The sequence below is a fragment of the Ylistrum balloti genome, unplaced genomic scaffold, assembly GCF_031769215.1.
Source record: "Ylistrum balloti isolate Yb309-2 unplaced genomic scaffold, AGI_CSIRO_Ybal_v1 Utg369764, whole genome shotgun sequence".
Classification (NCBI taxonomy): Eukaryota; Metazoa; Mollusca; class Bivalvia; order Pectinida; family Pectinidae; genus Ylistrum; species Ylistrum balloti.
In genome coordinates, this window is record NW_026781961.1 from 1,593,538 (window position 1) to 1,665,626 (window position 72,089).

At 34.4% G+C, this 72,089-nt stretch overlaps 4 protein-coding genes across 6 annotated transcripts; 3 read left to right on the forward strand and 1 right to left on the reverse strand.

The window, feature by feature from the left end:
• The first annotated feature begins 4,959 nt into the window (after positions 1 to 4,959).
• LOC132543786 (neuronal acetylcholine receptor subunit alpha-3-like) lies at positions 4,960 to 6,246 on the forward strand. Its single transcript, XM_060207310.1, has one exon. It carries the CDS (start codon positions 4,960 to 4,962, stop codon positions 6,244 to 6,246), a length of 1,287 nt encoding a protein of 428 aa, XP_060063293.1.
• Positions 6,247 to 7,547: 1,301 nt separating this feature from the next.
• LOC132543757 (neuronal acetylcholine receptor subunit beta-4-like) lies at positions 7,548 to 8,840 on the forward strand. The gene has a single exon (XM_060207279.1). The coding sequence runs from the start codon at positions 7,548 to 7,550 to the stop codon at positions 8,838 to 8,840; it is 1,293 nt and encodes a 430-aa protein (XP_060063262.1).
• Positions 8,841 to 14,171: 5,331 nt separating this feature from the next.
• LOC132543772 (transmembrane protein 41A-A-like) lies at positions 14,172 to 20,191 on the reverse strand. The gene is made up of 5 exons (XM_060207293.1): positions 20,047 to 20,191; positions 19,490 to 19,646; positions 18,463 to 18,624; positions 17,447 to 17,585; positions 14,172 to 14,489 (listed from the first exon to the last, which is right to left on the reverse strand). The coding sequence occupies exons 1-5, from the start codon at positions 20,154 to 20,156 to the stop codon at positions 14,314 to 14,316; spliced, it is 744 nt and encodes a 247-aa protein (XP_060063276.1). The 5' UTR covers positions 20,157 to 20,191; the 3' UTR covers positions 14,172 to 14,313.
• A 664-nt stretch (positions 20,192 to 20,855) lies between these two features.
• On the forward strand, positions 20,856 to 30,847 carry LOC132543773 (uncharacterized). 3 transcript variants are annotated; one of them, XM_060207295.1, is made up of 5 exons: positions 20,856 to 20,987; positions 22,373 to 23,223; positions 24,115 to 24,293; positions 25,006 to 25,087; positions 30,558 to 30,847. In XM_060207295.1, the coding sequence occupies exons 2-5, from the start codon at positions 22,446 to 22,448 to the stop codon at positions 30,734 to 30,736; spliced, it is 1,218 nt and encodes a 405-aa protein (XP_060063278.1). In that variant the 5' UTR covers positions 20,856 to 20,987; positions 22,373 to 22,445; the 3' UTR covers positions 30,737 to 30,847. The 3 variants fall into 3 exon arrangements, with proteins under 3 accessions (XP_060063278.1, XP_060063279.1, XP_060063280.1); XM_060207296.1 differs by having other exon boundaries at positions 20,856 to 20,980; XM_060207297.1 differs by lacking the exon at positions 20,856 to 20,987 and adding an exon at positions 21,695 to 21,761.
• Positions 30,848 to 72,089: the final 41,242 nt, after the last annotated feature.

Consider the following 72,089-nt stretch of genomic DNA (forward strand, 5'->3'; position numbering starts at 1 on the left):
CCCTCGGGTGGAATATCCCTATCCTACATACCCATATAGAAAAGAGTCTTATATTATAAGTCATATGCAATTGTATACGAAGAATAATTCTATGCATTGTGCATTTGGAAATATAACCGAAACAGATTTCTTTGGGTTCGATATGGTTATAAGGGTTATAGTGAGATATAGATATAATGCTTAAGGCATACCACAGCTGTAACAACATGGAAATACAAAAAAATACATAAACTATATGGCACTTGATGCTAGGTAATTCTTCAATGATACTGGAGGACTCTTGGGATGAATCCAGAAAAGGATATCGGAAACTCAAAACTCAGCTTATGAAATAGTGGAGTTATAAGTGACACTGTAATTTAACCGGTAAAATTGAACTTAACTTTAGATAGGCAAAAACATGTTTTATCTGCAGATTCGATGACGTCAAATGACCATTGATAACTGAAAACACAGAAAATATGAAGCTCATGTTTAGAAATAGAAATGAAAACAAATATTTGATTTGTGCTAGGAAGACTCGAAATCTAGTTTCCATAGGCTACCAGAAACAGTTTTAGCCAAGTATACCTGTAGGTTTCGTTGATACATACTAAATGTAAAGATTTACAAACTACACAGTGTCCTCGGTTGGCTCAATTTCGATGTCAATGCGTAACAATAAGTCGGTATTTGAGAAGAAATATGTGCTATTCAATTCAATGATTAATCACTTAGGAAAAAATGCACACGCAATATATCTGTAATTTAAGAATTGAATTGCTGAAGGCAATCTTGAAAACATATACAAAACACAAAAAGTGGGTATAAAGGGTACAGACGTTTGTCTGATCTAAACCAATATTCTCGTTGTGTAATACTGCTTCACAAAAGGGTGGGTAATTATGTATAGCTATGTTGAGTGAGAGACTTTATTTATCGGTATCACAAAGGCCTCACCAAGAGATATCGTGACGGACTTTGAATGATAATCATTTAGGTTTTTGTTCACCTGTTAAATATAACGCATGTTTAACTATACCCGAGCAGCACACAGGAATTGGATATGAGTAACAATAACAAGTTTATCATGGATGAATAAAGAAAATCGATTATGTAATCCTGTGGCATCATGTATCTGTTGGACCGATTACGAGGTGATCGCCTCTGAGGCAAATGTGTGGTTTTGAAAAAAAAATCAGTATTTCAGGTACGCTTTGTACATTTCTTCATAATGAAGTATCTTTACAATTTGACATAGCAGAGTGCATTTCAACACGTCAGAGTACTTTTACAATCTTTAGCGAGAAAGTAGGAACCCGGTCTGGTTGCATTTTACATATACACCAATGATATTATTATCATTATTATTATCATTATTTACGGCGCGTCAACACATAAAGGGTCATTAGGACTATCAGCCGGTAAACACACACAGCGATCCAAAAGGAAATAACATTAAACAAAAAAAAAAAAAAAAAGAAAGACAAATGTTAAAAATCTTAAATGGATTTATTATTATTATGGATGAGCTAGACCAACTCCTCGACCAATATTATTTTATATAAAAAAAAAATCATGATTTTCCGTTTTTCTCGGGTAGCTGAAGTTCTCACTAACCCTGTAATACCGCAATTTTAAAGTAAATCGCTACCAATCTAACGTAATAAACAGTTTTAAAAAGGAATTCGAAACAACTCAGTGCTAATTCATAGTTATGCGGGAAGTCCTACCATCTAATGCATTCGCGACAAACTGTAAATAAATCTGCCGTCTTCCAACATGGCAGAAGTCGTGCGAGGGAAGCGGGGAAGAACACGCGTTTTGACGGACTCTGAGGCGAGAAAGAAGGAAGATGGCTGGTTCATACCGTGTATCGCTCTCTGTTTGGCTCTCTCGTGTAGTATTACTCTAAAATCATATTCATAAATACTCTTATCATCGAATATTCGCTTTAGATAGATCCAATCCGCGATGTTCTATATGTTCGTTACCGTATCGTAGCCCCCATTTGAGGGCCTCTTTGCAATTAATCGTAGTTTTTCTCGTAATCTGTACGTTTATATGTCATATCTAAGCATTGAAAGATGTGATCAATACATACGTTAGATGATTTCCATACATAATATATAGAGTATGGATTGCATTTATCGGTAAAATCTCTTTGCAAGCGATGTCACATGGACGTACTACTCACCTCTTCCTCCATTTTTGTTTTGGTTCTGACAGCGTCTTAACGTATCACGTGGCTTTTCCTCATCAATATTCATATCCTTATGTTGATTAATGAGACTAATCCCGGCACCGATATCTCCGGTACCCTTTCAATTTCAAGTTCGAAACTTTATACAAGTCTTTATTTATATATTATCTATTAGTATACAGCATTTCTAATCAATAAAATATGAAAAAATATCTATAACGGAGTGGGTCTGGCTCTTTAACACAAAAGATTAAAATGGTACGTCATAGTCTATTATATAGACTAACATCTTTCAGGTAATATAGATTTTACAGATCTCAACAGTTTCATAAAAGGTTTTTAGACATGTAATGTTATGATAAAAACATTCCTGAGTAGACAGAAGGTCATTGCAGTCCAATAAAAAAGGTTTTACGGTGAATGACTCACCACATCCTATGCACCGAGGATTATGTTTGACTTTCAACATATATTAATGAGTAGGGTACGTGTGACCCATCCAAAGACGGGCAAAGACAACTTCGTCTCGGTGGTTTTCTCTATAGCCTGGAGACCATTCACCGATAACAGGTTATACACCAATGAGAAACTATCTTAATATTGAGTAGATATTTACTGATCAATACTAGGATATTTAAGTTTAATTATGTGTATAACATAGCTTTATGTACTGTATGTCTTGTGACTCGCTTTAATATTCATTACAATACATTATGTTATAAAATTAAAATAAAGCATTCTTATATGCATCACATCAAATCACTAAATCATCAATGAATTTTGTAAATAACGAAAAAAAGAAATAATTTTTAAAAAATATATTGTACAGTGTATTAAAAATTGCAAGCAAAATCGCATCCTTCTAATTTTGATTAACACCATGTCTTGTAGGATTTTTTTCTATTGACCTTTTAGGGTGATGATACCCAGGACCTTAATTGTGAGTAAATATAGACCTGTCATTACTCATACACAGACTATGTATAACGGAGAGAATGTTTTCAATAAATCTTTTCAGAAAAATAAATCAATGTTTAAACTGTTTGTAGAAATATGTTTATCCTTAAACTGTTTTCAGAAATACACATATCTGTGAAGTGTGGCGAAAACATTTTCATTGTCATTTTATGACAACAAAACAAACACACAGAAGTGTACAGTGTTACGTTACAGAATTAACGTACAACAAATAACACCCAAATTCAACAATTTAATAACAACAAATCAATTCTATACAGTAAAATTATAAATATTGTGATGGTGTACAGAACTAGCTGCTGATTAATCAAAAGTGAGAACTTATCTTCCGGTGGAAATCATCCAAATCCAGAAGAATTCACAAACGATTGTCCAGAAAACAGGGTACTGTAACCGAAGAATAATTCAAGAATTGTTAGTGCACGAGGCAATATCTCTTTAAAAGTCCATACTTCACAGACTGAAGTCTCAAAGTAAGCTCACTCCAGGTGTTAATACTTCAAAAGGCTGCTCAAGCTCAGTTCCATCAGGTTCATATGCAATAAAGGTGTCTAGAAAGTTTCTTCCTAGATGATTCTAGACTAGCAGCTACCTAGCTTGTTTACCTGTGTCTTTAGAAACTTCCGGAAACACCCAGGTAATTCTCATAACCAAGCTTTCTAGATTTAGAAACTGCCGGAAACAAACAGGTCATTGTATTAACCGATCTTTCTAGAAAAATCTACCTAGCACTATCTACACATATTGTGACAAATAATCATAATAAGGTTTTTATGTAAACAATTAATATGATACAATGCATGTGAACAAAGCACGTCTGAATTGTGATTACCACGCAACAATTATACATAACAACAGTACATAGAAAAGGTAATTTTGAGTCAAACAGCATGTTTGAATACACAATGTAAGAATATTTGCAACACCCACAACAATAGCAGATTATATGACCATTAGCGTCAAAGCCATAGTCTTGGAGTTTTTACTTATAATACATTTAATCTTAATAGCATAATCCTAAGGCTTTGAATGTAGTATTGTATGATACAGACGTACTCCATACCATTAATAGATTTAACCTCAATCAATACATTTGTTTGTACTTTTGCTATTGACGATCATTTAGCTTACATGGTACTTTAACATAATCGAAGCTTACTTTCTCAACAGGTAATCCTTGGCATTGAGAATTTAATCAGAAGATTAACATATTATATGTAATCGTCACAGCTATTTTAGTTTCTGAGTGATCAACAGGGCAATAGAACATTAAGGTTTGTTGAAGACTTTGTCATTTGAGCTATGGATTACGGTAAATAATTTTGGACATTGTTTTTGGAAAGGCTGCCTCTGTGACTGTAGTGTCGCCTCAAACGACGTGGGAAACGTTGGGTTCTTTAATTGTTACAAGTTGGCCCCAGAGGGTTGACTTTCAAATATATAAATAAACAGACCAAAGTTGTCCAACAAACGCCCAGATACAGCAGTGATATTGGATAATATTTGACAGAAGTCTATATGTAATATTCCAACTGGTGAATTATTACTGTGGAAACTACTATTTGTATATCATTACAAGGCTATTGGAGGATTTGTTCAACCTTATAGTGTCCTTTCGATTGAAAATACTTTCGTTGTGTTAATTTAACGTTGGAATTCTCTTTCATCAAACAAAACCTCTTTTCCGCCTCACCGCCTGTAAATCAACAGGATAATTTCGTAACTCTGGAAACGACTAATAGAACACGAGGTGAATCGATTTCACTGTGAAGAGCCAGTTCAAGTATTTAACTCAAACCATGAGAAAACGACTTTTGGTTTTGTTACTTATTGTAGTCTCCTCACTCCCATGTCCTGTCACATCTACTACCCATGATAATGTCAAGGCCCTCCTTACAAATATTTTCACAACTAACTCCTACAACAAGATGGTTCGCCCAAGTGCAAACCAGGCAACCGCCACTCGATTGTACGTGGACATTGATTTGTTTGGAATAACAGAGATTGACGAAGTCCAAGAAAAAATGTCAACAACGGCTGCCTTGTTCATAATGTGGCACGATGATTATATGAAGTGGAACCCATCTGACTATAACGGTACTGATGTCATATATGTTCCCCAGAAAGATATATGGAAACCAGACATTGCTTTGAAAAATGGCTTTACAAAAATGAAAGAGCTCGGAGATGATTTTATACTAACCATAATTTCATCTGATGGGATGGTCATATGGCAACCCCTAGAGGTGTTTCAGACAAAATGTAGCATTGACATACAATATTTCCCGTTCGATAAGCAAAGATGTGATTTAGAGTTTGGAGTTTGGTCCAGCCCAGTGAGTTCTATAGCCGTTGGACTAGGAAGTTCTGGTGTCATGCTAACTGACTATCAGGCCAATGAGGAATGGGATCTCATAACAACGTCTTTCAGGTCAATGACGTCAAATCAAGATGGAGCAGTGGTTATATTTTCCCTGATCGTTGCCAGGAAACCAGGGTATATAGTTAATAATGTCGTCCTCCCTGTTATGCTTTTATCAGTCCTTTCGGTGTTCGTGTTCGTTCTGCCCGTTGATAGCGGTGAAAAGATGGGATATGTTATGACTGTTTATCTAGCATTTGCTGTTTTTCTAACAATTGTCAGTGCGTCACTTCCTGTAAGCTCCACAATGTCGCTATTAGGTATGTACTTGACATTACAATTGTCATTAGGGACAGCCATCGTTATCATTACGGCGTTAGAACTCCGAATTCACTACCGCAACAGTTCTCGTGAAATTCCAAGGTTCGTCAAACGGATGGTGAGGTTGAGCAAAACATTGCGATGCAGCAAATCGAATAGAATAAATGATGATGTGAGAAAGAGCAAGGCAGATGTTATGATGCAAGAAGAAGATATCTTGACTGAAGTAAGTGCTAAAACTTCGTCAGTTGAAACAGTAATAGAACCAAAAGTTACGGAAGAGCTGACTTGGCAGGATGTGACGTCAGCAATTGATTTTTTCTGTTTTTGGATCTTCTTTTTCTTAAATTTGATTTTGACTATTGCCCTGTTTGTGGAAGGATATATCAACAGCAGTGTTTAGTCAATATGAACATAAATTGAGAAAATGCAAATGTTTTATTTTCTACTTGGTAATCTGTAAAAACAACTGTCTGTAACACACTTGTTGTCCAACAAGTCCAATTTTGTTTTTATGTTTTATTCTTTGAAACTTTACCAGTGGTGGTATCATTTTTCCTGTACTACCTACTGATAAATGGATACGTCATATTTACGTAATTATTCATATGCAAATGTCTTTCTTTCATTTTATCATAATTGATTTTTTTGTTGTTTGTACGCAAAATGCAGCTTACTAATTTGTCGATTTTTCCTTTTTCATTTCTTATCGTGTGTTTTGCATATCTAAATAAAACTCATCACGTAAAAGTGTTCTATGCTCGTTTCGATCATAAGATATATCTCCATTACCGGACGTTTGGTCCATTTATGTTAGTGAAGCATGAATCAGACGTCACGCCCACTTTTTTTTTCATTGATTGCATACGTCTGTGATAACAGCCTTTTGTACTTTCAACAGACGAACAAAGCATGTATCCGGTTTAGAGCATACACCAACTGGACTGTTTACAGATATTTGGCTAATGAATCAAATTACTTGATCAATACGTCTAACAGAAAATCTTCTAAATGGCCGGACATAATAAAGTTGCAACTAAACAGAATATTTTGTGTTCACAATTATGAAAATATTATTAACAGAATATGCAGAAATAGTTAGATGTTATTATAGAAAATTACTTTAAGCCTTAAACTATTTCACTATATTGATTTTGTCTTATCATTGTTTATTCCTCAAATCGATTATTATGTTATATCGAAAAATATTATTCTTAGGATTTCAATGCAAGTTAGTCCGAGGAACAACGGTTAGAAATCCATATTATTCGCTGGGACATCATCATAAATCCTGTCTCGTGCGATTGCCGACTGTAAATTTGGTGAAAAGCGTTTGTAAAAGTTAAATACGTGTATACGAGTTATCACAATACAGGGACACGGAGGCAGTTTATGAAGGTGAAATTATTTTTTTTTCTATCCATTCAACAACCAGCTGTACGATTGTACGTATATTTCCTGTTCTATTGTAAGATTTCGTTAAAAATCTAAAACTGTTCAAACGGTACACAACATACTTGCTATCGAAGCCTCATGACAAATCAATGGAAATAAGCATTGTTTATCAATTGATAACAGTCGTAAAATTCGAGTTTTTTTTATGTGATTAACAATTATGATGGAACATAATCATTTTCATTCCTACGGTTATCATAATCATCTACTTTCATTTTAGGTTTTATATCGGAGTATTATCTAATAGTAATGGCTATAAGTCTATTGGTGTTTTACGTGTTGACGACACTGTCAAGTCCTGTCACACCTTACCAACATGATCACATAAAGGCACTCCTTAACCATATTTTCACGACAAACTCCTATAACAAGATCGTTCGTCCTAGTGCAGACCAGCTTCAGCCTACTAGAGTGTTTGCGGATTTAAGCCTAGTTGGAATTACCGACATTGATGAGGTTCAAGAAAAAATGACAACAACAGCCTTTTTATACATTTCTTGGAAAGATGATTATATCACATGGAAACCGTCAGATTACAACGGCACCTACATCATATACGTACCACAGAAAGATATATGGAAGCCAGATATTGCTTTGGAAAATGGTTTCACTAAAATGAAAGAGCTTGGAGATGATTTTATACTGACTTCAATAACGTTTGATGGCGGTATCCTGTGGCGTCCGTACGAAGTATTTGAGACGAAATGCACTATTGATATAGAATATTTCCCTTTCGACAAGCAAACTTGTGAATTAGTGTTTGGTGTTTGGACGAGCCCACTTAGTGATGTTATCGTCGGACTAGGGAGCAAAGGTGTCTTACTGGATTTCTATCAATCCAATGGCGAATGGGATCTCCTGACAACGTCTGCTTCTGCTGAGCTTAACGACACAAGACAGGATGGGGCAGTAGCTAAGTTTTCAATAACAATTAAGAGAAAACCGCAGTATATCCTTATGAATGTTGTTTTTCCAATAGTTATGTTGTCTTTGCTTTCTGTGTTCGTTTTTGTTTTACCCGTTGAAAGTGGCGAAAAGATGGGTTATCTTATGACAGTATATCTTGCTTTTGCTGTTTTCCTGACAATTGTAAGTGCGTCACTTCCGGCTAGCTCAAATAAATCATTACTGAGTTTGTACCTGATATCGCTTCTATGCTTTGGAACAGCAATTGCCATGGTTACGACAGTAGAGCTCCGTATTCACTATCGCGACAGTTCTCATGAAATTCCCAAATTTGTCAAAGGTATGATAAAGGTGTGCAAAGCGCTGAGGTGTCGCAAGTTGAACAAGAAAATTCATGATGTAGGTCAAAATAAGGTTACTCAATCCAATGTCAAAGAACGAACAGGAAACTTTCAGAAATCGAAAATTCCTAAACCAACATTTGTTGAACCATTGGTTGAAATAAATAGAGAAAAATTTACATGGCCAGATGTGACGTCAGCTGTTGATTTCTTCTGTTTCTGGTTTTTCATGCTGACGAACATCCTGATAACAACTTTTATATTTGTTAATGGCTATATCAAAAGCAATGCTTAGTTTTGTAGTTTTAACAGGTATAGTTGCTACACAGTCAATGCAGAAGAAAGACACATTTATAAAACTGTGAAGAAATGTTTTTTTCTCCGCCGACACATATCTGTACAAAACATGTTTTGACTGTAAAATTATTCTCTTTAACAAAAGCATAACATATACAGTAGCTATATGCTTTCAACAGCTTGTAAGTACCCATTAATACATTACTTCCATCATGAATTATTGATGCCAGTTGAATGCTTCATGTGTGACTACCGTTATTGTTGGTATTGTTCTAGACGAAAGGTTGACACTTAACACTGAAAATATGAAAAATCTTATGTTATCAAAACTTCTTTAAATACGTCTATCTTAATGTCCCCATGTTCTTTTTATTCCATTGTAAGTATATAGCTAGTGCAGCTTGGCAAATAATGGCGTAAACTCAAATGATTATATAAAATATGTTTGGAAATAAATCTCAAGATCATTTCAATGTCAAAAAAATACAGCATACATATGAATATATATATTTATGACATTTTGTTCAAGGAAGCTTTATAATGGGCCTGGAAATTATTAAATACATTTACAAGTTTAATTTGATTGGCCTACATCGATCAAATAAGACATAACAGTGTAACAGCTGGATGCAGCGATGGTTCGGTGGCTTTATCTGATGATACGAGGTACGAATCGTTGAGATGTTGACTAGCTGATCGAAAATATAAATACCTCCAGATATCTCAACTGTAAGAGGAGGACGAAAGAAAATAAAGCAAAAGAAAACAATAATTTAGAAGGATGATTGTGTTCAAAATGAGCAAAACTGTTTTTGATAGTATGTTATCGTCATTATTGAAGAATACATGGGTTAATAATAAAAGGTTTTGTGTTGAAATTGTCAGAGTTTGCGAAGAATGTATGAACACTCAAGTTTGATATAAAGTACTCCAGTTGATGTAGATACATGTTCGTCTTTAAGTATACCTATTGATAGCGTAATGTACTAATACTCATATTTAATGTATAGTACTCCAGTTAATGTAGACACATTTTCGTCCTTAAGTATACCTATCGATAGAATAATGTCGTAATTATCGGGTTTAATATATAGTACTCGTGTTGGTGTAGACACATTTCCGCCCTTAAGTATACATTTTAATAGAGTAATGTAGTAACACCTATGTTCAATGTATAATATTCGTGTTGATGTAGACATAGTTAAAGTATATAGAATCCCATGCAGTAGAGATTAATAATGAACTAAACTGCATCCTACAGCTACTTCGTCCTTTTAGGACTCGTCAGTGCTGTTTAGAACCTACATGTTAAAATCTAGAAGGCGACTGATGAAAATCCACAGATATATTATTTCAATCGTTATGTTTCCAATGGCTGAAACCATACCGTACCTGAAAATGTTTGAAAAAATTATAAGCTTTTATTTTTAATTTTCAACAAATATGGATTTTCCTTAGTCACCTGTCTCCTAGATATAGGTAATTACAGCAACTTAGAATTAGGACCTAGAAGGACGAAAGAGAGTAGCAGTTTAAATCAATAAATTTGCTAATCGGTTTCTAAGTTGGAATTCATATTTTGAAATGTGCTTAATAGTTATTATTTTACAATCTTTGTTATGATTATAACTTATTTTCAAGATTTTAGGGTACTTTGGTTTACACTTTATAAAAGGTTTTGGATAAAACAGGAAAGATTGATGTCGTTTCAACTGTTTTTATTATATCAATCGTTTGACTAACAATTTAACAATTTATTAGAAAAATAATATGTCAATATTGGTTTTAATACTGATATACAACAGGCAAGTATAATAATTGTATGACTGAGTATTAACTCACTGGCTCTAGATGGATTATCGCATACAATTTAGGCCGGGAGATCAACATGACTCTGAAAACGAGACATGGGTTCTTTTATATAAAATGAAATTACAATAATTTAACTAAAAACTAATCCATTTATAAGCCTATGGTAAGATACAAGGTAACACTGTTTCCAAGTGAAAAACATTTTCAGTCGGTGTTAATGTGTGAAACTTAATTTGCGCATGCATCTAATTAAATGAAAAATATGTCATGAAAAACCATGTAATTCAATTTTATACTGGAACTTCAGTAGAACTAAGTACACACACCAAGTTACAGCTGTTTCTTTCATGTTAATAATTTTTCGCATGCACTAACTTTATCTCTGTTGATTTTATTGTTTAATCATAGATGATATTTTAAAAACAAAATTTCTCTTTTACTTGAAAATCAATATAAATCTGATCAATCAGAAACACATGTCAAGTTATTTTTAACATGGGATAAATATTTCAACTGAGGTGGATTGAAAAGTTTGAATATGAAGTAGTATTGCAATATGTGTGACTTTTCATTGCGTATATAAATATCATTTTTGAAAACGCATACTCATCAAATTGATCTTATAACTTGAAAAAGGATGATAAAAATAAATCAATGACTAGAAAGGTACCTACATGTGATTTTACACTATGAAGGTTATCTATATATATATATGATTTGAAACTGATGGCTTGGATGGATTCTAACACATGTTCACGTGATAATTTGAATAACTATTAAAGAGAAATCTCTTCAACGGAATGTTTTGCATATCAGTTGACAGTGAAACAAACATTTTTATAAACTATTAATCATTAATAGCACACTGTACTGATCAGATACCATAATGTATTATTTTGCAGACGTTTAAGATACAATGATAATCACAGACGCTTTCGATATGCAATTTATGGGGAGGAAGACGTTTTCTGATTTTTAAGGTAAAAAAGTATGTCATGGCTTTTAGATATAGTAACTGGCAAGCGCATTGACATTTCTGTGAAGTATATTGTCATAAAGCAACACCTCAATTTAGATCATGTCATAAAAATTGCCATTTACATCAATATTGATCAACATAAACTGTACATAATTAACTTTTGATCATTAAGATAAACAATTGATAATGAATCATTATTCCAAATAATTATCATACTAGACAGAATAATATCTGATGCTAAAAGTTGTATTCCTATTTAACATATTGATTTCTTTGTGATCTGAACTCCATTACAAGATATAGATGACCACCAGGTAATATGCCAGCTTTTAGTAACGTTTTAATAATTCTGTGTGCAAAATAAAATGTATTTGTTTTTAATTGTGTAAGTTGGATAACATGGTATCAACAATTTTCTGCAAAATTAAAACAATAGTATTCAGAATATTGGTTTTGCATTAAATGTGATTGATGAAGACAAGATTCTGAGAGTTATCAATCATTTAGGTTCTTGAGTATCTGAATTCAGAAAATAAATAATGACAGAAATAATAAGACACTTTTCACACAAATAATTTACATGTTGAATAATTATTATGCAATAATTATTAGGTTGTCTCATGATTGCTTGTAATTTTTGTTATTAAATAAGCAATTACAAATTATATTGCAGTTCACAGTCTGATTTTCAGTCTGTTCATATGGTATGGGTGTGGAAATTCATAGTGATTGCAAACAGAATGCAACAAAAAGCAACAAGCTGCTTAAACATGTAATAAACCTTGGACAAATGGCTCACTAAAATTTTCTGCCGCAAGAAGTGTGAACTTCTGACATGTCAACTGGTTAAAAATATCTTTACCAACAAAATATCCCTAAAAGCAGTAATGTGGAAAGAAATACACACTTAAATAATCAAGGAAAATTAAAAGACACAAATTTTAAAAATTTCAAACTTGTTATGCTTGAAACTTGTTTGAGAAAGTAGATTTAAACCAATCAGAATGGAATCACATTCAATTTCCTCTTGAAATAATTCCAGGAGCAATATGAAACAAAACTATAATAGAATATGGAACTGGTTGTTATAAGGCTGGTAATCCAGTCTATGTGTAGAACTATCATCACAAGCCATAATAATAAGCATTATGAGTGTCTTGCATTTAATGTGGCAACAGACTGACAAATATTGATGTGTACTGACAGCAGTCTCTAGTTTTAGAAAATACAAAAAAACATTGACTCACAGAGCTGTTCCTTAAATTTGGACCTCACAGAATTTATAACATTTTGTACTCACTCATATCCTTATGGCTCTGAACTATTAAATAGTATCATACTTATTTCTTGACAACTCATATTTAGAGCATGAACACAAAAACATACAAATGCCCTGAAACTTAATTATGATGGAATGATGGTTAGAGATAATGTTTCATGCCCAAGCCACTTTAAGATGTAGGCATAGATATAAGTATATCGTACCCTTAAAAATATTGTTACTTCATCAATATAATCTAACATTTTTGTTCAAGTACCAGAAATATCAGATTGGATCAACTTCTTTTATAATCGATTCCATATGATACTGAAAAATTTGTTCATGTTTTTTTTAAAAAAATGAATATAAGAATAAATATCATATGACAGTACCCCATACTATCTATATGATACAATATGTACTACATATACCTATGTTTCAGTAAGTATACCATTTACTAATATACTCTATCGACATTTTATCAAATAGATTAAACATACTGGGATAACTTTTCCATGGGGATTATTCACTCTTGTTACATTATACAGGAATTCAAGTCCATCTCTCCCTTGGAGGGTTATATGAAACCCTGTTAAAATACTAGCTGCAAAATACCATTTGGCTAGAGAGATATTCTCTTTAGATCGATCGGTTGAGTGGTAAGCTAGAGGTCCCAGGTTCAAATCCTCGCAGAGGCATAGAAATGAATAATGACCTCTGTTACGTTGGCACCCATTTAGGGACTCAAGAATAAGACTTTGCGTTACTTTCACAAGTATCACTGTAACCCCTGGAAACACGAGGATGAGTTATTTCCTGGAAGGGGGGGGGGGTATATAATCCTGTTAAAATACTAGCCTCAAAATACCGCTTGGCTAGAAAGAACTTCTTGTTAGCTCAATTGGTTGAGCAGGAGACCAGTAAGCCAAGGGTTTTGGGTTCAAATCCGAGAGGAGGCAAGTAAATATATAATAACCTCTGTTACATAAACAAAAAGAGTTATATAAGAGTAAAATAAATTCCCCCCTCATCTTAGATTTGTCATCCCTGTTCAAAGGCAAAAAGGGCGAAATTAAACGTGGGCCAAAATTTCCCAGTATACTGTACTTAACATGTACACAAATCATCATTCACGTTGACAGGAATCACAGACTTAGTAACATAAAGTTCATATACATTATTGCCATTGAATACAGTAAGACATTTCTATAACAATTAAATCCCAGGGATGAAGGATATAACGTTACTGTTTTCCATAAATATCATTCACTATAACTTAAAAATTTCCTGAAACAATTTCTACAAACTCAACAATGATAAAAATAAGAGGTTGTTATCAACGATGTAAAACAAACATTATGAATTTATAACATTTAACAATACATAATTGTGTTAAATGGTAAATTCACTTGGGTATTCTCAATTTGTCTTGATGTTCTTCTTCAATCGTTTGGAGACCAGGCCAGGTACAAGTGCCATTATGGCAATAAATCCTAACTTGATCATTGTCCAAGGTGTGAATATATCCTCAATAGACCTGAGATCAGACAACATACTTCCTGTCTGCACGCATATAAAATTATATGGCACTAAACCTGAAACAAAAGACGAAGTTGTAGGCTCTTAACTTGTAAAAACATATGGATAAAAAAAGTACACCAACTGAACAAAAAGCATACTCCCTACATCTATCTGAATATGAATGAAATGTATGGCACTTAAACTAACAACACACAAGGAAACAAACTTAAAGCCTAAAACCTACAAAAAAAGTATAAATTTCTTTAGCAACTAAAAAAAGGTATGGGCACAAGTTAATACACTGGTGAACAATATACATGTACAATACCAGGATCTACCGGGAAGCTGCCTAATCAATAAACCATAAGTCCATAACCGTATATATATTTTTTTTATTTTATGTGTCGAAGTGTTAGCAGCAAAAATAAGGGCAAATGAAAGCATAAAAGGTATAGAAATTGAAAATGTACCTATTTTAAACGCACAATATGCAGATGATACCGGTCTTATACTTGACGGCTCAGAAAAATCACTCAAGGAATCAATTACTGAATTAAATACTTTTGCAAAAATTTCTGGGCTAAATATAAACACTAATAAAACACAAGTTATTTGGATAGGTAGCAAAAAGTATAGTGATGAATCCTTCCTTCCTGAATTGAATCTGCTTTGGGGTAATACCAAATTAACTTTTTTAGGCATTGATTTCTCGGTTGACTTAACTGAAATTACTAGGATGAACTATGACAAAAAATTAGTTAAACTGAAATCACTTATTAATATGTGGCAAAAACGGAATCTTACTCCAATTGGTAAACTTAATATTATAAAATCGCTCTTAATTTCCCAATTCAATTTTTTATTCATTACTCTGCCTAATCCTACAGATAAGTTTCTTACCAAACTAAACTCAGCCATTTTTGAATTTCTTTGTAATGGAAAATCACATAGAATAAAAAATGATGTTTTAATTCAAAACTACATAGATGGGGGGCTAAAAATGATAGATGTAGGCAGTTTTATAGACTCCCTTAAACTAGGATGGATTAGGAGAATCGCTCAATCCTCAGGAAAATGGAAAGTTCTGCTGAATTCTATAATTAATATAAAGAAATTGTTTAGCTGTGGAAGAGAGTATGTTCATTTATGCAATATAAATTGTGGCAATAAATTTTGGAAAGATGTGTTTAAAAGTTGGGTTAAAATGAATAATTGTTTGTCCATGAAGTACTATACTCCTGAGTCAATTTTGAAAACACCTTTATGGTATAATAATGATATTAAAGTTGGAAATAATTACATTTTTTATCCACTATGGTTTAATTCTGGTATTTATACTATTAATGACCTTGTTAAAAATTCAGAAGATTTGTCTTTCTTCTCCTTCAATGAGTTTTGTCAAAAGTTCCCAAATAAAACTAACTATTTAGAGTATCTTGGCTTGATCACTGCTATTAAACAATTTTTGAGGAAACATGATTTTCAACCACAGGGACTCTCTCAGCCTTTCATACCTCTTCTGCTTGAAATTTTCTTCAAAAGTAAAAAAGGATCTAAAGCTTTTTACAACACCATTATTAAACCAGCGACAACACCTACTGGTATTAAAAAATGGGGGGAAGAATTTGACTTTGATGACCAGAAATGGAAATACTTACTCCAAATTCCTTTTGATATTACAAAGAGTGCAAAATTACAGTGGTTCCAGCTAAGAATTATACATCATATCTTGGTAACAAATACTTTTCTTTTCAATATGGAAAGGGAGACAATAGTTCATTGTTTATGGGAGTGCATAGAAGTACAGAATCTGTTAGAAAGATTTGAGGCATTGCTAGATATTCTACTGATTCCTTTTGGGGTAAATAAAGAAACATACTTATTTGGAATTACCAATCCTAATACTAATCCGGTAGATAATGAAATTCTAATTCTTATTAAACATTATGTCTATAAGTCCAGATGTCTGTACAAATCTCTTAGTTTAAATGCTCTCCTAAATAATATCAAGGAATATTTTCATATACAACAACATATCTCTTATAGTAAAATAGATACTTTTAAAGTAAATTTTCAGAAAAATTGGAAAAAATGGTTACCTCTTTTGGAATTATAATATATTAGTTAATTCAAGCCTTGTCCCAATGGCCTTGACATCACCACATTGTAACTAAAATTTATCATGAGAATTCTTTTGGCTCTATTATATTGTTTATTATAATCCTCCCATCCATCTCAAACCCCCTATCACCCCACTACATCCTCTTTCCCCAACCTCCAAGCCCACCCTCCCTCTTTCTCTTTGTTAATATTATGTAATTTCTGTCTCTCTCTCTCTCTCTCTCTCTCTCTCTCTCTCTCTCTCTCTCTCTCTCTCTCTCTCTCTCTCTGTGTGTGTGTGTGTGTGTGTGTGTGGGTGTGTGTGTGTGTGTGAGGGTGTGTGTGTGTGTTTGTATGTTGGCATATGCATACCTTTATGTGAGAATATTTACAGGTATGATTTTTGTGAAGGTTTCCAGTAAGTTTTCAGTGTACAGTGAATTTTTGTATTATGCATGACGATGGTGATGTCTACAGGGTGATGATTGAGGCCTACCTGATTGTGAGGATGATGATGATGATGATGATGATGATGATGAGGCCTATAACAGGATAATGAGTACGGTGTGTAAGTGTCAGAGTAAGTGTGTCTGTATTATGTTGCATGTATGACTTGTCATTTATTTGTTATTGTTTTAATTGGCAAAAATGAATGAAAAATAAAAAAAGAATTATAAAAAGAAAATAAGTCCATAACTGCACTGGGTGCTTATTTGGTCCATATTTTTGTTAAAAGTTTCATGATTATACATTTAGCCACCCTGGGCGGCTTTCTGGTAGATCCTGGTACTCATAGACTCAGAGTCCTTACTATCAATTTCCATTAACATAGATGATTGAAAAGTCAAGAAACTCAATGCTATACAAACTGTAGCATGTGTTAATAGTTTTCTGTGTTGGCATTAAGTCTACAAGTGAAACAGGTACCTACCTATAAACACGGACAGGAAGAAAAGATGTACTGGAATGTTTACAATAGGTGAAGCCATGTTCAGGAACCAATTTGGCGTCATCGGGAAAAACCTCAAGAACAGCAGAAAATAAAAAAGACTGTCCATGTTTTCTTTCACCTGTAAGTGACATGTATGTGTTTAATTCGGATGTATCAATTGCATATGATGGCCATTTACAGTCAGCTACTCACAGCGTTTAATGTCATTATGAATAGTGACCAAATGGAGCGATTATTTCATTGCCAACAACTTGTGTGTATGGTTTTATGGTACGGTATATTTAAACAATTCATATTATGAATGAAACAAGACCAGAAAAGGTTTGAACTATCACTAAACAGAAAATTATTGGTTCTACTGAAAAAAATCACATTTTCCAACTCCACACCTGTTTGAAAAAGATCAAGAAAATATCAACAAGGCAACAAAATCATGATCCAAAACTCAAATTCCATAAAATTAGGACAAAATATGAACAAGAGAAAAATTCACACAAGGACTACTGAAAATGTACAAGGAGAGCAAGATCAAGTGTACCGGAAGAGTAAAGAGTAAACCCTAAGATACTTATTTGATGATCAGTATCTCATCAATTTGCATATGATTATTTTATTGCAATTTTGCCTGTGAAATAGAGGAATTTGTAAAGTTGATAAAAAGCTTATATTATTAGTAGTGATGATATAACTTCCCCAGTGATGAAATAACTTTCGTACTTTTTCACCAATCATTGCTGTGCCTTCTAGTCTCTTTGCTTAGACATTAATTGATTTCACCATATAGATAGAAGACTGGATATGTAAACTTTCAATCCGATCATCATTGTGATTGTTTTAGTTTTCCCTAATATGATGTTTCAAAAATGTTTGTGAAATTTGTGAAATACTTAATAATAACTTAGTAGTAAATGGGAACCCGTTAAAAATCATCTAAATAGTGGACAGGACCATATATTTATCACTTCATCAAACTGCGACCTTCTGATAGAACTTACCTTTTCTTGCAGAAAATTGACTTTCTGAGGGAAGTATTTGACTATGTATGACTTTCCACATAGTTTGGACCATGTATAACAACAGGTGGCACCACTGGCTGTCAGGGTACAAACAATGATGAAGCCAAGCCAAGTTGGAAACAGGGCCCCAGCTAACAGGTTCTGATAAACACAAATAAAATCATACAATAGCTGTATATGTAACTGTATCTAATAATGTGAATCAAGAAATTTTTAGATAAAAAAGACCAGAATGGTGTATGTCCTCAAGAAAATAGTGAGCACACAATAGGAAGGAATCAAATAAAGAATATACCCTGCCCTTACTGGAGCTCAGAATAATCAAATATCATGCAGACAGCTAGTCATTATGCAAAAGTGACCTGTATTAAGAACTTGTACAGTGAACATAGCTGCAAGTTCAAATTATGCTGTATTTTTTTAATACCAACACCCATCCAACTAAACCCATCCAAATGCAAGTTCAGATAACATGTTATCTCTCCTCCAAAGTCAATTAGAACCCTTCCTCGCCCAAGTTAAAAAAAACTATGGTATTCTATCCTCAGTCAGTAAGAATGGATACTATCTATTTGTGTGCCTAGGCTGACATCTATAGTAAATTATGCTTTGAGTAAAATTTTGTCAAAACAATTCTTCCCAGGTCTTACAAGAAAAACACAATCACAAACTTCTGTGAGCTAAATATCAGATTGAATGCTAAGACAAAATATCAATTTATTTGGCTCATGAAATGAGCTAATTAAGATGGTGTCCATATTGTCTCTGTGCACCAAGTAAAATGTCTATGCTCTAACATAAATGATACACCAAAGCATTAAAAATAACTGCACGATTAAGAAATGATAGTTTTGTCTTATTTATAAAGAGCATATACTATGAATTTTGTTACATTGATACAAAAAAAATCAATTGGGTTTATGTAAAACTGGTACTTGTATTAAAGATACAAAGATGTGGTCTTTAATACAGGTCTGACAGTATTCTTGTGCTTTATATTTTGTACCATAAACACAGATCCGGGAATGGCAAAGGACTGTTTGTAGAGGTAGGCACTGCAGAACAGCACAAGGACATAGGGTAAGTGGTCAGTTTTATATTGCTGAAGAAGGACAGCTAGACTGGTCAACTCTTGAAGATTCCGTGGGAACTTCAGGTCCTCACTATGACAAAAAAAAAAAAAAAAAAAATTACTTCAGTAGAATTATCTGAAACTCAGAGGGACTCTAGGTACCGAATCTGCTACAGGAACTGTTGTGTGACAAAAAGAAAAAAAATTATACATCAAAAAGCTTTTAGTGTATACATATAAGTATACTCTGATCTTCCAGATGTTAAATTGGACTTCAATCATCCTTGAGGTGGGAAAGTTACAGGTGTACATAACCTGACTTCAGATTGTTTGGTTGAGTAGTATTTGTAGTGGTTAAGTTTACAGCCAGAAATTCAAGGTTTAATTCCAAGCAGAGACATAGAAAAATCATGACTAGCAAATTTATGCAGCTAATTTATTTTTAAAAATTCATAAATAATTTATTGTGCAATTCTAAGTTTTATATATACCTAGTACAGTTTTTGTCTGTGTAGTCCATTTCAGGAAGATTTGTAGAGAGTACATATAAGTATGCCGTGGCAGTTAACACAATAACTGGGAGCCATAATATTGACGCCATCTTTTCCTCTTTTTCTTTCGCTTTTAGAAACTTTAGAAGCGGTATATCTTTGTCAACTCCACCTGATGCTGAAAATGTAATTACATCTGTTAAAAATATGTAATATTTTAACTTTACACGACACAGGAAGTCCAAAAACGACTGTTTTTTGTTTGTTTTATTTTTTTGTTTTTTTTTGTGGGGGGAAGGAGGTTGAACGAACTTCATGTGTTTCTCATTGAAAGAACTTCGTGTGTTTCTGTTTAATAATATCCTGCATTAAAGTAACTAAATACATGTAGTTATTCACAGACTGAGTTAAATCTCTCTTGAAAAGTCTTGTAAATTACACCAAAGATATGAGTTAAGAAGAATTTTATTCTCTCTAACAGTGTGTAATACAATGCTGGTAATGACATGATGCGTTAGAGTGATTGTTCTTCGTAATATACTTATTTTATTTACATAAAAAACACATATATTCCTACTAAACACTGATAAGAAGATAAACGAATTCCAACTTACTGCATCGTCTGGTTTTGACTTCTCGTTGTCGTTTGCAAGCTTAATCCTTAAAGGGAAAGCCGCATTAACAAGAAGCACTTAAATGACTATGAAGACAAGTTATAAATCGGATTCGTTTGAGTGCTTTATTTTAACGCGGTAATAGCAACGTCAGTTGTCCAATGATTTGAGATTGACTGATCTCTCACGAGGTTTGGTGGTCTAACGTTCAAACCAACGATTTTAAATAAATTGGACGCAGAAAATGATGTTATACATCTGGAACCAAAGACGCTGAATGATCCAGACGGTTCATGAAGTGGGACTTCCGCGACTGAGTGGTGACTAGTGTGTTCATGCGAATTCTTATTTTTGTGTGTTCAGAAATCCTTGACGCAATAGTTTTGGACCTCTTCAGAATTGTATCTCGCTAGCTACGCTACATCGATGAATTGCAATATGAATACATAAATGGATTGAAATGTGTTGATACTATGAGATTTTTTCAAATTCTTAAAATATCCATGCATACGACCTCAAAATCGCTCACCTGAAATGACCTAGACGTGTATCAGTAATGTGATTGTATGCACACTTCCGTTTCTGATAACATCACTAAATCACAGAGACGCTTTGGTTAGGCTATTAAAATGCCTCATAAGATAACCACACATATGTAACATGAAATCATTACTTGAACGAGAACTAAAAAAGCAAAATAAATTCATGATACATATCTGGGTTAATGTGTGCACCTTTAATTTTCTAAATGCTTAGATTAAAGGTTTTATCATTTGACCTTTTCATGAATGAGCCTTATTTCGTAGTATCACACAAACTCTTAGGAAATAAGACTCTATGACGAGTGTTTGGCTATACTTTAAATTGGTTCAAGCGAGGACAAAAACCAGACTATCAGGCAGTTCTAAAGATCTGCACTTCACAGCAGTACTACTAAGGATCAGAACTATATATTCATGTGTCACTCTCACAAGACAGATGCAGAATGATAATGATATGGTTAGCGGAGAGGACGTAGGCGTTTGTATGGCAAGAAACTGAAGCATGCAATGCAAACTGTGGTCAGTGGTACTTGTTACAATACAGATATGCCAAGTCCAGGTCAATGTCAACATTTGTGTTACACAATATCTTTAGAACATCAGTACCATGGTCACCTGACAACACATACTGTATATTTACCTTCATGACTTATTACACCATGTTACACTAGTAAACTTTTTATTTATTCATAATACAAACTTTTCAAATTAAGTTATTTTTTTCATCAGTCTGCAACTCACTACTAAATTCAAGTCAGAAATGAGTCACGCAGGTCAGAAGTTCATGTGATACAGCTTGACAAAATGACCACTCAGAAATACATAATAGTGTGCAACCAATATCAAGATGATACTGTCAAAATGTTGAGAGTGTCAACACCCTCTATAAAACATCATATTTCTTGATTTTTGCACCTTTTGTCGATGAGTATCATTAAGTTTAAGCAACTTTTTAAATGATTAGTTATGATTGATAATATGAAGAAACTAAAAAACTCTAAAAAATAACTGACTAAAAACATGACTGTAACTCATGTACCTATTTCTATGTACATGTTTTGATTGTTAATATTGAACATGTATTGATCATTGATATTGAACATGTATTGATCGTTAATATTGATTAGTCAAAAAATACATTAAGCTTACCCAGTGTTCATTTACTTACAGAATTTGCATCTCCATGAATGAAGGCATGAAGCAGTGACAACAGTCAAAATCCAACAACCAAACTTAATTGAAAATGGATAAATTACATTTTTTGGGATTGTCATGTACTAGTATGTACACATACACTTTAAGAAACATCAACTCCAATAATTGTTGCCGACTCCTAAAAATGAGGTCAGACAATCTACGGCAATTCAAAAGATACAAACACTTGTGTCAATTATCCAAGACATCTTCTGTAACTTCTGACTTGACTAAATGTTCAAATCTGATTCACAAACAGACATTTCAGAACTGGAATTCCCTGTCCATGGTTATATCTTCAAGTTGTCTCCCTTCTTCCAAATCAGCTGCTGATCATTATCGGAGAATTTCGACATTTTCACATCATTTTAATGTCAATAAAGATGATGATATACTAAAGGATGATCTATATTTAAAAGACCTTCTAAAAGAGATCAGAGAAGATTTTACTTCATATACCAAATCAAATAAACCCTTGCAATCTCCAGATAATGCTGAACAGGATAAAATAAAATCTTTAGAAGAAAATAATGACAAAATAACAGACGAAGAAAAAATTCAAGAAGACATCAGTAGCAGTGAAAATGAATCCTCATCTTCAAGTGATAGCTCCGACTCAGATGGTAAGGTGGGGGATTTTGAGTCTGACAGCAATGCTAGCAATAAACTTTCACAGGAAGGACATGTCCAAGCCAACCCAACAGCGCCTGATGGTTTAGACATAGGGGGCTTCATTAGTCTGGATGACTTTGAAGAAGTAGAGGAGTTTCCAGATACATTTGAACCGGAAGAAGTTCCGAAATGGAAATCACCAATTGACCTGAAAAGTAAGATGTCTACAGTTTTAGATACTTCCATTGACACATATGATAATGACTGCAATGTACTGCAGCCCAATTCAAGGCTCTGTGACGATCTGTCTTGACAAAAATGGCATGGAAATAAACCCTTCTGACTGTACAATTTCCTTATGCTAAGCTTTCCTGTTATAATATTCAGTCTATATTGTATAGTGAATATGTGTACTTACATGGTCTCAGGAGTAATAAAATCTTCTTGTGACAACATTTACATGATTTCACCCTGAAGCAATGACTACAATATTTTCAATTATAAGTAAACTCATTTATCGGACAACAAGTCAATTCCAGGTTATATAAGCCCACCCACATTTCATACAGTTTCAGTAGGGTAGTTGACAACAACTGTGTTTGTAATACAAAAATGTTGGTTTATCTTCTGTCTATACCAAAAATCATTTTGTCAATCCTATATTTTTATGAAGTTCAAATTTTGTTGATTTTTGAAAGAATACTACTGAGTTAATTTGCCCCCTTCTCCATTTCTGCAGAAACATTTAAATAATGTTAAAACAGTTAACTAGAAGTAGGTCACAGAAAACCTCTCCTTATGTTTAAATACTAAACTTTTACACTATAGAAGGGGTCTTAAAATTTTGAGGATGAATACAGTCTTTGCTGAGTATTTCAATATCAAAATCGGTAGATATTACCTAAGAATTCTACCGATTTTGATTTTAATAATGGAGTGATTATGGGACATGAATTCACACAACAAACCCTCGAATTCAATGAAAAAATTGATTCTCAAAAAAAGTATTGATTTTATAGTAATGATTTAGCCCTCCACTCTCCTGCATTCATATTGCAGCTATGATGAATGTGTTTTAAATACATTGTTGCTTTATTTATTAAAAGGAGGGGTAACAGGTGTCTATGATATTGAAGAGCTGGTGGTTTTACTGAAGGCTGACAATGCCAAAGATGTGTGTGTGATACGTATGCCAGATCACCTAAAGCTTGGTGATTACATTGTTATTGTGACTGCCTGGTCCTATCGCCATATGAAAGCCATCACTAAAAATGTGGTCACCACCGTAAGTAGTAGCTATGTCTTAATTAATAAACATGATATTATGATGTTTGGCTGACACTGTACATTTCCATGATAAGCCTTACAAAGTTTGTAAAAAAGAAATGACATTGACTCATATTCAAGGTCACAGGGTTTACTTTTGTTGAAACACATTCTTCTTATGAACCAAAAGACCTAAAATTGTAATTTCTTCTCATGAACCAAAAGACCTAGAATTGTAATTTCTTCTTATGAACCAAAAGACCTAGAATTGTAATTTCTTCTTATGAATCAAAAGACCTAGAATTGTAATTTCTTCTTATGAACCAAAAGACCTAGAATTGTAATTTCTAACTGGTAAGTTACTGGAATGAGGTCTGATGATGATTTTGGAAAAGAAATTATATACAAGGTCACAGATCAGAGAGGTCCATTTTTGTTTTAGTAAAAACTTCTTATTAACCATAAGGCCTAAAATTACAATATCTGGTTGTTAACTTACTGTGATGAGGCCTGAAATATTTTCAATGAACTTAGTCCATATTCAAGAATGACATAAGTGTTTCAAAAGGAAATCTTTCTATATCAGTAATATATAGATAATTATTCAACCTTTAGAGTTACAAGTGTACTTCTGTTCTTGGTTTAAATGAATGTCAAGCTATCGTGAAAAGCATTTGAAGCCAGTGAGTGATACAGGCCAATTAGGCTTCAATCAATTTTATGTATTTCAGTTTAAGTTAAAGATGAATGTGTCGGATAAATACCCATTGGTTTCTGGAGAAGATGAAGGAGAATGGGTTGCCTTTGATCTAGGTAAGAATATTATCACTGGCAGAGTTACAAATTCATTTGTTATATGAATAATTACCAAACCTAGCAATGTTTTCTTCAAGATTAAGTGTAAAAGGATTATCTGGTGGAAAAGAATTCCAAAAAATAACAAGTATATAAAGTAATTCTTTGCTGTTAGTCTAACCACGATCTGTTTATATTTATTTTTATGTAGTAATCAAAGGGACTTGGCAAACCCCATGGATTTAGAATTTGTGCCAAGTCCCTGTGGCCCATTCTACTGGTGTCTTCTCACTTAGCCAACATTTTGGTTTTTGGGGTATACAGGTAAGGTATTTTGTTGGCCAGGTGAGACTAGGTGGGAAAGGTAGAACAATAGGAGATAATTACAGGTAAGGCAATAGACTGCTTCATAAAACTCCCTACTTTCAAGAGAAAAATAACTGGATATTTAAGAATTACATGAAATTTTATATCGCATTAAATGCATTTACAGTATTAACTTACTTATATACCATATATATGAGAAACATAGCTACTATCTTTAGATTATAGAAAAACATAGGAATATCAGAAAGTACACATATAGCTCCTACTTTTCAATTATAGAATCTTAGAAAAACATAGGAATATAAAAAATACACATATAGCTACTATTTTTCAACTATTTCAATTATTTATGTATATACACATATATAGACAGATAAAGTAGCTAGATTTCAAATGTCCTTTTGAATAGGAGTATTATAATGTTCTGTGCATCCGCTATGTCATGAATTAAAATCACCTATTAGTAATTCAATGGTAAAAGCTTATAATTTGTATAATTGATACACTATATACGTGAAGGAAATAGATATTCCCACACAAAAGGAAATGAATTAATTCAATTCGATACTAGAATGCTTTTTTCACAGCAGAATTTTTCATAACTGATATTTCTTTTTTGGTGCAACACATTCAGTTTATTTCACTATTTTACTGTAAATGCAGTCGATGGGAAGCAGCATCAGCATAACCAAGCACATCAATATGTCTATTTCTGTATTGGTCCTTCAGTTGACTAAGACGAGAGTCTATGTGGTTTACCTCTGGTCGAAAGTTGGATCATCTTTGCTTCATTTGTAGCCTGAATTTTCTTCAGAAGCTGAACAGCCGCAAAGATATTCGGATGTGCATGCTGACAGAGCTTGTTGACCTTGCTGTGCCATCCCCCAACATGATTTGTCGTCCGTGGGCCATTGTTGTCATATTGGTTCCACAAAGCTACAATCTATCCCTCAACCCATTTTCTATAACATAGTCCTTAAATCTTGTAGTTTAAGGGCTGATATCTTCAATGCTGTCTAGGGCAAATAACCACACATCCTCCACTTGACCATTGGGCACTAATGAAGCACAGCTGCATGTCTCACTAGAGTTTTTAGTTCGTCATCCTGGCGATAGCGTCCAGCCAGTCCACATCCTTGTACTTTCCTCCAGATACACTGTGTGTAATGAAAAAAACACGCCTTCACAGTCGCTGTAGAAAACGCACTTTCCACGGCGTTCCTTGCTGCTACCTCAAAGTCCAACATAACTGTCTCTGGAGCGAAAACAAAGTTACTCTGAGTCACAGAATCCCTGAGTAAAGTAACCTTCTCCTGTATATCTGTTTTGTCTTGTTGGGTAGAAGGGTAAATACCAAAGGAAACACAGTTAAATCAACGTCCTGTCTGTAATTATTACATTGTGCTGCTGATTGTGTATATAACTACCACCTGTGTATCACTTACCACCTGTTTATGTAACTACCACCTGGCTATAATTATCACCTGTCTAGAACTATCATCTTATGCAAACCATCTGTTTGCAAATACTGTCTTTCTATCTCTACTACATGTCCATAATTATCATCTGTGTATGACTGCAACTTTTTAAGTACTATCTGTCTACCACCTGGCTACCTATATCCTGCTCTCCCCTCTGTCCTTGTTAATTCCCTGTTCCACCTCCCTTCAATACAGGATGTCTGTCTATCCATAGAAAAGAAATTTGTCCAGACAACACCTCCTTTACTTGTCAACCAATATCAGTGAAACTACACTGGGATGTTATTAGGGACAATGTGTAGAGGTGCACACAGATTTTTTCCAGCAGAAATTTTGTTTGCCATTGCAACTTTATACAGGTTTTGCATAACGGCCCATAGCTCATTAGTCCTTCAATCAATTTTAATAAAGTAAGGTCAGATGGTGTCAATTGTCAAAGCCATTAAGCTAAATCATCAAGTGTTTTCAGAACTTTTACTATGGAAACATGATGGAGGGCTCTGATTGGTCATGATTGAGATATTGTTCAACAGACAAGTTTAAAGATCTCGCTTCGTTACCCTGTGATAGGAGAGATCCATTCAAATATCAGGTGCAGGATGTCAACAGTTTCCATTCAATATGTTTTAGAGCATAAAATATTGACATTGATATCAAATTTATACATAGATTAACCATTGTTGTATAGAAAGATGTATTGAGAGGACCAGATGAAAGTCAAACAAGTAACAAGGAGACACTGACTGCAAAATGTATAATCTTGATGTCACATTAATTCGTCCATGATATTGTGATGCTTAATAAATGTGTAAAGTTTGATAAGAATCCATCAAGGAATCAAATAGAGTGCTAACATTGATTTTCTGAAAATAGTAACATGACCTTGACCTTTACCCATCAACTCTGAATCTCAAACTTGTTTAAAATATTTTGATGCTTAATAAGCATGTGAAGTTTGATGAGAATCCCTCAAGGAATGAAGCCTCTAGCTTTAGAGTGCTGAAAAACGGTAACAGAAGCAGAGAGGGTATGGCAGGAGGATGGATGGAGAGAAAGGTATTAGTCCTCAACTTTCAGGGGTAGAGGACGAATAACTATAAAACAAAACCAACTAGTCAGAGAATATAGAATGAGGATATACAAGTTTTACCTGATCATAGTGATGGCACTCAGAATTTTCAGTTCAAGATAATATTCTGTAGAAATTGAGAGTACAGATCAACCTACTAGCCTCAGCTAATGGGAATTTCCATTTAGTCAAGCAGTAGAGAGTCAAGCTAGAGAATGATGGGTCACTAGTTTGAATGCTGGCAGTGGCATCGTGTTTGTCACTACTCCTTAAGATTCCTATTAGAGATTTGGCGCCATTGACCACTCGAAGAATAGAAACTATAGGAGATTGAGATGCTTTCTTGGAGATATTGAACCTAGGTTGTTGTTGTCTTTGGGGACAAAGACTTTGTGAAGGAGGAGGTAGTGTAGGAAATGGGAGTACAGATCTTCTTACTAGCATCAGCTGGTGGGAATTCCCCTTAGTTGAGTAGTTGAATGTCTGGCTATATATAGAGACTGAAGGGTCACCAGTTTGAAACCCAGAAGGGAAGGCTGTTTTTTACCTTCCTATTAAAATTCTGTATACTACTTTCAAAAGAATTGGAGCTAACTAATTAAAACAGAAAGGTATAATGCTTTATGAAAATGGGAAGGATACAATGTTGCATTTATTCATGAACTTGCTACATAAAGGCGCTTTAGTCTACGGGTTTTAGCTCACCTGTCCCAAAAGGCCTAGTAAGCTTATGGTATACCACGGCTTTGTCTATCAATCATCCATCTGTCATCCATTATTTTTTACTAATCTTCTTCCCACAAGGATGTTTCTAATATTCATGACTAGTAGCAATTTGTAGAAAAAATTGACAAAAGAACGACATGCTGCGGTATCACAATAGCTCACTTGGCCAGGTGAACTAAAACCTATTGTATTTTGACATATGATATTATGGTACTGCAACTGAATGGCAAGAAGTACTCGCCCATACAGCATCTTACATTCTTATAAAAACACCACTTATTTCTTTATTTCAAAACACAACACCACTTGTGTCTGTCGAGAATTTTTATAACAAGATTGTTGGAAATATTGAATTGTGAAATGAGTCTATTATGCTGAAACTTTATATATAAGAGTTTTGAAGAATGAAAATTGCAAAAGTTTTATTTTCTGAAACATCCCATGTCATTTGGTTGCCATGGTAGCAAAATAAGATCAAAGGGACCTTTTCCAGATTGATCCTAAACAGGGGAACCAATTTCAATTAAACTATCAGAAATATTATAAGCCATATATAGATCTGAATGCATACAGACTTTTTCTTTATTTTTTCATAGCAAAAGTTTTGGTTGCAGTGGTAACTTGGTCACTGTATCTGTCTGTAACTAAAACCTGTCCCTATCGATCAAGTCTCTGTAATTATCACCTGTCTACAGCTACCACCTGTCTATCAGTTGTCTATAATTAGCACCTCTCTTTATGGATCAAGTCTCTATAGATACCACCTGTCTATCACTTGTCTAACACTATCATTTGACTTTAATAACCACCTGTCTCTAACTACCACCTATCAATAACTAGCATTTATCAATAATTACCACCTGTCTACAACTACAACCTGTCTATAATTATCACCTGTCTATAATTACCACCTGTCTCTAACTACCACCTATCAATAACTAGCATTTATCTATAATTACCACCTGACTACATCTACAAACTGTCTATACCTACCACCTGTCTTCAACTGCCACCTGTCTATAATTACCACTTGTCTATACCTACCACCTGTCTGTATCTACCAACTGTCTACAGCTACCATCTGTCTATAATTACCACCTGTCTGTATCTACCACCTGTCTACAGCTACCATCTTTCTATAATTACCACTTGTCTATACCTAGCACCTGTCTGTATCTACCACCTGTCTACAGCTACCATCTGTCTATAATTACCACCTGTCTGTATCTACCACCTATCTACAGCTACCATCTGTCTATAATTACCACCTGTCTATACCTAGCACCTGTCTGTATCTACCACCTGTCTACAGCTACCATCTGTCTATAATTACCACCTGTCTATACCTAGCACCTGTCTGTATCTACCACCTGTCTACAGCTACCATCTGTCTATAATTACCACCTGTCTATACCTAGCACCTGTCTGTATCTACCACCTGTCTACAGCTACCATCTGTCTATAATTACCACCTGTCTATACCTAGCACCTGTCTGTATCTACCACCTGTCTACAGCTACCACCTGTCTAAAATTTCCTCCTGCTTTTTTGGGACTGCAATGGCTCAGTAGTTAAAGCAAATGACCATTTTATCACTAGCCCTCTGCATCCGAGTCACAGATTGGAGAATCTCAGAGGGGAATCACCAGGTACCGGTCACAGGTTGTTGGTTTTCCTTCAGGAACCCAGGTTCTCCTCCACCAAACTAACCTGGCAAATCCTTAAATGGCCCCGGCTGTTTATTTGGTGTAAAGCAATAATACACTTAACCTGCCTTTTGCTGTATGTCTTTCTATCCATATGTCTACAGCACTCATCAGTAATGAGTATGTAAAATAAAAAGAGTTTGTTTGAAATGCTGATCAACATTTGTTTTCTTTTGTAGGTAACATCCTACTGCACATATTTAGAGAAGAAGTACGCGAAAAGTATGACCTTGAAACTCTCTGGGCTGTGGGGCCTAAGTTTGACAGTAAATGTGAAGAAATCAGTAACACATATATACTAGAAGACACTGATATGAACTGGCTACAAGAATTTTACAAGGAGAAAGAAGAAGATTAAGGAGAAGCTTTATATGGGTCCAGAAGTACAATTAGGCAGTCTGCAAGTCGTTTTAAAAACATTATTTTCGATCAAACTGGGACTTAATTTTCACCTATGTTTTCGATTACATCTGATTACCATTGTTTGATAAACAATAACATTATTAGTCAGTGTTTTTGCTTTTTGTTACTAGTCATCAAAGCTTTCAAAGTCAAAGTAAAAAATGGTCACTGGCAGCCATCTTGAATCAGTGTTAACAATCCTAAAATGACAAAATCCAAAATGGCAGCTGATATCCATGTTGAAGAAGGCAAGTCCATACTGAAATTATTAATGATTTCTTATTATAAACAGCAGTTTTGGAGAAATAACAACAAGAACTATTTTATTGAGTAAAAGCACATCAGATAAAAAAGACTGAAATGTAGAGGCAAATTAACTATTTAACTGAAATATTCTCTTTAACAGCTAATCATTGAAAGCACAAGTTGCAGTCAAAGGTATCATGTACGGACTACTGTATACAACAAAGGTGATCATTATTGCAAACCACGTATTTGTTCTTCATTCAACATCATGACATTTGACATTTATTTATTAATAAATCATTTATTAAAGACATTAATCACATGGTCAGTTCAAAATTTTGAATAACAAACTGGTCTTGAATTTGTGCTGTGGGTTTTGTTGACCCTTTGAAATGTAATGTTTTAGTTATAGTACGGTTACAAATCACTAATGCCGCATGCCGGCGTTGTAACTGCCAGTTCTCGCTCAAATTCGGCCGATAACAGCTCCGAAAACAATCTAGATTCTAGGGCGGGCGGTGGCGGTTAGAACGGTGGTAGGTAAAATCTGAGGAGTGCCGGTCGACACCTTGATGACGTCACACACCCGCGAATTTACGAAACTGCCTGGGCCGCCCGGAACCCGTCAGGCGGCCTTTTACTGGCAGTTATTTATGACCACTCGCACCGATTTGTAAAAAATCGTCCGGCGGGATGTCTCTTTAAGAATCCGCCGATGTCTAAAATTCGGCAGGCGGCAGTTTCACATTCTGACAGTACTATTACTGATGTAATCAACTACATGTATTAAGCTGTTTTTCTTATTTTCATTATATACAATTTTTATAAAAGACACAACTACGCCTTGTTCCTGTCAAAGTGTGATGCAGTAAATAAATAACAACAACATTAAAAATAAGTCAATGACTTCGCTTCAAAACGCTATCCTTCTTTCTGGCTTGAATGGATTGAAACCAAATATGGTCTGAAACATCATCGTGGAGGTTCATCAGATTTGGTAGACCGACCACCATATGCGAATTTTGCTGTTTGTCGATTCATGCATTAGTTGTCAGATGACCGTTAAGGGTCATGACCCTCAGTTGTTTTAGTAATTGATTGCCTCTTTTACAAAATAGTTCCTATTGAACATCACATTCTCGCCGGCTAAAAAACGGCTCTTTTCAGTGACTTCGTGGTCTTGGGTTCTTTCAAATTACAGGTTTAGCAATGCTTTTTTCCTGTTTTGAAATCTTCCAACACAGATGTCAAGGGAAGCTGGTGCTTGGCAAGTCAATTCTATTGAAGTTTGATAGAACTCGAAAACACTTCCTGAAATGCTTGTTAACAATCAGCTGAAGCTGCATGTTCATTGACGATAATGTCCCTGGAACAATTTTACGGGTTCCAGATTTGATGAAATTTTCAATATTTTAAGTACACATATGTGGCCAAAAATATGTCGATATTTCAGAGGAACTGTAAGCTTTTCAAACTGTTTTCCAAAAACTTGAATTTGTTGAAAAAATAGTTTTCAAAGTTGATCTTCCATTTTATATTCGAGTTCAAAACGTGCAACAGACTTTAATGAAGAGCATTTGACACCCAATTAAATTATTTATTATAGGGTTTTAAACATGTTTAGGGACAAGATGTGCATCCTGGCTCACACAAATGACAAGGATAATAAAATAGGTCATAGTACATGCCATAGTTGACATTGGATTTTTTTAACATACATTCTTAGGAGTGTACTTTGGTACTACAAATAACACACAATAAAGATTGAATTGGGATGTGGGCAAAATTACATGTACCGTGAAACGGTCCTTTTGATGTAATAGGATCACCAGGCCAGTAAATCGGGGACGCACTAAAAAATCATACTTCCTGGTAAAATGTAAAAATTTAAAAACTCATCCAATCAGTCTATGTGAAATGCGATATTTATGTCTTGGAAGGTTGTAAAAATTGATAGAGCTTATCAATATCCATTGCAACGATTAAAACAACTGGAATAGCCAGGATAACTGCTCCCAGTGATCCGATCGCTCGAGTGGAGGGGCGACTGTCCAAAGCGCATGTCTTCCTCCTGATTGTGGCTGGAATAAAATAAAATAAAAAAAACGATATTCATGTTGTCGACAATCCTATGAGCACATATTTATTTTAATGTATGTATTTCACTGGTATGCTATGGGGGTGTTTTTTTCAAAAGAGATTTAATGGTCGTTGTTTCCTAGGAGGGAACAGGTCGGATAAAATGAATTATTGAAAAAAATTTTGTTTGTGCGATATGAAGTTTGACGTGTTTGATGCTCGTTAGTTTGCATGTTGGTTCCATTGTTGTGTACCTTGTTCTCATTGAGAACGACATTACTTACTAGGATTGTCGTTGATGAAACAGAAGACGCGTACTCCTCCGGAACACGTGGAAAAAACAAGATGTGTTTACGAAACACTTTACTCCAGGTTGAAACAAAATTCCAGAGTAGGCCATTAAAACTGTACACTTATGAAGCAATTTTGTCATACAGTACAATAGTTACCGATTGCTGGTAAGTCTATTGGTCAAGTTTTTCAAATGTAGGTCAAGGCCACGTGCTTAAAGTTTAGAACTAACAAACGAACGACAGACAGCACTAAAGAATATTACCCCTATTTTTCAATCTGAGGACATAAAAATACCTAAGTTCACAAAACGTCATTTATTAAGTGACCAAAGGAACAGCTAGAGACGTGATAAGATATAATAACTTATGGTAACACGTCTTTATCAAATATCCTTATGTAATTTAACCTATAATATGAAGATTGTAACTTAACCATATATGTAAATTTATATACATTTTTTTCTTAATACCTGGTTTTAAATATGGAAACATGTTTACAAATTCTTCTGAAGCAGCCTTGTTGAAGTGGACACGTTTTCATGATATGTCTGTGTGTGAGTTATTGTTTAATCTATTTTCAAGTACATGTATAAATTATGTTTGTAGAGGTTACGATTTCTATCAGCACCGTGATTTGCCAAATCGATATTGGAAGAAAAACGATTTTGGTAACTTTCAAATTTGTTTTCCGTGCCTCATTGAACTACGGGAAATGTCTGCTTAACTTGTGTATATATTTTGTACAATTATTGTCAAGGGACCGTTCTGTATTAAAAATCCATATATGCTTCTTCTGTAAATGATCATTCATAAATGATATTGAGAATGACCTTGAACGAGTAATGAAAATGATTTTTTAGAAACTATTTTCGCAATTTTAAACTTTACAAGTTTGCAACTCATATGTATTTAATTGTTAATGATGATAATGAGAACAAATATGCTTTCTTGGTAATTAAGTACAGAACAAATCTTAACCTGATTACGAACCATCTTCATCTGTCACAAAGAATGTGAAGATTTTTACCAAAGCGATTCTATGGTCAATGATTGTGAGCATAATGACGCTTACAAGATTGTACAAAAGACACACAAGTGAATAACATCTTTTCCTAATTTAGAGTTGGATACAGTAGAGCCAAACAATGAATTTGACTGCATTATACAGCTGTTTTGGCCTTCTAGGAATCGTCAGTGATGCTAGGTGCCTAACAGTTGAAGCCTAGGAGTCGGTTAAAGAAAATCCAAAGTGATCCAAAGAAAAGTCAAAATCTAGACAGGGAGGTGCAGCACTCTCATAATGAAATAAGTTCCGTAATTTTCATACGTCAGATAATTTTAGAATAACGTCATATACATGTGTATTTTCTGAACAGTGCCAATATTCGAACGAATTTAAACGTGGCGAGCAAGTTACAGCAAAAATAGGAGACCACCAGCAGTGTCTGCCACCTGCTATCTTAAAGAATGTACAAAGCCACACAAACTAATATAGCACCTTTTCATAACTCGGAGTGAGATACAGTAGAGCCAAACAATATTTACGCTTTTAACGTTGAAGGACTGAAGAAAATTATTTCCCGTGTTGAAATATCAATGAATAGTTTAAACAATCTGGTCATAATGTTAATTGTTTTTGTATACATCTGCAAATGAACATTCACTATATTATATAGAAGATTATATACATGAGCACATATACTTACATGAAAGTGTCATTTTGTTTAACAATAGTTCTGCTCTCAGCTGTCTGATGATGGCCTCTAATTGAGTGTTGGTCATATTGGTAATCGGATGCCATGTATTACAGCGACAGCAACGGGATACGACTTGAGCTGTCAAGTAAAAAAGTGAAAACTGCTCAGCAAGCAAATAACGTCATTCCAACATTTCATTCGCAAAGTTAGAATTTAAGTATAATGAACACAATTAACATCATTCTAAGGCTGTTGTTCTTTTTCAATAAATCAAAGTTTATATTCCAATTTTTCAAAAATCTGTGTATCTCATATCATTTAAATGCAATATGGCTCCATTATTTTGTGGTAGCTAATGGTGAAGTTTATCATTATTCCATGTAATGTAACACACATCTATGTTAAAAGTAGGTTGTTTTATTTTCTCTACGTTTCATTTTTATTAGAAATGAAGACGTTACTCGTTAATAAAAGCTATAAATACAAAAATCAAGAAAGGATACAATAGAGAACATGTACTTGTTACGAATGTATTGTAGTGACAAGGGTGACAACTCCGAAAACTGAACATTGGTAAATATTTGACCAATTTCTTTCATCACTCATTGGAATGATAATGACATTTTCGAAAACGTACTGAATGTGTTCCAGATATCTGCGGCCCCTAAAATATATACAGTTGATACTCGTTGTCTCGAAATCGCTTAAGTCTAAATTCCGTTTGAGTCGAAACAATTTTTAATTCCCGATTTTTCCCCTTCTATCCTTTCCTTCTTTGTAATTTGAGTTCGGATGAGTCGAAGCGATTTTTCAGTCCCTTTAATTGGAAAGCAAGGGAAATGTCATTCGTTGTCTCTAAATTAACTTTTGTTAAAACAACGGCATGTCTTCTGACAAAATCGGCCAATACATATACACAAAGTAGAAAGTCACCTGTGCGAAACACTTGTCTAATTACGGCGTATCGGTGATCCGTCGTACGCACAACATTTGGTCTCTTGCGATTAATTACCAGTTAGATTATCCAATTATAGTCTGGCTTCTAAATTAGTGTCACTGTCCTGTAGCTTACCTGTACGTTAAAATAGTAGCTCATTTACACGAAACATGAAAACATTTTGCTTGCCAGTGAAGTGTTGGCAGTATTTTTCATTGATAGAGTCTATGTCTGTGCGTGATTTGTTAAGTCTAGCGCTTGTACAATGGTACAATGAAAACTTTCTAGCGCCGTGTTTTTCATATGCTTATATATTCGTAATAACGTCATAATGATATGATCTGTAGCTTTATACATTGTTTCTTGTAGTGTATCAATAGCAAATTTTAATTTCGTTTTATTGTCATTCCGTAATATATGATGAATATGTGTTTCAGTGTTCAGTAAGGGTTTTGTACACGTGTGCCATTTCCTGCCATTTCAAAAATCAGATTAAACTACACTGCTTGCGTGCTATCGTAGCCTTACCTCTCTCCGCTGTAATCAACGTAAGGAAACGGATATCGTCAACCTTATTTATACACTTTGTTTGAGTCGAAATTCGGATAAGTCGAAATATTTTTCACCCTCCGTTGAGTTTCGAGATAACGAGTTTTGACTGTATATTAAAAACACACATACACAATAAAAAGATGTGTAGTTTTCCTTTCTCTCGAATTCAAACTTTTGTGTCAGGTCCTGGTGCAATGGAGTTAAAAAAGAATTAACTAAATTGCATCATGTATAGGTTCTTCTGAGGTTTGTAAATAATGTATGGCCATAAAGAGGTAAAACCGTGGAGTAATCTACTGATGCTCTGTCGTTTTCTTGTGAAAACGAATTTCTGATTAGTGAAGTTAAAATATATTTCAGTTAGATGTAAAATAATACCAGAACCGGCTCTTGTCAAAATATATTTTTAACGGGTAAATATTTGGGAATCTGAATATAAATGCTTGGCGACTTACGTCAGCGATGAGATGAGATGATAAACTTACTATAGTTGTTTTCCGTCGTTGTTGCATGGATTTCAGTTACTGGAGGTGTCTCAGCAACAGCAGTGGTAGTGCTAGTGGTCATAACGGTAGAAGAGGTGATAGTGGTGCTGCTCACGGTTGTAGCAGTAGTGACAGCGCCATCTGTGGGAGCAGTAGGGATGGTGGTAGTGACAGCGCCATCTGTGGGAGTAGTACGGATGGTGGTAGTGACAGCGCCATCTGTGGGAGCAGTAGGGATGGTGGTAGTGAGAGCGCCATCTGTGGTAGCAGTAGGGATGGTGGTAGTGACAGCGCCATCGGTGGGAGTAGTAGGGATGGTGGTAGTGACAGTGCCATCTGTGGGAGTAGTAGGGATGGTGGTGGTGACGGCGCCATTTGCCGGAGTTGTGGTGGCATCGGGACTGGTTGTGGCGATAACGTTGGTCGTAGTACCCAAGTCGATTGGATCTCCACAATTTAGCATCGTTCCTTTAAAAAGACATGGTTTGTATTGATAGTTATCAAATAATGTTTCAATAAGTGATAACCTACATTTCAAACAAACACCTAACACGGCATATAGAATGTCACAGAGAGGCTGCATTAGTTCCAAATGAGTGTAGAACTGATTTTCATAATTTCAACGAAATGTAAGTAAGACATAATTAACAGAAGTTTCTATACCGAAGAAATGAATACAAATTTAAATAAGGAATGGACGACTCAAAAAGTTTAAAGGGAAAATATGAAATTGATCTATGACTTTATCAAAAATTCAAGAATACATGAGTTATATTGAGATGAGATGAAATCGGAGAGAAGCCCAGATTTGAGTGACCTCGAAAGTAGTTCGAAATGAATTTTCAGAAATTCAACTATGTGTCCACCATCAGTAAATAGTTATATACATTCTGACTCCTTACCATTACTCTCTAAATTTGAGGTTATGCTACCAGTCTTAAAACTCTTACACAGGAAGGTAAACCACCTACAAGTCTTTATCTGATCGAAGACGAGCTGAAACGAAAAGTTTACATGTTAGGAACCGAATAATGCAAATCAATATTTTCTTTTTTGAATTAATTTTCCTCTTGTTATGATATAAATTTATGTTATCGTTTCTTAGATAGGAAAGGAATACTTGCATATTACGGAAACAATCAAACAAAAAAAATCACAAACTATTATAAGGCTAGTATCAGAGCCGTGCATATACATTGGTCGAAATATCCTTGTCATGTATATAAATATATATATATATATAAACACAAACACAGAGCTGATTGAAATTATTCTATGTGCAAGTCCACCTAGGTGAATTACAAGCCGCAATGAATAGGTCTACTCAAGATTGATATTCCCTGTGTTCACCTCAGAAATAAATGGTTGTTATTTGACAAGAATTTATGTAGTTTACTGACGAACCATCCACGTCTTCCTAGAATTCAATACCTTTTCCACTTGTTATGAACAGAAGATATTTCGTATATCTTTACCGTTTTGAATAACAACGAATGAATTATACGCCTTCAAACTATAAAGCTTAGGACAGATGACAAAACAAAATTCGCATGTACAAAAATAACGTACAAATCTTCTAATGTACAGCGGTAATTACTCATAAATGTACACAGAATTATGAGATATCACCCGATCTACAGTCGAACTTCGTTAATTCGACCTCGCAAAGCTTGAATATCACATTTAACTGGAAGCACTTTGTCAGTTGCGGTAAAATCATCTCTTTACCTTTGTAGTAATGGAAAACACAAATTCAGAAAGCTCGAAAAACTATAACAACTTGGTCACAGAAAAGTGAAATTTATTTTATTTGGATTGCGGGTGTCGTCGATAAAGAAGTTGAAGTTTACTCTTCCGGATAACATGGTACTATTATCCTTATATGTTTTAATTCTGTCTTTTGTTCAAAGTTTGTCTATTTTCATCGATTTTGAGTAACAAAGAACTTTACCATTGGCTGTAAATGAAGCTTCTTCAACGGCTAAAAAACTTTTGAAATTTTGACATCAAAGTAAGTTTACATCTAACTTTTCGCGAACACATTGTATCATATAATCGCAGTTAATTAAATACCGTGAATCACTTTTGATCGATATAATGATATATTTTAATGGTAAGGGCATCTGTGGTATGTTTTAGTTTATTGTCAGTCTCTATTCAGGATACAGTATTCAATATTCACATGATGTGATCTTTATGCTTTTATTTTATAATGGAGATTTGTATTTTTTTTTTTTTTTTCAATTTTCTTTCTTTCTCTCTTTTTATTCATATTCATTTATTTGTGTTAAATGTTTATGTTTCAAGTCTTTGTATAGGAAAAAAGAATGTTTTCTGTGTCATGTATCTTGAATTTTGTAGAAGTAAAACACAAGAGGAAGAAAGTTAGTTTAAATTTGCTTGCATTTTTTGTTGGGAAACTATTCTGTATTATACTGTATTTCCGTGGCAAACAGATCCTTAACGTAAGGTATTCTTTGAGCAAAGTAAACAAACCTGATGCAATATCCTAACCATGTTAGTGAAAATGGATAAGGGTACAAAAACATTTTATCAATATAAAAAAGATAGCAGCTTGTTAAATTATGGTATGCTTTATTTACACAAACTTTAATCAGATTTACCTTTTCACAGTCCCATAAATCATTACTCAGGGTCTGAAGACTGCATGTGATGGGGTCTTTGATAGGTATTGTCAAATTTAATGTGACGATGCTATTTAAAGCGAAATGCGTTTTGAACTGTGCTGTTTGACTGACACCCGTACTTTCCCACAAAGTAAGGATACAGCGAAGGTCAGCTTTTCCATGAAGCCCATTTCCAGTTGTAAAGTGAACTGCCCACATATCCTCTGAAACACAACCAATACTATACAGGTTATTTATTTCAATAGTTAATTTTGTTGGTTTTACCAAAGCCATGAATGAAAATAGGATGTTTTGTTCACGCAACTGATTTTCGTTGAAATTATTGTTGGATATGGTATTTATCTACTTTCCGCGAATTTATTTCTTCGCCTATTAAATACGTTATAAAGAATACTGTAAAAAATGTTTTGTCGAGTACGTCTATATTTCGCGGTTGTCTAAATTCGCATTTGTCAATCAATTTGTATCAATGTAAATTATATGTTCAAACACGAGTGTTAAGCGTCAGCGCTTTCGTTATTGATCTTTTAGACCTAAACTGATATATAGCAACAACAACAAAAGAAGATGAAGACAGAATACGCTTTTAACATGACGTGAAATAAATTTGTAAAAAATCTATACATAAATCTTGATATTAAGACATTTTTTACACATACATATAGATATATATTTGTATTTTTCTTAAATGTAGTACATGCTTGGTAAATTGTTGTAGTCGAGCGATGCAGTTATGCGTCAAATAGATTATGATATTGAAAAAAAACAACTTATCATTCATCTATATTCAGGACCAAAACTCATTTGTTAACATTTAAAAAGATAATTATAGGTATACATTTGGATTTTGAGCTAGCAATAGGAACATAGGGTGATGTAAAGATACAATATAAAACTGAATATTGTATCATATAAGGTTACCATGTCTATCAAGCTCAAATCGTGAATCCAAGGTCGAAAGAATGAAAAATTCATGACTGGTTCGTTTTGTAGTAATTGTGTCAAAGACAATGATTGGGAATGTCCTAAATGTATCGCGCACTCACCGGGATAATGGTTGTAGTCTTTTACTGTAGCCACGAAGAGTGATTTTATTTATTTATGAATGCGATGTATTCGAGAGCATACCTAATGGAAATATCGTTGTGGTTTGTTGTCCTATGCCCAGCAAACAATTGCAGTCGAATGTAAAGGTATGTGATGCGCTTTCCATTGTAAGCTGTAAAAGATCAAAGCCAAACAATACAGTTAATTCCTTTATATATTTATCTATTTTAGCGATTCCGTCAATTCCATTCAGTCGGCGCGAACTAATGATGCGAAAGAACGGGAAGGTTAGCAGCCACAACAGAAAGACACTCTTCAGAAGTCAATACGTCAATAAATATTGAATTGCCACTAAGTCGTTGTTGAAAATACACAAAAGTTGAGTTCGTTTCATTTCCATTAGTTTGAATTTGAGAATGACTTAAATTTTTACCCTCCTGTTAATTTCCTTACTCTATGCGAATTTCAGACCACAAGTCCTCCGAGACATTAAAAACTAATTAGCATTTATACGAAAGTATATCGTGTTGCTTCTAATAGCTAAATAACCGAACAAATTACACAGACTCAGTCCAATAGTTTTGAAACGACATTACAAGCTTTTCCGCAATAAATAATGCAGTATTTATCTTATACTCTGTAGGAACTAGTTATAATATTTCAAACGGAACTAACATGTTAATGTTACCTATTAGACGTGTTTGTCTAATACAATTTGTTTTTTGAATATGATAAGCACTTTTTAAGTTATATCATTTAAATAACCTTATTCATCATAGATGGTGTTGCTTTTGCGATTGCAGGTTTATCCAGAAAAAATCTCTATTAATAAAAATACAAAGCAAAATTCGTTTAAAGAAGAAAAACTAAGGGAACTGATTACAAAAAAGGAAAGAGATAAGAATATTAAGTTTGTTTCCTGTTAACAGAGATGTAATATTTAACAAAACTGAATATTGATCTGGAAACAAATTTGTTCACCATAGATTTATACCACAGGAAAAAAAAACATTGTTCAAATATTTTAAGACCGATATGCTGAAATTGAAAAATAGTGATGCTTTATACACGATGAAGATTTAATTAAAAATTCCGTTTTATGTTTTACTTTGACCGAGTAAGAAACCCATACCTGAAGCAATGTCCAAGCTAATGCCGGCTCAGTTTCATTAGCCCATACATCAATTTGCACTGGCCTGGTAATGTCAGGGATACCAACATTTATCGCAGCGAGAGACTCTGTATGGAAGTATGTCCCTATTTCCATGGTAACAATGGGTGCAGGGCTGACACTGGTGGTATCGCGTTCATAAAACGTAACTGACAAGTCGATATTTGTGGAGAAAATGGTACTGCTATTGGTAGTGAGGGTAATGTTCCATTCATCAGCTGTAATTACAAAGTTTAACACTTTTTCATATATATGCTTTGTTAATTTATAAACATCAATCCAACAAATACAGTAAATTTATTATACAATGAAAAAGCCAGCAAATTAGTTTGAGCTGTTATTTTAAGAAAATGGAAAATATGCTTAGTAGAGCAGAACCAATTCATTTATAAGTCCTCGATGGTAATTGTCTCCATACAATTGCTTTGTTGGAAAAAATGAAAACAAATAATGTACCAACGCGAAAAAGTAGATTAGTCAAAAAAGATATACAAGCAGTTCATTTAACTTAATCAATAAATAGGATAAATAAATTAAATAATTCTCCATAATTGTTTCATATTAACAGAAAATGCTAACGCACAAATCGGAAAGTGTAAGTTTTATTCCTGTTTGCATAAACGCGAGTTTGTGGAAATAACCTGTGCTATGTGAAAGGGGGGCGGGTCATCAGGTTAACACTGGTCTGAAAAGTGTGGTTATCGTTTGTACGAATTTATACTGTAAGTCTATTTCATTTTTATCAGTATATTCGATACATAGGAACACACGTAGTTATTAAAGTTACAAATACAAAGAAAAAAACACACAAGCAAACGTATATATCAACTCTACATGCAATTTGTAAATAATTCTGTATTGCAGCACAGCGATGATGTTTACGTTGGCCAATATGAGCCATGTCAAAATACATCTAAACAACTTGTATTTATCACAGGTTTCTGTACATGGTGTTGTCTGCAACTACAAATGCGATTGGATTCTGTAATAATTCTTTTTGTCAAAGTCTGCGTTGCCCATATTTTCCATCTCGGAGCATTACAAATCACATCAGGAAAATAACAACATGGCAATATGATCATTATTCAAACTAAAATTCTATAAACTGTGGCAAAATATTAAGAAAAGTAAGATTCACACGGACACTCCTAAAAGAGTACAATCAGAAAATCAAAATCACTACGTTTATCATACAGCTTGGAGGAAAGCTGTCAAAATTGGTTTCGTTGTAGGAAATGGTCGAGATAAGCTGCTGATGTAGAACAATCTGTCGTGTCTTTGATTTCCAACTCTGGTAGGTATGTACGATGGACGTGGTCGTGGTCAATGAATGATGTTATATAAAGACGTCAATATATTCAAGAGTGAAATTAAATAACTTTGCAAAGACTTTGCGGCCTGTTTTGATAAGCTCTTCAATAAATACAGCCTCCTATGAAATAAAAAAAAACCAAGTCAGCCAACAGAGGGGGGCAGTTAGTTCCCATAGCTAAGTCAATAGTCTGTTGGAAGATCCTCCTACCAAACTAGAAGAATATGTTGTCATCTGGAAACTAGATCATTTTCATGATTTCGTCCTCCGTATATTTCTTCTTTGATTCGGAAGGTTTTTTTTTACGAAATGCGCTTCAATTTAGTTCAAAGCAATATATTCATAGCATTGTTCACCTTTCCTGGAGAAGGAAGTCTCATAACAAAAGAATGAACGCGCTCCTGTACAGGATGGTAAAATCAAATGGTGTTATTGAAGAAAAGTTTACTTTTGAAGACGTTGATGAAATTTGGTCAACAGCTGTTTGGAGTTCTTCAAAATTCTCATATTTTTAATTCCACCTCTTGAGTAAAAAGTATCACAACAAGACTTACCCAGACTTGATAATACTTAGAATGGTGGTTAGTAGTTTTGACAAAGGCTAAGTTGAACAGCTGGATGAGCCAGCAACTGAACATTGTTTATAAGGATTCTTGTGAAGTTTGGGAACCAATATAAATAGAGGTAGTCCGTATACTTATCATTAACAGGCAATCTAAATTATTATAAATGACAAATAATAATTTGACCTGCACAGTGCAGTTGTTTCGTTCTTCTAGGACTCCTCAGAAATGTCTGTTTGAGGTTTTTGGTCTTGAATGTCCTCGTAAAATCCAGCGTATTGTGAACACGGATGTCAAGATGATAACAACAGTGACAATGTATATATATTTCTACATACCGAAATTAGAAAATAAAAAAATCAACATATTGGTGTATTTAACTCTTATACAAGAAAAACTTACCAATATTAAGGTTTAATACTTACCTGCTGTAATATACACTAAAGCCAACAGTAATCCTAAACCCATGTCTATTGGGTACTGTAACAAGCTAAAATATCTCCGGAGACACTAACTCGGAAATTTTCAACTGATTATCAAACTGTGTATGGTATACTGTTGTTTCAATGTATTGATCATTCACTACCAATTTAGATGACAAAATCAATTGTAGAAAAGTATGCAAATTAGTTAATTCATTATTCATTAAAGACAATGTAAAATGTATTGTCATACTTGAAGGGATTATAATTTCCCATGGTATATCAGAGTAACCGAGCTGTTACAGTAATACTATTAGAAGGAATAATGCCGTACTGGGCTTAATTCACTGATTGGATTTAGTTTAATGCAAACAGGGAATTTACGCTTATTACGCGAAGGTCGTTATATCGTGAAAATATGTACCGGGTGAATACACGTATTTGTAGGAGGGAGCGAAACGTTCCTGTTAGCGGCCTTGTAATAGTGTGCTACCTAAGCCTACTTCATAGTGCTGTCAAACTGAATAATACTGCCGAACTTATACACAGACATGCAAAGGATTTGTGATAAAAAATGTACTAATGTAGATATTCATTTCATTTACTCTTGATGAATAAATTTACAGGAAAATTAATGATGTCATAACTGATGTCAAATCACAAAAGATCCTACAAACTTTCAACAAGCAGGGCATCTGAAGTATAATAAAACGACAACTGATATGAAAAAGACCAGAAAAGGCATCTGAATTAAAATTGATATACTAGATAGTGAGCAAATCAAACAAAAAGATATACCGGAAACTGAAAGGAAATGAGTAAAAAAAGCAAATGATATGAAATAGAACATGCATGCATTTATGTAGTTCATGTGCTTGTAAAGACAAGTATGAATTTAATTAAATGTGTTTTTATCTACATTTTAATGTATGCATGCTGATTCGTGACGAATGCTTATCATAACTAATTGGTACTTCACTAGAGACCAATCACATTTGAACCAAGTACTGACAGGCACGGGGAAATTGATTAACAAGCAAAATTGTAATAATGTATATAGTCTGTATCCGTACATATTGCACTAGAAAGTATTGCGTCAATATTAACAAATATATCCACTTTATTAATACAAATAGGATCAACGACTGCAAAAACTACAATCTAATTCTATCAGATTTCATCTCTTTATTTCTGATGTTACCGACACAATGGTGTTCAAATGACACTGACATGTACAGTATCAGTGGAAAACTTTATTTCATTAATCATTTTATACCACTATACATTGACATCACAAACAGACATCGTTTGCACGTCGCAACTATTGGTGCCGCCATGCCTAATGTGTTTTCCAAAACCACGAGGAGCCCAAATAGTCGATAAGATGAACCAAATAATCGCTAAACTAGGCGATAAGCATCAATTAACTAAAAATTATCAACTATCACAAATTATCCAAATTTCAAAATGAACAATAATCTAAACACCAGTTAATCTCTATATTTTAACAGAACAAGTACAGAATGAACTTTATGAGTCTCCACCTCCACCGTACCACCTGCAGGACCAACAAAACCTACTAACTATACTCCCCAGCGCCAACCCGTGTACCAACACTCAACAACCCTACCACACCAAGCCAGGAACGTCATTCTCCAACCCCTAACCTACCAGCCCAGTTGCCAATGTATATCAAAATCTGTCATATGCGACATATTTGATAGACTGTCCGAACTTGATTCACTGGACATGCAACTGGCAGGCTTTCTGCAATTGAATCTATGGTGGAAGTAAACAATTCTTGAACATGAAAGAGACATGGTTATAAACTACATGAGGGTTAACTCGAGTAACAAACCAGGTCAATGAAGGACAATTTGATTTTTGGGGGTGTTGCCGAAACTGAGACGGCGAAAGATTCCGAACAAGTAGTCAAAGGCTTTATTTAGTCAGAGCTTGATATAGAAAATGGTATTGATTTCCATGTTGTACATCGGCCCAGGAAACATTCCAGCTTAGCTCTCTGGGAAACGTCAGCTCAGTGTTAACGAACAGTTCCTGCCTCATTTTAATGAATGGCGTCGTGTCCAGTATCCTGCTTTCAAAGACATCATGGTGATATGGAAATGCGTTCCAAGGGGAATGCGACGGCTCAAGGTAACTAGAGTCATGCTTGGGGACCACAGTCTCGATGGAACAAGGACAACGCCACAGGAGGTCTACTCTTAAGTGGTGCTGATATTAATTTTGACTTAAACTTTTCATTTCTTAATGTTTGTGGTTTAAAGCTTAAGCTGTTATTTCCCGAATTTCATGATCATATTCAATCATGTGATATTTTTGTGTGTGCTGAAGCAAAACACACGATGTTGATATTCTAAATGTACCTGATGGATATCTTTATCAGGTTAAAAATAGAAAAAATGTGTTTTAGAAAATCTTATGGAATTATAACAATCTATAAAACAGAACTAAAGTCAATTTTAACTTTTCATCAAACTTAATCTGAATATTTGCAGTGGTTAACTGTATCAAAAACTGACTTTAAAATTGATAATGTGGTTATTTATATTCCTCTAGAGAATTCGAAATATTCCTCGCTTTAGACTTTTGCTGAAATTGAAAGTGAGATGATAACCCATTAAAAAAATGTTTCAGAAGTTGCCCTTTTGGTCGATTTTAACGCAAACATCCAGAAGTACCCAGATTACATTTAGCCTGATGGTACTCTATCCGAGATATTAAATGTTGATTCAGGTGACGAGTATCATTACCGTTACCAATGTTAGAACAAACTGTTAAAAGAAATACGTCATAAATACATTTCCATATATTATCATAAACTTCCTGGTATAATGACGATTCACGGACAAATATTGCGGAAATGTCAAAAAGGAGGTACAGAAAACAAAGCAATAGATAGGATCTACGTTATAAATATTTAAGGATTGAATCTTGCTTATGCCGATTTCATGGGATGATGAATTGAGTTGGTCTTGAGACAAATTTAATGAAGCAGTTCATGTTGAATTTGTCTCAGGACCAACTCAATTCATCATCCCATGAAATCGACATAAGCAAGATTCCATCCTTATATTTCAATTCACGCTTCTGTTTTCTATAGAATGGGAACTGAGGCAATTTATCTTCTACTTTCATTTTCATTTCTTGTCATCATATCGTTTGACGCCATACAAGCAAATAGTCCGTCATTTGAAGACAGATTATTATGACAGGTTGAAATATATTTCAGCGTGGTTACTTAATAATCAATTAAACTTAAATAAGAACAAAATTTTAAATATTTTTCAACAACTTAAATGAAAATTTAAATAATACTGTGCAACATATACAGTATGCATTTTCCCCCGTGGAAGAACAACGTCTAGACGTGGTGCAACGGTTCGCAAACGAAGCGTTGTCGGCCATTTTTTTTCAGGCACCGAAGCGGAGAACAAGAAATATCAGGCTTCAAATTTTATACTTGTGGTATATTGGCAATCTAGTAGAAGTTGGGGAGTTTCTCTTCTTACCTAATATTTGTATTCGTACGCACTGGCAATGTAAGTCTGGTCAAATTCATCGGTAAATGAAACAGATCTCATTTAGCAGTTTGATTGTCTGATTTGGGTAGAAATTGAAATATATAAGGCATCGCCCGATTTCCTGGGGACAAAATATGTTTTTTTTTTAGTTTTGCAAATCGCAGTGAAATATCGTTTAGAAAGGCAAGCAGGGTCTTTGCTGTTTCGTATGTTATTTCTATGAATTAATATGTATTTCCCGGATAAAAGTTAGATACATTTCTTCCTGCTCAATGATTTTCAATGAGAGGAAGTGTAGTCGAGAGAGTTGCAAATGAATCAGCTCTGTCCAGCCGGACTATTCCTGGCGGTGATAGACTGTCATTAGTATAGCACACTATGGCGGCGACATTGCATTTCCAAATTGAAGCAGAGAGAGGAAAAACACGAACGAATGACTTAAAACTAGCAAACCATAAGGTCTGAAAAGTCCAATAGTGTTTTTCTTTGAAGTTTTCATAGTAAGCTGCCGGCATGATGGATGGGTTTCTACGCTTTTATGAACACGTCCGTTATGTTTCTAAACTGACCAGAATCAATGAAAATATACAAATATCAATAATAGCATAATGAATATGAATTTTGACATAAAATTATATTATAGCGACAGAAAATTTCTGTCTATAGGATGACCTGCAGTCTTCAGAGAATTACAGAAACAAAATTTTAACATACCCAGTCCTAAATTTAGAAATCTACCATATCAAGGATTTACAGAAACAAAGTTTTGACATACCATGTCCTAAATTTAAAGTTCTACCATACCAGCGAATTACAGACACTACGACTTCTCAAAAAGTTATACTCATACATAGTGTAAGATAATTTTATGACTCCTATGTATAACAGAGATAAGAACCTCTCCTTAAAGTTATATCACCCCAGTGTATAACAGAGGTTAGACCTTCACAATACCAGACAAAGACTTAGAGTTCTATCACCCCAGTGTATAACAGAGATTAGAACCTCTCTTTACCAGACAAAGACTTAGAGTTCTTTTACCCCCATGTATAATAGAGATTAGGACTTCACATTCCAAGACCAATAATAAAAGATCTACCAAGATCGTATATTTCAGACAATTGGACTTCATATGACCTTGATTTGTACATGCCCTTGAACATGTGCTATATATTATTCATATACACATATGTCCCATTCACATTAAAATCCAATCGTTTGTAATTATATTCCATTAGTAATAGATTTTTAACAGGCATTGCATGATAGCAACAAATAAGATTGCATGACAGTATTGATACATTAAGTTGTCACATGAATAAATGATACTTCATAATACAAGAGAAGCCATGTAGATTGTTCATTTAACAGACATAACATTAAATATTAAATGTCTCACTTGTTCCAAACAACTAACGTCACCTAAAAACTATGATCATGTATTATGGAGTCACTAACACACTTTGATAGTACCATTCCAATCGCATATCATTACCTTGAAAAGGTACTATTAGCATTACGCTAAATACACCTTGCTGACAAGGAGACAAATATCAAAGACAGCCACCAAGAGTTGAACACAGAAAGGTTTGCTTATTTGATGGGATAATGGGGCATATGCCAGATGTTTTCGTAGTGCAATGTCACTGAAATATTAAACTGCCGAATTATTTATTTGCGTAGAAAATTTATTTTCGTGAATTCGTGGTTAATATTCGTCCACGAATTTATGTGTCATTTAAATGACAAGAAGAAAGTTATATGGAGTATAAATTGAATTGTATGTATTTCTTTAATAAGATCTATTTATGAAACCAATATTGCATGTTTGCACATTTATATTTGCATATAATATGCAAATTTTTGTAAATCAAAGAAATTTGAGCCAAACCAACCATATGGTTTCACTGTTTATCCAGCCACAGTGTTGTGAAACCTCGCACTGGTAAAGGGCTAAAACCCCTTTCACACGTTCACATATGAGACGCCGGATCACCACGGATCGTCAATCCAGGGCAGTCCGTGGCAATCGTCATTACCGTGTACGGACCGTGAATGCATCCGGCGACATCCGGGACCATCCGGGTAAGTCAATCTGATCCGACGAAAAAAATTAAACATGCTCAATTTTTTCACCGGACCTACACGGATGAAAATCGTCCGTGTAGGCTCCGTGTATAACCGTGTTGCAACCGAGTGATCCGTGTAGGCACCAAAGTGTCCGTGTAACGTCCGGGGTCATCCGTGTACGTTTATGTTCTACGGAAGACTACGGATGTCTACGGATTATACGCGGTTTGTACCCGGAAGCTACACGGTTTCTATAGGAATGTACACGGTTTACCTACGGTTATTATGAGCAGGGGAGCAATGCACGTCTTTGAAAACCGTTATTCTCTCTTCACTCTTTCAACCACAGTGACATGTTTCTGTTAGGCATGGGTTTAATCATACATCATCCCCAACAACGAAATACGACATGGGTCGGTCATTGCTTGGTAGGGGTCCTGGTTCTGGTAGTCCAATGGTTCAATTTTCAAGAGCATCTTTCACTACTGTCTCACTAAAGACTCCAGCATCCGAACCTGCACCACTAGCTCCAATAGAGGAATTTATAATCAGCATCGACTAATGCCATGATGACGATGAAATGAAACCCTTTATAATTATAATAGAGTCAGGCAACATTTTATGGCATTTAAGTTCAATATGCTTGCCGTCAACGGCCCCTGCACAATGAGGGAAGTTCATTTTTTTTTTTTTTTTTTGTGAAATCCTTCTGGCGCTCCCTACCAATCTTCCGCAGCCGCAAACCAGAACTTCAGCCGAATTTTCCTCTATCATTGCTCCACAAACCTCAATGATGAGAATGGAGATGATATTATGGGCAACCCTAAAACCATATAACAGAGTCTGTAACTGTTACCTGTAGCTAAATAACGCAGAGTTAAAGCAAGCGTTAACCCAGGTGCTAGTGCCTTTCTCCAAAATGTATCTTGTTTTTTTATTTCTTGGCCCAACTCTAGCAAGCTTTTCTTGAAATGTGTCTTGGTCAATCCTTAGGAAATTCCTGTACCCGCTGACATCTTCCGAGGTCAATTCAGCCATTATTTTTTCATATTGGCCGTAGAGCGGCCGTCTATGAAGCCAGGGCTTGATCCACATACGCCTCCCTGCTTGCTTCTTATGCTGTTTCATCTTTTGCTGCAAATGAACAGCATTTGCAGCCAGTAAATTCAACTGCACTTCAAACAAGAGCAAATATCCAAATCAATATTTATAATTTTTCTCGCATTCCTGAAGAATGAAATTGATATTACACCGTATGACCTTTCTATATATTATTGCAAAAAGGGATGAACAATCTTGATGACCCGTGGCGTACGTGTATACATCGGGTATCTCCGTAAGACAATCTTGTAAAGACCGGCATCAGCCGCGATATTCCGTGCACACTATGATCACTCCGGCACCGTCCGGGAACTCTCCGGAGACGTCCGGATAGCTATCGTGATTATCCGTAGAGTGTCCGGCGTTATCCTTTTAAGCGCCATGTTCAAACCGTGTTGACACCGACATCAATATGCAACAGGACATTAAAACGCCGGATGGTCCCGGATGATAAAAGAATTTAATCCGTGATGATCCGGCGTCTCATCTATGAATGTCTGAAAGGGGCTTAAAGCTAAGTAACAGCTGTTATGCATGAAGTAACTTTTTTTTCTTACTTTTGTAGTCTTCCCTACTGTCAGAATTATAAAACATTGAAGACGTATAGAGGGACATTAGAAAGATCACAACTCTTCCTCGACAGTGAGGCTACAATCAAGGTGTCACTATGGATGCATCGGAAAGAAAATTAAAAAATGAAAATATATGATCAGAAAGTAAGTCAACTCTTGCCATCATGGCGACAGCAAGTACAAATACACACTATTACCAGATTTTGCACTTATTTTCCAAAATGCCCACGGATCCGATACTAGTCGAAAGGGAGTTTTGGGAATTGAAACAGTTCGGAATCGATCAGAATAGCTAGGTCTGTTTTGTTGATTTTAATTTATCATACAAAAGGAAATTCTGTGACTAAAACATAACCGTATAAAGCTGCTAAATCACTTACTTGTCTCTATTACATCTAATGTTATATTTGTATTAAAAAATACTATTTATTAATTATTTTGTGCAATTTCGAAGACTGCAGTTGATAAACGATTAGTACCCAAACTTTGCTGTAAGTTGTATTCCATATTTTAATCCATTTGAATAGTGACACGGTTAGAAATAAACATATGTTCTTGTCGTTTCTTTAAAATTAAAAATACATGATCTATTTAATTACGGACTAGTGCACGGTCTCAACAATTTTGCTTTTCCTCAGCTGCCTCCTAACTTTATAAATTTAGACCCTTTTCGTCACTGATGAGTCCTTGCTGGTTGAAACAGGTGTATGATACATTTTTTTTGTTCAGATATAGGTATTTCATTATACAGGAGCGCGTGGATCATTCTTCAAACGGTTTCAACTCAGGACGAGGAGCGATTAGGTCAAAAGAGGAGAGATCTTATAAATTAAATACAGAAAATATTCATGAATATCCAGGTGAGCGATCGGGAGACTTTACGACCTCTTGTTGTTTTCATACACCATACGTATGTTCAAGCATCAGTACACGGTATGTTTATCACACTCATATTCATTAATATTTGATTGTTCAAACCAGAACAAAAATTGTTGGTCGTATATCTAAATTTACACTGTTTGTATTACAGCCACCCACAGAGATGTACCGCTATTTCTATATTCACCAAACGCTCCTTATGACAGTGCTTTTTGCAATAGGTCATGCCCAAAATGGTAAGTACATTATTTTATTCGTGTTATAATGCAAGTACATGTTAGATATATCATTTACGTTCAGCAACATTTGATAACGAAAGCATTCATTTTCGGACTCTTACATTGAACGAAATTAGATAGTAAAACCCTGAAACCTTGAACTTAGTTAAACCTTAAACATATTTGTTTTGATTAATAACCCGGCAACCGAAATGGTATATGTTACAGAACTATTCCATGTGTAAATTCTAACGTAATACAATAGTTACAATATTACAAAACGATTAGCAATTCTCCTTAAATCAATTAATACTTAGTTTGCACTTCTTCGTCTTGATTTCGACATTTTGGCCATCTAGACCTTTATTAATTAGTTGTTTGTTTGTACATTTGTGTTAACAGGTGTCATTATACATTTGTGTGTATTTTGTAAATCTTTCAATGGCTTATATATCAACTTGGTATTTTTAGAAGACATGCCTAATTTTACTGTACCAAAGTATCATAATAAGTAACAGCGGTTACTTAATCATCATTGAGGCGAATGTTACTGAAAGTACTTCTGTTGTCACATGTTAGTTATTTGCAGGAGACATGGGGTATCATTTGTAAATTGGTAAGAGTTTCAAATTGTTTTGTAAAAAATATGTTCTATGCTCATCAATTTCTGCTTGTGATCAACGCATGTTGAGAATATCTAAGAATCTTATATCCATGTGATGGGCTTGAAAACAATTTCAAATCACACATTTGAAACAAAAAAAAAAAACGTAAAAAAAAGAGTAGAAAAAATCTATTCCCCGGATTATTATGCCTCGCAATAACATTGTCTTACAGTAATGTTCATTCTTTCATTTTGCTTGGTGTTGATTTTCTCTGAAACTGTTTGATATAATGAAGTGTAACATGTCGTGTAGATAAAGTTCACACTTGTCTGATCCATCGAACTAAAATAATGGTATTGAAGAGTTCATTACAGTGGAGAAAATATCGATAAAAGCCGACAACACTTTCTTATGACAGTCGTCGTCGGTGGGGCAGAGGACGCTTACTATGCTGGCGCGCCTGGTCTTGTTTTCCTTGTGCGTTTTCATGGGTTTCCATGTGGGTCTTGTTTTGTTCATGTTTTGCCCTGATTTTTTACTTTGATTATGCTGACATGTTGGTACTTTTTATAACAGCTTATTACAGCTATAAGAAAAGGCATGTTATGTCTTGAAAATTGAATATTTGTTTTTCCCTGGATCTATAGTAAGCTACAGTTGTATGTATATGGTAAAAATGTAGTAAAAACGTCGATTTGTTACAACGTGAGACCATGAGCGATATCAAACAGATATATAAATGTGATAGATAGGTTTGTAACCATACACGAACACAAGTTATGCTACTTGGAAGACTGCTATATAGCACAATGTTTTACCAGATATTCTATTGCTTCCAATGTAGGCAGTCTCAAGTCAAATTCGACATCCGTGTCCGACACATCGTTGGTGAGAATTGTTTGTTCATATTGTCTGTGAACTATAGCGTGGATAGACCTTTTCAAAAGTATTTAATGTCATCGATGTCGAGATCCAAAGTGACGTTTTTGTTTACACGAACGCGATGGAAACTGTAAAATGGTTTACTAAGTTTGTGTCTTAATCGAATATCTACTCTCATCAAGTCAAAACTGGAGCCATCATTTTGCGCTTGAAAAAGTTCATTAAATATCTATCATGGTTTATTTTGGTTTATTTATGGCAAGTAAAAATTTGAAGGAAGAAACTTTGTTGTGTTAAAGCAGCTGAGTGCGTTGGCTGTTTTGTAGTGTGGACGTACGAATTCTGCCTGTTGTCACAATGCTTAACGAAGCGAATAAAACATACTGACACGTGGATTAAGCAGAAACCAAAGTCAAATTAAATAAATCTGGTGCAAATTAATTTATCTACAACATTTCCTCTGACTTCCTAATTTTTTCTAGTGATAACTTTTGTCGCGTTTAGAGGCCATAAAATCGGAGAGAGAAAAAAATACGTTTTTTTTTATCTTAGAACGGGAACAAACCAAAGCCTATCAGTGCTAAATGATTTCTGCTTGACATTAGCTTCTTTTAAGTATTGTAAAATAAATGAAGCGTGTCTCTAATATTTCATTAATCTAAAGAAAAAACACCCTTTCGTAAATGTACGATCTCTTTTACGTTAATATGGAAAAATGGGTGATTGAATAATGGCACATGATCAAATCATGAAAATTTAAATAATAAAAAATCAGACCTAACAGTACTTCAGTTTTACACAAACATCGTCGCCTAGCAACTTGCGTCAAAACAAGTAATTCTGTATCTCCTTTATATCTACTGGACAAAGTATTCCGTCTCAGCCATGAAGATCGCCGCGCACCGTCTTATCAAAGGCAAATATCGTCGATAGCCATGGACATCGCATGATGCCAAGGATGTTCAAATTTGAAGACGAAGTCGACAACCGCCCATATATACGTTTCAAATATGTTTCTAATGTGTATTACTCGGAAAGCTGAGGGATTGTCTCTTACGAACGAGTCTTGGTACCATCTCTGCAGGTTTTATATTATTGTCGTCGTAATGACCGATTCCTGCATGTATTCCTTATTGAAAATAACATAGGTTAGGTTTCGACAATGGGATTAGTAGGTCAGCAAATAATTTATCATTTTGTGGAATCCCTTTAATTATCAACAAATCAGACCTTCCAACAGGATTATACTGGATCAAACGCAACTGGAATTGTCGTGTTTGTTCTAGTCACGATTGAATATTCAATAATACTGAAACACATTTCTACACCTGGACTGATTGAGGGATTTTCATTATGTTTTAAAGGATAAACTTGAATTCCATACTAACAATCAATATTCACATTAATATTCGCGGGTTTTCTTTGGGGAAAAAGAATCAATAACAACACGATCTTTATGGGACATTTTTTATTGTTTCTCTCGTTACTGTACTGTTACTGTCAATGTAGATCAAAATTATCCCGATCGATAAACATGTATACAAACATTTGTCCCTGAAATGAGAGCAGTTGTATCAATATTACTTAAGACTAACAACGAAACTTCATGCATGTTGAATTGATATTTATACTTTCGCTTAAGACAAAACATCGTAACACCAAGTTGCACTTCATAAGTAATATTTTGAGCCAGCTGCTCTACGTAATTGCGCATGGTTTTCCTTTGTTCTCAAGCAACAAGAATTTACCAATCTTAGCAATAAGATATCACGGTCGCCACAGTGACCTCATTAAGAAGTATTCTATTTCGTTATTTGATATGAAGCTAGACATGTTTTATGCACGTTAGTAAGCATTTTAGTTCTGTTGCTATATATCTTGTTTTCATTTGAGAACGTGACATTGCTTACTTGAATTGATCACGATTAATATGGCGGGTTTTGTCGATTAAGCAGAAGTTGCTAACTTTTCCTTAACACCTGTCCATGTAAATCTTTCTTTTGTTCATATTTTGCTTTAGTTTTATTGAATTTAAGTTTGGATGAATGATTATTTTAGCATACTGGTATTTCCTTGTTTTATTAACCATTATTTACTTTTGTTTTTTCAATCACGACATGTTGCCAAACAGTTTATGAACATAATTGACGAAACATGGGCAAAATATAAATTAAAGTATTTATTTGAATATTCTTAAAATTGCAAAGAAAAATTAAGAAATGATAAGACCACCACTTAAGTAGTTAGGCGTTAAAGGCATACTAATAAGCACATCCTAATTTATATTGCATAATGAATACGAATTCCTAACGAGATCATTGTGACAACCTGAAAATTCCTCCACAATTCTTATCATTCTACATCTCTCGAAACCAATTGTTGTAAGCTTATATCTGAGTTGTCGGTATTTGGCATGTGACAATAAATAATAGATAAGTATATATTTAGAAAAACACTCTCCTGCAGAAATAACAAAAAATTTTAAAAAATGATGCTAATATATAGAAGGGGAAGGGCGCACCGTCCCAGCACAGCAAGTACATATGTTTTTTCTAAAGGAAAAGTTCCTTACATGAAACTTTAATAATTTCATATCAGAAACATTTACATTTATTATCATTATTATTTTGATATTATCATCGCAGTTGTTGATTGGGAAATTACGGTCATGATATCCGACCATAGCATCTCCAACACCAATCTGAATCTGTCGATGACGTTTTACGAGCGTGGTAAATCAAGCACTAGTCCTTCGCCCATTGTGACAATACCGATCAGAGCAAATTTCATTACCGCATCGCAATCTGTGGTCAATGTCAGTATGCCTTATATAACAAGGCCAACGAAAATAGACGTAACCGTCGAAGGAATGGAATCCGGGTTTCGACTTAAATTGCTGAAGGTATATTGTATTTTGTACATGTTTTTGTGAAATGTCACATTTCTATTGGCACGTGATGTATGTAGCAGTACATACATACAAGTCATTAACAGTGCTCTGAATATCTATGGGGATATGTCATTAAAAGAGTTCTAAAAAGGATCCAAATGAGATTGTCAATGATAAGATAGCACTTTACACAAATTAATCGAAATCAGATGCCAAGGGAGAGAGTTCATTTATCATTCATGACTCTTTGTTATCACAGATCTGGTTATACATATTTATACAATACTTCGATACTAAAGACTGTGTTCATTCGGGCAAGTACAATGTTTTATCATCATCATCATCATCATCATCATCATCATCATCATCATCATCATCATCATCATCACAATAAATAATCACAATAATTTTTCAACAGTGTCCCACTTATGATATATACACATATATATGTTTAATCAGCCTAAACCTGAATTAATCTGACTTACAAAATAACCTTGGCGATATATATGTATGCACCAATTTCCTACTAAAGCGACACCCGGATGTATTTTACTCATCGATGTGTTTTACAAGATAAAAAAATTGATTTAAGTCAAATAGACATAAAAATCAACATTAGCTATCCTACTCACAATGTAAAAACAACAACTAAATAAATGTTCAGGTGCCTATAGATAATAGAAGTAATATAAAAGCAGTTAATGATACTAGGTAATGGTTTATTCAGTGAGGAATTCCTAAGGGTCATGACTAGAAGTACATTTGTAATTGAAAACTAGGATAGGGGCTGTTTACTTTTACTGTTAGGTAAGTGCGTGCTTGTAAATTTGTAATGAAATAAACTATTTTTGTATCTTCGAAACAAAAGTTATGAAGTCTTAACCCCTAAATGAAAGTTCTTCTGGATATAGCAGTAGAAACCTTTTTATGTTTATATATATATAACTACATTTCAAACCATAACAATATTTCCTTACACAAAATGACTGTTGCGAATTATGAATATCTTAATTATAATACCATGTCTTCTGTTTTAAACGTACTAGCTCATTGTTTTTATGATTGTTGTTCTCTTTATTTTATTCATTCTTATATTTGTTCACAGGTCTGTTTGTGGATGTTTATTATTTGTTTACTACGTAATGGCATTTCAGATGACAAAAATCAACTATAACCCGAAACATTTTTGTATCTATCTGTAATGATAATCCCATCAAAGATTTAAACCCAGGGTATTATAAATCCAATGCTAACAGAACTTTTGTAATTTTATCTCTTACAGCTGACAATGAAGAGTTCATCCCAAACATTTACTTTCGAATGTAACTGTTCGGTGCGGACGGATATGAATACCACCATATTCCCAATAGGTAAATTAATTACATTGTGATTGTGTTTATTATTTGGAACATAATATTTGGAAAAGGTGAGACTATAAAATTATTTATCTATTACCCTCTTAATCTGGTAAATTTTCATTTTGGTCGATAATTATCAGTTGAAATTCTTTACTGGTTGATAACTGGTCTTTAACTGGTTGATAACTGGTTTTTTACCGTTTGCTAACTTGCCTTTTACCGGTTTATAACTTGCCTTTTACCGTTTGCTATCTTGCCTTTTAGTGGTTGATAACTTGCCTTTAACCGGTTGATAAATTGTCTTTTACCGCTTGATAACTTGTCTTTCACCGGTTGATAACTTGCCTTTTACTGGTTAATAACTTGTATTTCACCGGTTGATAACTTGTCTGTCATCGGTTGATAACTTGCCTTTTACCGAATGCTAACTGGTCTTTAACCGGTTGCTAACGTCAGTAATCCTATATACGTTACCTATAATTGGTCTTCGTGTTTACTTTAAAATCATAACTTTTCGAGGAGGATTTATTTCAGTTGATTGCGTTGGTACCTTTAATCCACGAATGCATACGTCCACGAACTGTTGAAATAGTATAAAAAAATTATTGAGATATATAGATATATTCATCCACGCCATGAAGTTTTGATGAACATGTATAAAAAAAACAAGACACGAAAAACTATTATTTTAATGTTTGTACACTCGTGTTGTTTAAAACTATTTATTGATCATCATTATTTTTTGTTAAAATTACTTTGGATAAAGCAATGTTATCAATCGTATCTACATCTTTTATCGAAAATTTTAGTTAGTGGTTTTTCAGTACATTAAGTGTGAGAAAGTCAGCACTATCCAAACCATATATACAGACTTTGGCGAATCATTTCAAAGCAGTTTCCCCTACAATAAGACATTGTTTGCCTTGTTTCAGAGGACAAGTGGGAGATAGAATCCGAAACTGGATCTGGAATATATTCTGGCTCCCATGGACATTTTGGCATCACGATTTGGGACAGCGCTGGTTTCAGCCATACAGCAGTTTGCCGTGGCCCCTTTCAAATTAGTCAACGAAAGATTATAAAAATTATATTACCTCTGGACGATCCTTATAAGTACACGATGTGGCATGTTGAGAGAATTGATTTTTGGAACTGCACTAAGGTACGTAAAAAATGAAGATAATACCAACGTGGCAAAATATTCATAATTCAAACTGAAATTTGATAAAACTAAGGCAAAATATGAACAAAAGAAACATTTTAACGAAGACTCCTGAAAAAGTACAAGGATAATAAGACCATGTGTTCCGGAAGAGTGCGCGTCTTCTGCTTCATCGACGACACCTGCCATGTAAACCTTGGTCAATCCAAGTAAGTAATATCATGTTCTGAAATAAGAACAGGGTGCAAAACAGGGTCCTGTGTCATGAACAAAGACGGTACAGTCTTTAAGTACGGTGTGCTAACCGAATGTGCCGCTAGAGCGGCGCACAATATTTAGTGGCAGCGGTAAGAATCAAACTTATGCCTCCGAAGATACGTGTCAAGGATTCTTCAATGTTGATATTTTGATGTTGATAATCTGCTGGAATGTTTAATGTGGTCCATTTATCACAAATATTACTTGATGATATAAAGCTGAGAAGAAAAGGTGTGTATATTTTGGGACATACCTTTCTCTCGGATCTGTTGAAGTAATTTATTATATTATTTATGCGTTAATGGGTATCATTGAGAAATACCAAATTCTCTCACTAGCCATTATGCCATAATCGTTGTTAGGAATGGGCTATATAGTTCATCTGTACACATCAGCAATTTCACACAAAAAAAAATAATAATAATAATAAAAATAGAAAAAAAATCCAATTCGGAAAAACAGTTTTCTAGCAATATCAACAAAGGTAGTATGTGTGCAACCACAGAAATGATGTCAAACATTCTTAAAGTCATATTAATGAAAAATAGACTTTGAGAAGCTGTTCTTACACGAAAATAATGATGTTTTATGTGAATACGACTTAATGTTATATACAGTTGATATTAGAGAGGAGTAATTTAGCATTACTTAAAGTCATGCATGATCTTTAAAAGGCAATTCATTATAATAGACCAAAGGCAACAGTTTTGGAAGTATTCAAGTAAAAACATTAATGTTTTGCGCTTATCGAAACTGCAGACTTATTTTCAGGATAGGCTTATTTTTGAAGGATGCCTGTTGTCGAGTTGTATGGAATTTTGTTAGTGAGTGGAATTATTTGTCAGGTTGGTCCCTAAAAGGAAACTGTAACACATTTCCATCAGCACCGATGTCCCTGAACCCTGTCTTTGATAAATTCTATAAATTTTAATTCTGGATTATTTCGAAAGAATATCAAGTTCTTGTATATACATTACAACGTGACATGCATTTTACGGTAAACTGCGGGGACCAGCAGTGTCTACCACCTACTATTTACGAAGATTCATATAGGTTAAATTAAAGACCAGATATCAAGGTGCGCCAACCACCAACACCAATATGTACTGATCAGTTCAAAGAACACCAGTTCATTTTTTACTCAATTTTAGGACCAAAAATTGAAACATAATAATTGCTTTTTCAAATATCAATGCTTTAAGGTAGCTATCAACAGCATCAGTTTGCTTTTTTTAAAAAGATTTGACCATATCAGAGCAGAATTTACGCTTGCTTAACGCATGATTGTCACCGTGTTCATGTTCTTCTGGAATTGAGCCATACGATATATATGTATACCATATTTTGAAATGTATATTAATCATTAATATATGCATTTCAAACGCTTTCATGGGAACTTTTGCCTCTATTTTCTTGTCAATTACAACTTCAAATATTAGATTCCTGACTTTGTTTCAGTTGGTGTTCGTCCAGTTAACAATGATAATCATCTATGTATATAAACATTGAAAAGGACTGTTACTAATTTATGTGTCGATACCAATCTATGTAAACATTGGAAAAAGCTTGTTAAAATATTAATAAGCATTGCGTGAAGCACGCTAAGTAGCCTATAAGTAAAATGTACAGTTCAAATATCACTTCCATTTTATGGTAACTCGATCAATATCACTAACGCGTGTTTTGGTTCCATTCAGTTGATTTATAAATGGATTTTACATAGCCGTCATAATGAAGAAATAATTTTGTCTTGGAGTATATTGATTTTTGTATAGTTATTCTACTGTATAGGTGTTATGAAAGCGTTGACTGGAATAGAGATTTTCGATCGACTGCTCTAAACTCATACAAAACGCCGATTTACAATAACAAAGAAGGATGTGTTCACTAACCATGTCTTTACCATTATATCTCTCGTTCAGATTACCCGAATCCTCATTTCTTTTTCTTTATAATTAGTTAACGAAGAGATGTTGATGAAATCGATACAAACTGTACAGATGTTTTGTCAAAAAACAAACAAACAAACAAGCAAACAAAGCAAATTGTCACTGCCTATTTTTTATTATTATTATTACGAGTACCGTATTGTATCAATTTAATTACGAAGACAGTATTGGAACAACGTAATTGAATTTTATTTAACAAATGATAATCCCACATGCATCGGAGGTTATCCATATCCCATGTGCCTGCAATAGTTTGACTCTCTCGGTATGTATTTGAACATGTAATTTTGTTTCAGATGGTGTTCGTCCAAATGACATCGTGTCGGTCATTTAGCTTTGGTTGTGGGGGGGGTGAAGTTTAATACATTAAGCAGATATCGACAGAATACCGGTAAGTAAGATCTAAAATGTACAAATATACATGTTGGTAGGTATTACAGATGAGTAAGAAGGTCCATACATAATGGAGTTGGTGTGCATTATACCTTCATGACAGTAAACGATTGAAATATTTGTTGAAATTTGAATTCATTCTGTTTGAAGAGGGCTAGGTAATTGGCAGTTATATGTCTGTATTTAGGTACTTGGTTTAGTTCTGTTGAAATATACATGGAAGTTTTCTTTTTACTATTGTCTAGTTACCAAAAGTCATGATTTTCTGACTATCTTGTTATTGAACACGTTATCTCACTTTTTGATATATGCCTATTTCGTTACTTAAAGATATAAAAGTAATTCGAATTTAAATGCTTATCGACTTTCTCCTATTTCACGATTGTAATAAGGTAGTACATGATATCACATAACATTATGTATATCTCAGGTACAAAGGCAAGTTGTTTAGCTACCACTTCAACTACCACTACCACTACCACCACCACTACCACCACCATCACTGCCATCACTACCACTACCACCACCGCTGCCACCACCACTACTACTACCATCGCGGAATCACCATCAGCTACTAAGGAAGATTCTAATACCCAGACAGAAACCACTGAAGCGCTGACAACCAACGTTTCGACAAACGTAACTGGTAAGAAATCTTAATTCGCGATGAAGACTGATTGAGTTGCAATATCTTTACTGACGTACGTTTGTTTGAGAACATCCTCACTTATCAACGCTAGGTTTAGAATATCCTCAGTGATGGATTCTTGAATTAGAATATCCTCATTGAACGATGCTTGGTTTAGAATATCCCTAATGAGGGATTCTGGATAAAAACATCCTCAGCGAGGGATGCTTGGTTTAGAATATCCCTAATGAGGGATTCTGGATAAAAATATCCTCAGCGAGGGATGCTTGGTTTAGAATATCTCTAATGAGGGATTTTGGATAAAAATATCCTCAGCGAGGGATGCTTGGTTTAGAATATCCCTAATGAGGGATCCTGGATAAAAATATCCTCAGCGAGGGATGCTTGGTTTAGAATATCCCTAATAAGGGATTTTGGATAAAGATATCCCAGCGAGGGATGCTGGGTTTAGAATATTCCTACAATTGAGGGATTGTTGGATTAGAATAACCTCAGTTAGAGATGCTTGGTTTAGAATATTCTTAGTTAGGATTTTTTGGATTAGAATATCCCTAGTTGGTTTAGAATATCCCTAGTTAGGGATTATAGGATTAAAATATCCTCAGTGAGGGGTGCTTGGTGTAAAATAACCTTAGGAAGGGATTCTTGACCAAATAAGTCTTATTTGACGTTTGCTTAGTTCAATACAATTTCAAAACAAGATATTTGGATGATAATGTCATCATTGATTGAGGTTTGGTATGGAATTTCTTAGAAATAATAGAAGTGTTCAACATAACAAGTTTATGTTTTCTAAGATAACAATTGCTCTGGAATACACACAATTGAACGTATTTTGCTGTAAACAGCCTATGTTATTTCTGTTATTTTATGTTCTGTTATGTTAATGCTGGATAACGAATGTAGTTTTCAGTATATGCTTGGTTTACATTTAATAGATTTTTAAAGAGGAATGACGGAAACCCTTCCAAAACGTAAGAACCATCTTCGGAAAAACAATGGTTTCGCTCTGCGGAGCACATCTCTGTACTCTGAAAGGATGTTTTAACAGCAAAATGATGCCTGTCTTTAAAGGTTCTACATGATAACAAAACCTTTATGCATATGGTTATATATGTGTATTGGTTTGTTGTTTTTTTCGATTCCGTTACCATAAGTGTACTATTTGTACGGACCCTTCAATGTTTTTTTTTTTTTTTTTCTTTTTATGATCCAAAGTTGCAAGACATGTTTGTTGAAAAACTCCTTAATTTCAAAGATATTGAAATATTATGATTAGCTCCTTTTAGATTTGAGTCTTTCTTTATTTAAGCTGCAACCAGTTTGCCTTGCTGCCCATGCAACCTATGGAAGCCGATTGTCAACATGACAAAACTAGAACAACATGCCATTATCAAGAAGCTACAGACAGAACTAGCCGTTAACAAAACGACACTCACGTGTACGTACATCAGAGAATTCATTGACAATCAATTTCATATCTAATTACCAACCTCATCACTTCCGGTGATCGTATATTCAGCAAGTTTTATAGATATTTCCTAAGTGTGTAACTAAATAATTGGCTTACAATTAGACGGACAAAATATTTTCTGAAGGTAACGTCTGATTTTCATTTCTCAGCACCTTATTAACCATATATGTTGCATCAATATTAAATGAGTTCTTTTTTGTGATTTTATCAGGGAATTGTTCAAACAATAATCACTAAAAGATCTGATCCTGTCTACATGACACATGTAAAGTACACCTGTATTGAGTCCCTTGTGCAGATTTTGTATTCCGTGAGGAGATTCATTGCCTGACAGCTCTCTTTGCAAACGCTTCTGAAGAAAAGATCCTATTTTTAAGGATGTATGAAATTCATGTTTGATCGGACGTAGAGCTTAATTCAACATCAGATGAATTCAAACGTAATGTCATAGAAGTTTTTATGTAAATTATAAATTGTAGTTTTTGCCACGCGTTTTGTAGTGTTTTTGTGATTTTTTTAATCAAATGGACAGCATCTGTTCCGTTGTAAGGCTACTTCTTTTGGGTATAACTGAATTTCTCAGCAGAATTCAATAAAATTTTGCACGAGTTATCACCACAAATAACAAATTTGAATGACGTGAGTCCTGACTTGGTGGATCACTTTTTTTTAAATTTTACGACCCACATATAAATATGTCTGTTTTTTTTTTTTTTTTTTAATTTTTGAAAATACATGTTGAATGAAAATTACAAAACATTAAGCACAATGACCCCCTTTTTCTTATTTATTCAAACTTTACATTTTTAGGTGGTGTGGAAATTTAATATAAGCATTTTGAGTTTATATTTTGGTTAACATTTCAGTATCAATTTATTATATTTAATGTAAAAAAATTTCCAGGTAAATATCCGTCACGAAAAAGTACCGAGAATTTTTGTTATTTATGAAAACGTTAAGAAAATCAGCGAAAATGCTGTAACTCATATTCTAACACCAATTGGAGTGAAAAAAGGAGCTGCTGCGTCACGTTATTTCCTGTCATTTAACCTTAAAAACAATCATCACCAGAACAAGCGTGGAATTTTGTAAATTTTGGCGTCTAAGTTTGTAAATTTTCACCGTGTACTTCGTAAATATTTGGGCTCGTTTCGTGATAGGCAAAATAAAGATGATCCTACATCCAAGAAGGTATTCCTAAATGTAAAATAACTAAAATAATTTAATTATATATTAAAGAATTATTTAATGACGTCAGACACATTTTAACGTCATCACGGAAAGACATATAGCATTAGAATATCGTCAAATTTGATAACGTATCAATCTATTAAAATGTTGTTAAAACGAATGTTCGCAAAAGCATCCAAATCGCGTGATGTGTGATCTTACGTTTCCTTTTCATATTGTGCTCTTCACATTCCGCACGAGGTTAGGTTTTCTAAAAGAAATCGAAAGTTAGTTTAAATTAAAAATTCTAAGACTTGTTTTGAACTGAAACTCATGAACGATCCTATAGTTAACTCGATATTTATCAATGATTAAAGAAAGGGGAATGACACAAGGTTCAGGATTAGATTGACGTTAATTTTGAAAATAATTCCAAAATCACAATGTTTCTAATAAATTAAACAAAACGTTCCTATTGCATTAATTTGAATTTGATATCATAAACTGAAGGACGCTCCAGTCGACAAGGTTTAAAAGATGAGAGAGTAATAGGAATCTTGGTGAAAATTAGAAATATCGTTATTCAGTATTTCATACATACGAAATTAGATCTAATCTAACATATGCTTTTTATTTTACCTTCAGCTTTTAAACGTAGGAAGATCAGTGTCGATGACAGTCGTCCCTCCTCGAAGGCGATCGGAATGGTAGGAATTATACTCCTTGCTATCCCGGCCCTTTTTCTTGTTGTCATTGATTTGACTAGGTTCTGCCAAGTCGTGTAATACTAGTAAACCAATCGGAAATTTTACTGTGATCTCAATGAGACTTATTCCATTGCTTTCTGTACTAGGAAGCTGGAGGTGTTTGATGCTCGTTAGTTTGCCTGTTGATTCAGTTGTTGTATAACTTGTTATCATTTGAGAATGTGACATTACTTCCTTGTATTGACTAAGGTTTAAATGAAGGGTGTCATCGATGAAGCAAAAGACAGTTACTCTTCCGGAACATTTGGTCTTATCCTCCTTGCACTTTTTCAAGTGTCGCCATGTAAATATTTCTTATGCTCATATTTTGCCCTGGTTTATTGACTTTAAGCTTGGATTATGATTATGTTCACATGCTGGCATTTTTTTTTTTTTTTTTTTTTTTTCAATTTTACATCATGTGATATTTTTATTATCTTAATTGATTATAAGTGATTTAGTCTTTGAAACGGAAAAAAATCCTAATGAGCGACTGTTTGATTCTTTGATTTGTGCCTGTTTCGTTATATTTTGAAATACGTCATATGTTTTTTTTTTTCAAATACAGTTCAGCAATTTTTTGACGTGAGTTGTAAGACTCTAAGCTTCAAACAAAGTATATTGAATACCGATTATTACCATATATACCTATATCACTCATGCAGAATATATTTTGATAATAACTTTGTGTATATGTAGTACTTGTTCTTGTATATAATATACATCATACTTTTTGTTATTCTATATTTTGTTGATAAAGGTTTTGAAGTTAAAAAAGAAACGAGATAAACATCCGGAAGTTTTGAGACAATTTCAATTTCGGCGTTTTAAGTAAATAAATGTAATAAATAACTATGTTCATTAAAACGTTTGTTGCTATCCATCCTATTCATTGTCCGTTGTCTTTTAATAATTTCTCCCACTTGACAACGACATCGTATATATAATACGGACATTCTAGTGAAATGACCTATTCAATAAAACTACTGCAAAGGAGATATTCACAAGGAAACTAATTTATGAAATTTGTTATCGTTATTTTTTAGCAATACTGGATGTATCTTTCCCAAATTTCATAAATAAATAATATTGGTCACTAGTTGTGCGTTTATGATTTTAGAACAAAAGAAAAAAACACAAATGTCTGACAGGAAGCCATCATAGATTTGATAGATGAAGATTGGTATGACTGTTTATTCAAAAATTCTGAAATTTCATTAAGGACAAAAACAGAGAAAAGAAGGGAAAAGATCCAACCTTAAATTAATATCACTCTGGGATCTAAAGTTATCAAAGTACATCAAATTTATGCAAAACATTCTTCCCTCTGTATATCCACGTATGCGTACTGTATTACTTGTACCGTGTATCTTACATACTTCTCTATATTGTATATCTCTGTATAACATTGTTTATAACGGTGTTCAGATACAAAATTAACTAAAGAGAAAAAATAACCATCCAGGACCTTCTACATATACATTACATATCAGAACAACAAAACCGACAGTTTTCTTATAACTTGTTTGGAAAGCCTTTTGCTAAAATATTTCTATTGCCATAAATTTTTACCAGGGTATATACTAGGGTTATCTCCCCTGCATCAAGATAATGACTTTTGCATAGTGAGACATTTAAGAATGTCTGGTAATGTCAATATATGAATATGGAATTCGAACATGATTAATTTATTTTTGCACTTGTTTGTGCTGCAGATTTAGATTATAGAAATAAATCAATTATTGGCCACTCTTAATAGTCTTTATTCTGTGATATTTTGATATGTTAAACTCTACAAAACTGCCAATATTTACCACGAGATCGACCCCACCCTTTATTGTAAGAAAACAGGTCAGCGTTCACTTCATTGATAGGTGTTCAACTGAGCAAATAATTCCTTCGTGGTTTATAAACACTTCAGCCTCTCTTCACACATAGAATTTATCCGGCGTATCGGTCAACGGGCTTTTAAACTATAAATCCAGTACTGACGGCCTATAAAAATAATACAAAAAGTACCACACACGGCATCGCCACTAGTAGTACAGAATGCATGTATTCATTTCTCTTTTGACCTGTTGAACAGGGGCAGCCCCTGACAGAAAAAAAGCTTTTCCAATATATGCCCCGGGCTTGAGATAAGCTGTATCCACAGTGTTTAGAATACAAGATTTTGAGTTCGGGATACCGAGATTTGATGTGCTCACACTTATTGTTTCACAAATATCAGAGGCGCCAATGATGAACAAGTGCCGTATATATAAGCAAAATATATTTACTTATGTATGTTATAGATGTATCTCATCGCCCCATCAACTATATTTTTTACCCCATCTGTGTTGTACATATGTATCCCAAGTATTCTTTACTGATTACTTACTAATTTAAATTAGAATTGTTGACCTTAAATGGAAAACATGAAGATAACGCATATAATTAGACAGGTTAATCACATTGGTGGAACCCGGGTCGTCTTCGTTATTGGAGCATGCGTTCACATTCCATGACAGTTTATATCAAAAGGCAAGATTTTCCTAAAACACTTCAAATGTTAAGTTATTCTAAGTTGTCGGCATCATTCAATGTTCAAACAGTAGTATAGGTGTTTGAAGACCATTGAAGGAAATTGTTGTGATATAAGTTTTAAACTCATGAATAGCGATAATCACCCCCAGCACTTCGACCACTACAGCTAATTCCGAGTGTTAGTGTTACATGTGTATAATGAAGCTGTTAAATACGACGTCAGTCTATCAAGCAAAGGGAGGTAACACAACAATGACATGTCGTTAACACCTACAACAACATATGTAACTTTGACACCACCTGGTGAGGTTAACACTATTATCGCTTGTGTTCATTGTAAGGGTCGGTTCACCAGCGAATTCTGATGAAAATTCGCGCACCATGTATCTATATTAAAACCCTGTGTGCCCATGTGAGAGTTCGGGATCAAGTTATAACTAATAATTTCAGGATCAGAACAAATGGAATTTAAATTGAGAAAAAAAAGACACCGTGTATTTCGGGAAAACAGATTTTTCCTCACAAATACAATGACAATATTACCGCAATCTTTTTATGCTTTTGTGCTGTACATATAACAGTATAAAAATATATTTTTGGTTTACTATCTCTCTCATGTTGATCAGGTAATACTAAATCTTCTTGTCTCTTTTTACGAAATAAACTTTCATTTCCTTGAATATTGAATCCACTAATCGAAGATCATACTCTTTGAGACACAGTTTGAAGATGTTATACACAAGTGAAAACAATGAAACCAAATTGTTCCTTAAAAGCCTAGTCGGAGATGGCGGTGCTGGTTTTTCTGTATATAAAGTCTAGCGACACCTACTGGTGACAATAAGTTTAAAACATCCTCATTCTGTTTTAATAGATATACGATGCGGGTTAAGTAATGGGGGCTGACTGTCAGACTTAATTCATTCATTGATTTCTACCCGGCAAATGAGGGGGGGGGAGGAGTGTTGGTGTACAGAGGTGTCTGTGGGGGGGGGGGGGGGGGGGGGGGGGGGGGGGTTGGAGAGGAGTGTTGGTGTATAGAGGTGTCTGTAACTCTGGAAGCCAAGTGAACTGAGTGTCCGCCTGTAGCCACTTTTGGCCAGGACACTTTACTACCAATTGATTTTTGGATAGCGCATGACAGGCTCCCAGCATGCTGTTCAGTGAGATAGTCCTCTTTAAGGGGCGATAATCCCCTCGCATTTACGTAGGTGTCATGTAGATTTTACTACTAAGGACTTAGCTTCCTGTGTCGTCTAAAATAACGTTCATGTTTTAAATGTTTCCATTAAATTTATTATAAAAATCCGAAAGTTTGTGTGAAGAAAAACTATTCATTCATCAAAATATCATTAGTATGTATACTAAATAGTTTACCAATTTTGTATTCATAACCATTACCTTTAAACAGCCGTAACTAATACGGTAATAATTTATCTAGGAGCTATAAACCAATTTTCGATTTTCAAACATAAGATTTAAATAGGCATGAATGAAGAGTGTTGATATACCTAGAGAGATACTAGCATGTGTTTCGGAAATGTATGGTAAGTTTTACTGCATTGATAAACTTATTCTTACTGGTGGGTCATTCTTATTTGGAGGCTAAAAGTTTTAATATGAATATAATACCATCGAGATTTGATTAATTTAACAATACATGTTTGTCATTACCACTGAACAACTTTAAATATCGTGTTATGTTTGATCTGGATGGAAACTAAGAGGTGACGAGACGTTACCTGGAGCCGTCCTTTCCCCTGGGCCATCATCAGTCATGCGCGGTGAGAGTAAACGTCATCCATGACTGGTTTCCTTGGTTGACATCACACCATGGACAGAGTTGCCCAGAGTGTGTAAGATGATGGGTGTGTGACGGCTTCTAGTACAGTAGCCTTAACTATTGGGATATATACTGACCAGACCGGTACACTGTGATACCAGTCAATTACTTCCATACACCTGGTAACGTACACACAGGTAACACCGATTGGGATTTACTTACTGAAATTGTATCTTACTTTTTTGGATAAACATCATTTTCCATCGTCAGATATTACAGGTAAGAGAAATTATTATGCATTTTTTAAAAATATGTATATATCATAAAGTTTGCACACCAGGTGTTTCAGTCATACCTGGAGCGTCCAATCAAGATTTGTGGTGTGTAACCGTATGATATGGAATAACACGAACTCTCATACGTACATAATTAGGCCGGTAACAAACACGGAGACTGTTTACCTAACTTGCCTTGTACTACCGCTTAGGACGATATACTTCTCTTTCTTTGACAATGTTTAGTACTATATTTGGGACGGTAAAGCTGGCGGTTACTTGACACCCTCTTCTGTTCGTGCCCTATCTTACCATCTCTGACAGGTAACAGATGTATACACAGTTAACACATATCGAGTCTATTTTTCTATACATTAGTGCATACCGAATACGGAGATACAACCTTCCCTGTGTCAACTGTTTGAGAGTAACGAGACACTCCTCAACAAAATTTAAAGTATGAATTTACAAATGGTAACAAATCGTTGAAAGCAAGACAAACTTTCATCAATACTTAGTCACTATAACTTCTTGTATAATTGAAAGTTGGTGACGATTAAGCGTAGGCAACGTTTTTGCTTTCGCCATTACAAATAGAGCACAGTTCAAACATTTCCACTGTATGAACCTCTCTGCTTTGTATTTGAAATAGAGCTTAATGCTGCGTTCAACGTTTTGAAAATAACGCCATCCTTTTAAAGTCATTTACAGGTCACGGTACATATATCTGTTACGAGTTTAGGTACGACAGGTGTTGAAAATTGTGTCAAAAGTATCACTTCAGAGAATAAAGATTATTTAGTGATGAACATAGACATGTAAATAAACACCCTCAATGTCGGGAATTACTTGTAAATCACGATACACTTTGTAAGTAAATGTGTCACAGTTGTAAAGACATTTAGTGTTTCTGAAAAAAGCTAATCACTGAAGGTTCGCAAGGTTGAAAAAGAGACAAATTATTTCTTATTACAATAATCATACAAATTAAGCTGCGAGAGCAATACCACTGATGTCCAAACAGCTGATTCATTGAACAAGTCACACTGGACAAGGAAGTCCATCATGTGTTGACACGGCCATTGTTGTACTGAATCATCACATCAAATAGATAGCATGACCAGGGGGCACGGTGACTTTGTCCACCTTTCTGTAACCAAATCAATCATGACCTGTTAGGTATTAGGAAGTTATAAAACTCTTCTATCGAAACGACAATAGAGTGCATCACCGAACAAAAGGATAATAATTTACTAGTGAAACACCATTGGGATTACATATACTTTTTAATATGATATGTGGTATTTTTGAACAGTTGTTACTAAACTACGGTAATTATGTATTTGTTTTGT

Excerpts from the sequence above, each read along its gene's own strand:
- LOC132543772 (XM_060207293.1), bottom strand. The coding sequence starts at position 20,156 with ATGGCGTCAATATTATGGCTCCCAGTTATTGTGTTAACTGCCACGGCA. Across the intron at positions 19,647-20,046 it reads ACAGACAAAAACTGTACTAG|TGAGGACCTGAAGTTCCCAC; the intron begins GTATATATAAAA and ends TTTTTGTCATAG. Across the intron at positions 17,586-18,462 it reads TCAATTTTCTGCAAGAAAAG|GTGAAAGAAAACATGGACAG; the intron begins GTAAGTTCTATC and ends TGTCACTTACAG.
- LOC132543786 (XM_060207310.1), top strand. The coding sequence starts at position 4,960 with ATGAGAAAACGACTTTTGGTTTTGTTACTTATTGTAGTCTCCTCACTC.
- LOC132543773 (XM_060207295.1), top strand. The coding sequence starts at position 22,446 with ATGGATAAATTACATTTTTTGGGATTGTCATGTACTAGTATGTACACA. Across the intron at positions 23,224-24,114 it reads ATCACCAATTGACCTGAAAA|GAGGGGTAACAGGTGTCTAT; the intron begins GTAAGATGTCTA and ends ATTTATTAAAAG. Across the intron at positions 25,088-30,557 it reads ATGGGTTGCCTTTGATCTAG|GTAACATCCTACTGCACATA; the intron begins GTAAGAATATTA and ends TTTCTTTTGTAG.
- LOC132543757 (XM_060207279.1), top strand. The coding sequence starts at position 7,548 with ATGGCTATAAGTCTATTGGTGTTTTACGTGTTGACGACACTGTCAAGT.